The sequence below is a fragment of the Prinia subflava genome, chromosome 4 (assembly GCF_021018805.1).
Source record: "Prinia subflava isolate CZ2003 ecotype Zambia chromosome 4, Cam_Psub_1.2, whole genome shotgun sequence".
Classification (NCBI taxonomy): Eukaryota; Metazoa; Chordata; class Aves; order Passeriformes; family Cisticolidae; genus Prinia; species Prinia subflava.
In genome coordinates this window covers 32,816,421-32,888,509 of record NC_086250.1, presented here as the reverse complement: position 1 = coordinate 32,888,509, position 72,089 = coordinate 32,816,421, and positions in this window count along the sequence as shown.

Genomic DNA, 72,089 nt, shown 5'->3' with positions numbered 1-72,089 from the left:
ATAAAATCTTCCCTGATAGAAGAAAACAGTTTGCAGAAGGATCAGTCCTTTACATTCACCCTGTAAAAAGATGAAGGTAGAATAGTTTATCACTGTAACAATTCTATAGAAAAAAATTAACTTTAAGCTGACAATCTGCTGCAACAAGGAATTTCTCAACCTCAAGGAATAACCTTTAGAGGCATCCCTATTCAAAGGGAGGTCATGGCATGCAGGATCTTAGGGAGAAGGGGAGGGGAATCACACCACCACACTGTTCTAATTGCATTGTTGTACTTGAGATTTTCACTTTTCTCTATATTACTAGATACTGACAGAAACAGTTGGGCTAAATTGGCAAAAACGGGGTATGAGTTGACTCTTGAAACAGTGACATAATTTGAAAACCTGCATTTGATTTGAAGAAACTTTCATAAAATATATGACTTGCCTTATCTTTTGCACTAAAAAGAATTTTGGTGACTTTATATCAAGCGTGTAAAAATAAAATAGCTTTTAAAGAACTTCTCAGGAGTGAATTAAGCAGATTTTTTTATCACTTCCTTGAAGAAACTGCAGGAGAGAAAATTAAGCTTGTCAAAATTAATGCATATGCTAAGCCCCAAAGATATAATATTCTTCTTAAGGAAAATAAATTTATGACAAAGGATCATCACCCTCTGCTGCCTGTGAACAATATATGAATATTTGCTTTTGAAGTTAATCAGCTTCATTACTCAGTTTACTTGTCAGATTTCTAACCTTGCTAGCAGTGATCTGATTCAATGCCTGTTTTTTAAGGTTTCAGCCATGACTGGATAGCAGTCACACAGGAGGAGAAGGGATGGTCCCTGGCAGCCATGGAGGAAGCAGAGGCTATTAAAGGTCTGGGGTTCTGACCTGCTACTTTTGAGAACAGGTAAATCACTGAGATCTTAAAAGATTAGATTAGAGGTTTTGGCAGGATTTTGCACACTGTTGTTTGGCGAGGGCATTTCCTCATGGTGCTGCTCCTTCATGCAAAAAAGCAAGATAAAAACGAAGTGACAGTGTCCTCAGAGATGGATGTATTTGGACAAAAGCATCTGAAAGACTTTGTATGTGCTTCTGGAATTAATCCAGTGAAGTCAAAAGGGTATAAAACTCAGTGCCAGCCTTTATCTTTGTGAGTTTGCCAGTTTCAGTGGTTTTGGTCTGCTGCTACTGTTCAAGCTGTTCCCTGCACTGGTTAGCTAGAAGCAAGGACAGGTCTTAAGTTATATTATTTCTGACCTCTTGTCATTCCAAATCTACCAGTGCAATGTTCATATAAGGATCAACTTTACCTTCCTCTTTTTGATTTGTTTCATTTTTTGTTAATATTGAGGTATTTGTATTTGGCCTCAAGGTCAAGGTGACACAATCTGTGATGGGAGTCCTATGCTACCTGAGAGATACTCATTTAGGAAATTTAGAACAATCTTCAAAACTTATATCTTGAAAAAATAGATAGTAGTAGAATGATATCAGAATGACACATATTAAATACAGATTTTAAAAAAGAGATACTTTTATCTCACTTTCTGAACAGGAAACTATTCCTAAATCTTTCTTTACCTGAAGAAAGAATGTCTATAACTTTAAAGAAAATGTTGATAATTTAAAAACCCACTTTCCTTTAATTTTTCCTGGCAGCACTGTGTTTTAAGTAGCTAATTTTCTTCCTCCCCAACAAAGCAAGCAGAACATTTTCAAATATGCAGTTGTACCTTGCAAAACCAGAATAGTTAGGTGTCTGTATGTCTATATTTGTATGTAAATGTACGGTTATTCTTAAAATAAAGATGCCGGCTGCCTACTAATGTTCTAGGTTCTATCACAGCAGCCCAGTTCATATCTGTAAACTGGTTTGAAGATTGGAGTTGGAGTGTTCTAAACCTCTGGTGCCTTTTGAAGAACTGACAGCATATTGTTGGTAAAATAAAAGGCCTTCCCTGTCAGTCTACTTGTACACATCTTTCTATAATCTTAATTTAAAAAGGAAGATACCTGTGATTTTTTTTTCTGGTAAAAAAGGAAGACACCTGTGGGTTTTTTTCCTGGTATCAGTATTATGATCATTTTCTGAATCCATATTCTCAAATTGCTTTATGGTCTCAGCTCATTTGATCTATATAACACCTGTCTGGCATAAAAATAATCAAAGTGTAGAGTTTAAGTTTAATCTCCTTTTTTGATCAGAAGGCCTTACACTTTCCTTCTCATCTTTCAGAAAAGATCCTCACTCAGTCTGTGGTAAGACATTTTAATTAAAACATCTACATTGCAGTTTTTAAAGATAGCTTATTTTGATTCTGTTTTAGAAAAGTGTTACCTCCTACTTTTATCCCTGAGGGGGGAAAATAAAATATTACATCTTTTGTCAGTTTATTTTTTTTTCTAAGTGTTACTATAGAAGTGTCAAAATAATTAGGTCAAGTGGTGGTAATAAGCCCAACAGAAATAAATAACTCATCTCATGACTTGCCCTAAGATTATTCAACTTCAGTTTGCAGTTTAAATTTTGGTAAATTTATGACATTTTTAGTTTAATACATTGAAGACAAGACTGGATTTAATTTTATGTAATATACTCATTAGAGATTTCTTTCTTTGTTTAAGAAGATATCAAATCATTAGCCACATCCTCCCTCCTGTTTTTCCTAAAACAGATGAGGAGGAAATCTATCTAACCTCAGCAGCCCGCAAAAATTAAACAGAAAAAAAGATGCTAGAATGAGTACAAATTTGAAATTACCCTGGCCAAAGGGAAATTTTTATTAATCAGATAGGGTAATACTATTAGCTAGTATAAATCATACAGCTTTATTTGCATGTATGTTTTTTACAAGATAACTCTTCATATTTTCACCATTTACTATTAACAATCTAATTCAAAATGTCTTTTTAAAAATACATGTAGACAGAAACATGCATATCTGCAAACACACAAATATGTGTTTGACTCATATTTTTACTTTAAACGGCATAAAATTCAGGGATCATAAATCACAGTAGTGGAGGCTGTAGTTATACCGCGACATTTTTGATGGGTACCAATATTAAAGGTATTTTATGAGTCTCTATTTTCAAATTGTGTTCAAACATGGAATAGATACCAGGAATGTCATCTTCTCTGAAGAAGCAATCCTGAAACTCCCTCTCAGATTGGATAAAGAAAAGAAAAACACAGGCATGGTATTGCTTTGAACAGAAAAGCTTGATCTTAGTATTTGAGAATCAGAAATAAAACACAGGTAGAAAATTTTATTTTTAGTCTCAGAATTACACATTGCAGAGGTTTTGTCCATGTCTGGCTTGAGGTATATGATAATGTAAGTCCTATGCCAAACCATTAGCATCAAGATGAATTTCTTTCTGTTAATGCCAACAGGCTTTGGATCAAAATGTAGCAGAGTCAGCACTGCAGATTTTCCACATAATTTTTTCTTCACCTCTTGTTGGAAGCTGCTGCAGTTACCCTAAGACACTGTTACTGGGATCTACACTCAGAAAACTCTATAGGAGACTACCTTTCCCCCAGTCCATCCTTACAGAATCACAGAATATGCAGAGTTGGAAGTGACTCACAAGGATCAAGTCCTACTCCCATGCACAGCACCATCCCCAAGGGTCACACCGTGTGCCTGAGAGCACAATCGAAACCATGCTTGAATTCTGTCAGGTTTGGTGCTGTGACCACTTCCTTGAGGAGGCTCTTCCAGTGCCCAGCCACCCTCTGGGTGAAAAATTTTTTCCTACTATCTAACCTAAACCTGTCCTGACATGACTTCAGGCCATTCTCTTGGGTTCTGTCACTGATCACAACAGAGAAGACATCTGCAGTGAGGGCTCTCCTCAGCTTCCTTTTATCCAGGCTGAACTGACCAAGTGACCTCAGCTGCTCCTCATACAGCTTCCTCTCAAGGCCTTTCACCATCTTTATTGCAGTCCTCTGTAAACTCTCTAATAGTTTAAGATCTTATATTTTGGCACCCAAACGTTCCCCCAGCACTCAAGGTGAGGCTGTCCCAGTTCAGAGCAGAGCAGGACAATCCCCTCCCTTGCCTGGCTGGTGATGCTGTGCCTGATGCACCCCAGGGCAGAGCTGACCCTCTTGGCTGTCAGCTGGACTGCTTGGCTTGACTGCTGGAGGTCAACTTTCCATCCTAGAGGACCCCCAAGCGCCTTTCAGTAGTTCTGCTTTCCAGTATCTCAGTCCTCAGTCTGTCCAAACATCCAGAGTTGCCCCAACCCAGGTGAAACTACCAACACTTTCCCGTGTTGAACTCATATGGTTGGTCATTGCCCATCCCCCTGATTTGTCAAGGCTTCTTTGCAGGGCCTTCCAGGGTGTCAACAGTTCCTCCCAGTTTTGTGCCATCTGCAAACTCACTTAATATCCCTCTCAGTCCTGCGTTCCAAATAATTTCTGAAGACATTGAAGAACACAAGGTTGAGAACAGAGCCCTGTGGAACCCCACTAATGACAGGACCCCAGTCAAATGTCACCCCTTTCACTATAACTCTTTGTGCCTGATGTGAGCCAGTTGCTCACCCATCACATGATGTGTTTACACAGCTGTGTGCTGGACATTTTGTTCAGAAGGATCCTGTGAGAGACACTATCAAAATTTTACTGAAATCCAAAAAGATTACATCAACCAGCTTCCCTTGATCAACTAGTTAGGTTACATTGTCATAAAAGGAAATGAGGAAATCAGTTCTTGTAACCTTGCGTACTTACTCAGTATTTGTATATCCCTCCTAGATATTTTATTCTGGATGATGTATGAATATGAAAAATTTCACTATTTAGTAAAACCACCACATACATTTTGGTAACTACGATGATGTATAATGAACCTCTCTGTCAGCAAGTTTCACTATCATTCCTTGCCATGAACTTTTGGCTGTTCAACATAATTTTGGGTAACAAAAGGGGCTAAAAGGGGGAAAGGAAGAAAGGAAACAGAAATAGAAAATTTAAATTAGAAATGGCATTTTAAGCAGCAAAACCTGTCTGAAATTTTTGAATACCTTCGCATAACACCTTGACCCTGCAATAATTAAGTAGGTGTCTGGTATTATACATGCATGCTCTCCCATGATTCATTAGAAATGCTCATATGAGTAAACAATGGCATGGGATTAAATGTTCTCAAGATTGTGGCATAAATTCAGCCAATTCCTGGTGACTGATCTGCATCCACAGTCTTCTTGCTGATGGTGGTAGTGGTGTTTAACCGATGGTGGGGTCGGAGGAGATGTGTGTGTGGCACGAGGCGTAGAAGATAAAGAAAGCTGAAATATTTAAATGGCCATTAAGCCAACTGGAAGCCAACTACTTTAGACAGCTAAGAAAGCAAAAAGTAAATAATATGTACTAACAAGATGACATTGTTAGAAGCTTTGGAAATGTCCCATGGGCCTCCTATTTTAATTCTAACAGTAAATAGATGTTGAGATTTGGGAAGAGTTTTCTTTACATTAAAAAAAAGTACCATTCGTCTAAGAAAATATAATGTGATTCACAAATCATAACAGATAACCCAGTTACCATGACATGAAATAAAACTCCATGAAAAAATTCTTTTTCTGGTTATTTCTCACAGATTTCAGCTGTATGACCTCTTCTAGTGTTTTTGCCCCCTACAGAGACATTTTACTTTTTCTTGTGATCTCTCCATGACTGTTATTTCATGAAATGATTAATTCAAATTATGGAACTGTCTCAGAGTAATAAGATTTTCACTGTTGGAGCCTATATCCTCTGCTCTTTAGACCTATGAGTTTCTGATCTGACAGTCTAAACTACAGAAAAAGTCACTTTCTCCACTTTCTTTACAGTCTGTTCCTTACTCACACATAAATTGAAATCCTCTATATTGTTTTTCTCTTGATAAAAGTAGAAAAAATAGTAATAATTTTTAAAAAAGGTTAAAAAGCAAATATTCCTCCAGACACCTGAAGCTTGTTCTGTATTTATTTAAGTACGGGAATTTTTAGGTGTGTTCTCTAACTGGAATTAATTAATCAACCAACATTTTTTTTTTATAAATGGCAAATTACCTGGAACACTTCAGGCATGCTTGAGAGTTTGATTAAATAATACATAAAAATAATTATAGCACTAAGAAAAAATAATGCTTATTCACAGGAGAAATTAAAATTTAAGTACTTTCCTCACAGTTTTATTTTTTATTTATTTTTAATTGTTGTCACTGATAATGAAAATCTGATTAAAAATCTAAATAGATTTTGAAGGACTTAGAGTGTTCAGCAGCCTACATTTTCTTCCATATTCTGATTATACTCAGAAGACTTTCTGAGTCCAGAGTACTATGGGAAATGCAGCCTCCTCTTTCTGGAGTGAGGCAAGATATTCAGAAGCACCTACAGGTATGCCTGAATGAGGAGTGACTGTTAAACAGCACACAGTAGATGTGTAATTGCAGATTTACTAATGCCTGAGAATTCTGAAAATTATTCTTATAGTCTTCTCAAGATTTTTTCTCTTTTTGGAGCTCTATACTTGACAAGGACTGGTGGTGTAACAGAAATGGGAGAAAACCATGCCTTCAAAAAATTACTTTTGTTCCTGGAACAAAACAGAAAACTTCTTCAAGTGTTGTGAGATATCCACTGCTCTCAAGGGCATGGTTGGACCATTGCATTGTTCAGGTGTAAACTTGGTAAAGGATGGTCACTCTGAGTCAGGGTGTCTCAGAAGGGACAGTGAGGCACCAGATGGGATCTAAGCAAGGTCTAACAGTCAAACGAATTTACAACAGTAATTAAAATATAATGGCAGATTATTAATTATTAAGCTCAAAGTTTAATTTCGGCATTGTTCTGCTTTCTTTAAAACAAGAGACCACAAATAAAATGTCATAGATTCAGACTGGAATCAGATTGCCTTGGAATCAGACTACCTTGGGGATGTTTCCTGTCTTTTAGATGAAAATAAAGACTTTTAAGTGTTTTATTTTGATACAGGGAAATTGGAAGAAGGACAACAGTGGCTCAAATATGAGTCACTCTGAATTAATGCAAACATAAGCTTTGTGTCACATGAGGAATGGAATAAATATGACAGAATTGTCCTTATTTCAACTGAAACAACTCACTAGCTTGTGAACCATAAAACAAGTGAGTTTTTTCTGATTCCAAATTGCACTGCACTACAGCAATTCGTTCAGAATAATAGTTTTCCTTAAGTTGGCAGTTTTAGTCATAATCATGACAGATTATCGTAGAATTCAGTGACATGTTGAGACTAGTGAATTTAGTGACTGAGATAATTAGTTTCAGAACTTTTATTTGCTGCTTTGTGTTCATTTGTAGCTCTATATGTATGTATTTCATGAAAAAAGGTATTACTTCTACTGAAATGTTTTAAAATGGTTGTCAAGCTTGTCCCCTTTCAGTTTGAGAATTGTCAACCTCATGATAGAGTACTTTCTTACAATATTTTTACCTTAATTCTTGTTAAATTTGCCATATTTCAACCAGGTTAGAAGCTTTCACTTAGAGGAAAAAGCAGTCATTGCCTTTCTTTTTCTTTATCAATGATTCCCAGCAGCAATGATGTGCCATAGTACTGCACATTATGCAAATATACCCATTTGTTTTCATAGTCCCTTTGCACTTTATAAATTGTTATGAATCCTCTCCTTGAGTATCGAGTAAAGGTTACTGTACTCATTAAGTTCCTTGGTAATACATATATTTGTAGCTGTATCTATTTAGATTTTTTTTTTGTAATTTTAATAATCTTTAGATGAATTTTATATTTGTATCTTTAATTGTGGAACAAAATGTACATTTAATTTTATTGGTATTAATATTATATTTCTGTGGATATTTATCAGGAATTCAAGGCCCTTTTTTAAAATATCATCTGAGAAATTCAAATCACACTTGTCATATGAATATTTATTCAAGTATTCATAAGCTCATCCAAAAAAAGTCATTTTTTAGAATATAGCTACTCAAAGTGGAGCTTTTAGCATGACACAAACTTCCATCAGCATGCCAAACCTCAAGAGGAGTGAGGTTGAAGTGTTCTGTTCATATATCATGCCAGAAAAATACCACAAATCATCAGCAAAATTTTTTCACATTACTGGTAGAAAAACTCTACTTTTTTACTTCTTTCCATATAATCAGACTCAAGTGGTGAATAGGTTTAGTAGGATAGGGCTTTGTTTTGATAATTGATGAAAAACTCATGAGCTAGAGAGGAGAGATTTAGTTCATTACTTTTACACTCTCTCTGGCAGCTGGTTACAGCCAGGGGTAGCTTAGAGTAGTTCTACTGAAGCAGCTCTACTGCTTCAGACAAAATTCCCAGGCTGACCCAGGAAACAGGAGACAGAAAACCAGATTTGCTCCACACAGATGCTCTGAGTCATTCCATACAGCTAAGCAGTTATCTTGTATCTTAGATATATGAGTCATGTCAGTGATAAGAAACAGATAAGGACCTAATCTCTCTGCAAATCAAAAGAGTTACAAAATGTTATTGATTTTCTAAGGCTATTGAACTCAGGTTTCAATGATGGTGACAAATTCAAAAGACTTGTTCTGCACTCACCAGGTAGAAGAATTTTAACTCTCACATCCATGGGACTATGTTCCACTGAAAAATCCACCTCCTTGTGTGGTGCACATGAACTCCCATTTTTTTATCTAAATGTATCAAAAAAGTTCAATACATGTGACTTTCTCTCTTCTGGGTCTTGATTAAGCATTTATGTTGATGATCTATATTTTTGGGATGATAACTAGATCCAGATTGCTGTGTTGAGATTCCAGGTACTGAAGTATACCAGAGTAAGTGTGACATTTTTTCAGTGGATATCTGCTGTAGAAACCTGCTGTAGCAGAAGTAGAATTGCATCAACATAAGTCAGAAGAAGTGTGAGATGGTTTCTGTGCTTATTTTTCATTGTGACACTGGAGTGAATGGTGACCTTACAAGAATATAGACAGATATATAAGAATTCCTTACCTTGGCTGCCAATAAATAATGACAGGGAACAGCAATCCGAAAACGCATCCACAGAAAGATGAAATGCTAACTGCTACTTAAATGAATGAAAAAATAAATCAATATGAAATTTTTATATTTTTCGTGATTTTTTTTAAGGAATATATCCTTTTTCTAGTAAGTCATAGAAATGAGACTGCATTATTTTTTTTAGTAGCCCTTTACAGAAGGAATGGTAGCAGTGAAATGGATATGCAAGTTATACAAAATGAGGCAAAGATTTTGGCAAACATGTCAACTCCATGTCTGTTCTAGATTTACAGATTTTGAGTGTTATTCTGGTTTCTAAAGTTGAAAAATTTAAGAGAGAAAAATATTTTACAACTGATTCATAGATTATCTTTAAGATGTCCATTGTTATTCATAAGGGTTGGATTCATAGAGGCTTCCCAAACCTACTTTGGAAAGCTGTTTAGATATCAGGAGGTATCAGTTACCCAATATCTTAGATTAGATAAATCTGGGTGTGCAATAAGCAAGAAATAATACAGCTCTGAGAAGACAGCAGCAAGCAAAGTCAGTTCTGAAGGCCAGAATCAATGCTGTGGTTAGAACAATAAATTGGAAATGAAGTTGCAGCTTTCAGTCTTCCTTTTTAGGAAGTTGTTTAGTAAGTTGTTTTTAAGTGCAAAAAATGAAAATTCTGTGAATATTCACAGGTTCAGGTTTTGTCTAGATGTGACCTTTTATTCTGTCTGACCTTCAGTCCACATCTAGCTCTTTTTCCTTAAAGCTAAAAATCATAATAACAACAATAACAATAATACTCTTGTACTACTTGAAAAAAGTGGCCCTCTAGTAATAATCTCCCAACTAAATTCTACATGTTTGCTTTAGAGAAAAAGATAAAAATATGAAATATATGTAGTCTTTCAGAGAAAGAGGATGAGAAAAAGTGTTTGGGGATGATATTTCTTTTCTGCCAATGGACATATCTTGTAACATTTAAACTCTGAGCAAAGTCAAAAGACTTTTATTTTCTGAAGTTGCATGAAAACAATAGATCCCACTATTTAGTTTTCTGCCTTTGTAAGAAATTATTCATATGAGCACCAGTAAGCTCTATTTTAAACCTTAGAAAAACTCAACCATAATTTATATACTCCTTCACCTCTATCCTCTCTCCCGGTTATTAAGGTGGTGATAATATACACCATTAATGCAATCTACTTAAGGAATTATATAAAGTAGATAAAAAAGCAGTTAATTTAGGCCAAAAACCCTCAATGAAAATAACAGAATTGTAGGTAAGTGATCAAGCCAATGGTTTCCAAAACATTTATAGAATAGACGGTTTCATTTTGTTGTTTAAAATATAATCAGACTTTAAATAATTAAAGCACGGACAACATATGATAGATGGATTCTGTGCTTGCCCATTTATTCTGATTTGTGGTGGCAACTAGACAGATTAAATAAAACTCACACTCTCACATTGTGGAAACTGGCACAAGGCTGAACAAACTCACTCCACCCCCAAAGCCCACCAACACTGAATTTAACATGAGCTTCTATAATGCAGAAATCAGATGGAGATTTGCTGAATTTGGCCTGGAGATATTTGCTGTATTAGATTTTCAGTAATCGTGATGTTATCATATCATAGGTTCTGTAGTAAACAATAGAAGTCTAATTTTTTTACAGTTTCCTATTATATAGAAACCTCACATTTCAGAGCACTGATTTATACTCATTTAGACCCAGAACTGAACCCTTTTGGAACTTTTTTAATAGGCTTTCTGTTCAATTTTCATTTTCGTTTTTCAATTGCTTATGTATTCTGTATATTGGCTATATAATACCAGTCTTTCTATGCAGTATTTTTTTTAAGTAAATAGCTAACATCTGATTTTTCCTTACATAGGAAGTTAACATAGGAATCTAACTTTCAAGTCCCTGTCCAATAAAATATACATGTGAATTACATCATAATGAGGGTAAAATCATTAAAGCACCAGAGAGGATTCAGAAGAGAAAGCAGAATGAAAGTCTTTGACTACATGACTTCATGGAATACAAACTACAGGTCAAAATTAAATAAAAATGAGTTCTGAGACAAATGAATCACAAACGTGCCAAGAAACTTTCTGTTAGCATTATCACTGGGAATTCAGTTGCAGAAAAAGGATACCTCAGGTTTCATTTCCTAAAATACACCTCTGAAAGGGCAAAAGCAATTTCTGCTTGCATTATTATAGTAGCATTAAAAAACCCTAACATGATTAGGCAATAACATTTGTGAATAGAAGACAGCATGGGATTATTTGGTTATTATAAAGAGAGAGATGGAGAGGAAAAAAGTAAATCCATTCTAACACACAGTAACCTCAAAGGACATGTCTGCCTCTGCTGAAACACCTCATTGACTACTTTTCAGTTAGACTTTGTCCCATAGGAAGGATGCTACTAGACACTGTCCAAGAAATGTCTCTAAAGAAATCTTTAAAATTTTCTGCAAATGGAGAAATCCCATTTAGGAAAAGCAAAGGGTGTTCTTTTTCTATTTTTCCAAGCCACTGATCACCATGGACTGTGGCATTCACTTTCAAATTAAGACATCTAGACCCATTTCTCATGTGAACACGAGCTATATGTGAACTAAGTATCTTTATTTTATATTCAAGAAAGATTTAGTTAGTGAAGTTGACAAACCAGCAGAATGACTCCACTGATAAAAGAAACTTCCTGCAGGCCTTCACCAATGATCCGCTTATGCCACTGCTCTGGCCTTGGTGGGAGCACTAATGCAGGCTAACAGGGGAGCGGGACACATTCGCTAGCATGGACGTCTGGCTTTTTCTTTGAAGTCCATTGCTCTCCCATGCCCCTGTAATTCTCTAGCTCAGTATCACAGGTTTTAAAGAGTACATCCCTGCCTAATCTGTTGCTATCCTCTGTTGGACATACTGCCCTTGAATTTACTCTGTGGAAGTCAGTAGGTGTAAGAGTCAGTGTATGATGAATAGTGCAGTTCTGATGCCACTGTTCAGGCTCTAGGGCCATTTGAGATGTCCTAAAATACCATGTTTTCTTCTGCTCCAGCCCGCTCTGGTGTTCTGTGAGTCCTCTGCCACATATAATCCCATGTGGAGAATTAGTTGACCCTGTGAGCATCTGAAATGACATCAAACCTCTCTGAGATCAGTGAGCAGTGAGAGCTTAAGAAACTGGCTCAGTCCCAGATACATCTGTGCAGACACCCACATTTAGCTGACATTATTTCTGACTCACTGACACCCCACCATCTGACATATATAATATGTCTTCCCTCAAATATAATAGTTCTGTAACAAGTCTGTAAAAGAGCATACTATTTTTGGTTGTCTTCTTAGTTGTCAGAGATAACCAGAAAGTGTGAATTTACAAATTTGTGGGACATTGAGTACATCAGCATGTACTGAAATAGTCCTGAAATGGAATGAAAGTTCATACTGCAGCAATAATTTTTCACTGTTTTTAGTTTCCAATGGAAATTATTCCAATGACAGAATATAAAAAATATAGAAAGAATATTATACTACAACTGGACTGGCTTTTAGTCACTCCCATCAAACTCAGTCTCTTTGCTAGGGTAGATTTCTTCATGGGAGTTGTAGCTTTTGAGACTAAGTGCTTTCCTCATGATTTATAAAGTTGATCTCCTTATTTGATAGTGTTTCCCTCCTATACTTACAGCCATGTTATTCCCAAAATACCATAGGCCATTCTGTCAGAAAAAAGGGCTTCTGTGTCACACAGTATATAGGCTAATGAAGGAGTCTATGTTTCAAGAGAAAAGAAAAGTTTGGTCTATGATTACTATGTAGTAACAGATGGAATAGGAAAATGAGAGTAGCTTTTAAACCAGTTTTTGAGGCCATAGAATTCTCAAAAATATTTTTATTTAAGGTTCACTCAATTTAGAACTAAAGATAGAAGGAGGAAAAAACCTAACAAAAATGAATATAGAAGGTGTCTTCTCCTCCTTAAAAATTGTTATTTTTCTGAAAATTGCATTTCTGCTGCATAATCATTAACTCTAGTAATCAGTATTCTGTTAGTCTGAAGGCTGTGGGAGTTGAACCTTTATGATAAAGGATTATGATCCCAAGAATATTAACTATATGCTTCAGTAACTATGCAAATGTGCTTATAGCCACGGAAATTATGTGATTAAAAATAGGGCTTTAAGGACAAAGATTTCAATTTCTTTTGCAGAACCTAGCATATGTTCAATAAAGGAATAAAGCCTCTACTATATATATAATATTTAAGATGAAACAAAAGATCTTTACTTTTTACTTGTTTACTTGGTTCACATGCCCAGGCATTTCATTTTTAGTTTATCATTTAATAGAATGATGAGGATCTAATAATGGTCAAATTTATAAGAATAGAAAGGCTCTAATTTTCCCCCTTAGTTACACTATGCTTTTGTCATTAATGTATCCAGTGTTCCTATTTGCATGTCTTCAGATGCTGCTCAGGGTACAAGGTGGGAGCACTCAGCAGTAAGTAAATTTGTATTTTGACCACCAAATCTGGAGTTCCCTATAGGCCAAATATTTAACATACTGAAGCACTGGGAAAGGAAGTAAACTTATGCTGAAAGGGGGAATAATATGCACTCTTTAAAATTTAGCTGTTGGTTATATTTTTATGAAGTAAAAAATAAACATGAGTGTACAAGTTGTTTTGAACAAGCTAGAAGTAAATTATGTACTGAAGGACAGAAACAGAAGATGGCTATTTAATGTTCTGGTTAAGATACCTATAAAAAGTGACCCACCTCTCAACTACTCCTTGTAATTTCTGTATGCTTGTACATAATGATGTGTTACTATTCCAGGAAAGAATAAAAAATAGCTTAAGCTGTCTGCATAAGATAAAAACATTTTAAGAAAGTCTTCATTTAAAAGACACAGTAATACTTATGAAAGTACTTCTAAATGTGAACCATCTGGTTACTTTGACAATTTGGAGGTAATTTTATTTTAGCACAGTAAGCTCAGAATTAACTGTTCTGGTCATTATTGATAATAGCAGATCTTGATGTACATAATTTGCAAAATAAGCTCCATTCATAAAGTAATCATTACTCTTTTAACTAAAAGAATTGTAACTCAGTGGTGTTAACCAGTTCAATAGGCAGAATTGACTACTATAAATATATGTAACATTTATTTAAATGTAGTCAGGTATCTACCCAAACCCACCAAGTAGTCACGTCATATCTCACAAATGAAGAATTTTATGTCTCCCTCAAGAAATATAAATGAAACCGACATGCCTAAAAAAGATTTCTAAATCTCCTTCTCTTTACTGTCCTTGATACCCATCCAAATTCCTTGGTTATTCAGGATTTAATCTTGCACAGGGAATTTTATGCACATGGATTCTCATTAACTTCAAAAGGATTTTGCAAAGACACAAGATAATTGTTTTCTAGGACAGTCAACCTAAAGGTCATTACAGCCAAAGAAAGAATCATTGGAAATGATCCAGATTTACAACAGGGAAAATGCTTATAGAGTTAGACTTCTGCTGGTATCTGTGCACGTTTTAAGAAGTAGGGTTTAAAAAGAATTCCAGTACAGTTCATCTTTTCTTAATAAAATTGATTCATGTAGTTGAAGTCCTAGCCAGGGCTCTTAGAGTAGCTAATTTGGAGATAAATCTCACTTTTAAGGAAAGATTTGACCCTTGGATGCACACATGCAATTTTCATTACATTAATGGAAGCCACATTCATGCATCCAAGGGCAAAATTTGCTCCTTGGAAAAAATCATATAAAATAAACAGATAATAAACTGCATCAGTGCAGTCAGAGAAGCTAATTGCATAGGAGGGATTTCCATTGGGATGGGTCTTTAAATGCTGGGAAAATAAACTTTTGAAATAATGCCTATAAAACTCACCAGCTTCTAAAACCTAGAACCTTCTAAATATAAAGTGAATTTTACTCTTATCCAAATAGGTAATTTTGTAAATACAGCAAAACAAAGCAAGAAAAAATTCAAACACCCAACTAGAATTTTTAGATTCTTTTCTTTTTCCTGTGGTAGAAGAAATGTAAAAACATGGGAGAGGAACATTCTTTTCTTTTTGGAGACATGCTCTAGAATAAAAAACACTACGGAAGACTCAGTATCTTTTTAAAAATAATGTTAATGTTACATTTACTCATACCACATTTCTTTCTGCAAGGAGTAGAGAATAATCACAAAAAGATCTAGCATGTGTTAAGTTCTGCACAGAAAAATACAGTTTGTTTGCTGTAATCAAAACAACCTGACATCAGCAGAATTACCCTACTACAAAAAAAGGAGTGGTTTCACCCATACAGTGCAAAAGTACAGGGAAATTATGGTGGTTGTCTCAAAATGCCAAGGGTTTGCTCTGATTTTTCAGATTAGTATTTGTTTTCAAATACACAGTATTGAAAGCAAGGAAGTTTTTCTATTTTTTCCAGGATATTCTTTCCAAGTCTTTTAATGTTATTTTTACCAGTCCCCTTCTGTAATGCCTCTGATCCACATCCCTTCAGCTGGGCATCCATTATTAAGTGAAGCAATTACCCTCTTTCTTCTGGGATTTTTATCAAAATAAACAAGCTGACTTTGCTCAATAGAAACCAAAAGAAAATGAGATAGAGAAGACAATTATCAGATTGTTAAAAAAAAAAAAAGGAAAAAAAGGAAAAAAAGGAAAAAAAAAAAAGGAGAGAGATGGTATTAAAGAATTGCATTATATTTGTATTATTTGCATTCCTTGGGTTTTAGCTAGTAGACTACCTTGTCATAAAAGGTTGAAAAGGTTGGGCACTTTGTTTCCTAACATTAAATTTTGTCTTGGAAGAAAAAAAAACCAAACAAGAAGGAAGGCACTGCCCCATATCTACTGTGAATGTGTTTATTCTTTTGGTCACAAGGAAACTTCCCCTGATGATACTTATTGTGCAGAGGTATGCTGATCTGAAATAATTCAGAGAATCAACAGCTACAAGAAGACTAAAGCAGAAGGAAATGTAGTCCAAAAGGAATAAACTATATGCTTGTATATCTATATATTTTGTTCCTCCAGGGACCAGCTGTAATCTTTCTTTGTCTTGCCAAAGTAGATAACCCATTATCATCTTATGACAATAAAAACTGACACAGAGTACATTGTACACTAGTAGGAATGGATAAGGATGTGTTTCCTCCCCATGAGTTTTTTCTAAGTTGCTTCTAGTGTAAGCTCCAATATGACTCTCCCCACACAGCACAAAGTTTATTTGTCACACTTCTGAACGGGTCTCTTGTGGCACCTAAAGCAGAATGAGAATGACCAGCATCAGGAGCCAGACTACTAGGTTTCCAGTTTTCAATCAGTATCAAAACCATAGCATTACATACACTTTCAAATCACCCTCAGATTCTAGTAATTTTTATTTTAATTAGATTTAGTCATGAGTGTGATTTTGGTGGTGCACTGAAATTACTGAATTGCTCACTACCAATCTGCATACTTTATACACCTTTCACCCTTAAAAAAGCTATTTTTTCAGTGAGATGCTCTGAGGTAGCCTCCTGAATAATCTAAAACTGCAAATTGTTAGTTGGAAAGTGCTCTCAGAAAGAGCAGCTTTATTCATTGCTCTGTTCCCCTTCCCAGATTCCACAAGCCTTATAAGAGAATCTCTAAGTTTACTGTAAGAAAACCTTTCCACTTCAGGAAGAAACTCAGTTACATTTAGCAGGTTTGATTGAGACCCTGGAGGTTCTCCTTTCTGTCTTTCCCCACGTTATGTCTTTTACAGACAGTTAAAAATACTCTCTAGGCTGCTTGAAGGAGGTCATCCAAGTGGTCAGACAAAGTAAATATACCAGACCTAGTTTTCTGAAATCTAGTCTGATGGGAATCAAATATGGTTTTTTTCCATTTTGCCTCATCCTGTTATACAGTTAGTAAAACAGATGCCTTAGAACCAAACAGCACTTCCAGCAAGATCTTTTTTAGTTCTTCATGTTCTCTAGGGGACGCTAATCCAAAATCTTGGTCTACGAGAGTTTTGAACACAGGGAAATTTGGGAAAACCATTCCTTTAAAAGAGTCAGACCATTTCTATTTTAGAAAAACAGTTCTAAAGTGATTGAAAAGATTTTTAAGATGTTGTGTTTTGGTTTGGTTTGGGGCTTTTTGTTTGGTTTGATTTTTTTCTTTTCAAACTTGTCCTAATTTGTTTATTTAATTTCTCTATTCTTGTTGGTGGTTCCAAGTTTTAATAAAAATGTATGGAAAAAATAGGGGAAGTGGGTAGAAAATAACTGTGGATGGAATAGAAAGAAAATATATGATAATTCAATAAATGAAATGTTTAACTTATGTAATAGTCTTGAAATTTTTTTTCCATAAAGTCTGTGTGGTGAACTTGATCTTCACATGTGAGTTATTAAAAGGATGGTTAGAACTCAGTCTCTGCATCATTAGCTACAAGGAAGACCTACATTATAAGTTATCATTTTATGTATTACTGCCCTTGACATCTGAAGTGAGATTATAAACATCCCGGCTAGCTAGTCATTTAAGACTTCTGCAAAGAGTTTCAAAATATTAAGCAGTATTAAAAAGTTATATACCTTGACATATTATAAAATACTTGACATACTATAAAGTAAAATTATCTGCTTACAAATATATGATATACATATTAACAAACATTTGTTTTCTTTAAGTTGTGTTTTCTGTAATCACGAAACTTCAAAAATCCTAAAGCAGGACTTAACTAGTCAAACATCTGGTCTCTTGACTTAAACAATGTAGAGATGGGGTCAGTGGCAGATTTTGGCCTAGGCTTTTCCTGAAGATATGGATGCCAAAAAATTAGAAAGTTGGCTTTTTGTCATTTGCAGGTGTGAAAAATTTAATGCACGTAACTATGGTGATTGAGTAAATATGAGAAAAAATATGGAAAAAGTGTCATACTGGGAGTTTGACTGGCAGCCTGCCAATGGCTTCCCCTTGTTTAGACAGAGAATTTTAATTATTGTCCAAAAGTATAATGGAAAGTGGCTCTTGTAGATTGTCACAGAAAAAAAAAAAAGAGCCAACACAAATACACTTAAAGAGATAAGTTTACAGACTTCACGCATGGTTTTACATACGTAGTTGTTTTAGGAAAGAAGACAAGTGAGATCAGTCATGTCTTTGAAATGTCACTCTCACACATCCTTCAAAATATGCCCTTTAGGGCTAATGAGTTCAGAAGACATTTTGATCTCCTCACATATACCTTGAGACACTTTCAGAACCAAAGGGGTAGCATTTCAAAGTCATGCCAAATAGTCAAACAGTCAATATTTCTTTTTGTCCTGAGCTAGTCTGCAATCACTATGCAATGATTAAAATGTAGCACCTCTCCTTTGTCAGAGGAAGGGTTGTCAGTTTGTTTATGGTGCAAGCTGTGTGTTTTCAGTCCCTGGGAAAGGCCATCTCCTGAGCTACTTGAATGTTTCAGATTCTGAGAGTAGAGGATCTCACTGATATCTTTGCCCTGTAAGTGGTACAAGGACAAGCTCATTATAGATGGAAATATCTTCACATAATTCTGTTGTTTTGCACTGGAATAAATTAAGCTGACGGAGATTGGCTACATACAGGGATATAATTTGAATTTCCTGCTTTTTAAAATCTTTTTCTTTGGACAACACAAATTTAAAAACCTGCTGTTTATTAAAATTTCAAAATTATGCATATGAGTAAGTTCACCCCAATAGAAGCCCTGCAATTTTAAGTAAATTGTATTGAAGCTGATGCTGACTAAATACAAAGAGGAAATGGTAAAGGGCATGCTCTTTTTTTGGGTAAATTTTTGATATAGGAATCATAATATTAGCATACATGAAGATACTAAAGCCGTGATGTTAACACTTTGTAGTGCTTTTTTCACTGGAAAAGTGATCCACTGATAACAAAGTTGCCAGAAACTTATTTTGTGTGAATTTTAAACAGAATTTAACTGCTATTTCAGTTACAATTACAGAAGGTTTTCATAAATATGAATGACTGCTACATATCACAATTCCACACATGGTTTCTGAATCCAGCTCATTTACAAAAATTTTCTAATGTTTATTCAGAGAAATATTTGGAGAAGGATTTCTACCAGCAGCTGTTAGAAACAGATATGCTCATTCAGGAGACTCAGACGTCTACCTATAATTGACAAAGCTGTATGAGACTAGCATAAGGAACTGCATTTATTTTTTAAAAAAATTCTCTTATTGTACCAAACAAAGCTTTTCATTTGAACCTTTCTGGAACCAAAACTTTTTTTCCTGTTTTTTTTTTTTTTTAAATTTTGCATAATATTTCACTGCAAGAGCAAACCAATAAGCTGAAACTGAAGAAAAACATTTTGATTGCCCTGTAATATATATTTGTAAATTTATTCTGCAATCTACTTCTTTTGTTTTGGGTTTTAATAAAGGGCTATTTTTTAGAAACTTTTTTTTATTCATAATTCTCCCTAAATTTATGAACTCTGAGAACCTTTACAAAATGAACTTTTGCCCTAATAGCAGTTTAAGGTTAGTATTTTTAACCATACTATATAATGAATATTATGGTTTGTCAAAGCAAAAAGGTGATTTATTAGTGACACAAAATAAAAAACAGCTTACAAAAGAGTAAACAGAAAGGTGTTAACAGATGGGGAGGAACCTCATTTTTGCTGTATACATATTCATGGGGGTTTTGTATAAGTTGTTTTGCTTGGAGGTAGTTTAATAGCTTGGAGAATCTCTTTTTATTTTCAGCAGAACAAGTTAGGCCACCATCTCATTATCTGTTAAACACTAAGTACCTTATCTATTTCTTAGTTATATTTAGCACATCTGTTTTAAATCAGGCAAAATTCTTTCTTGAGTTAGAAATTTTCATATATCAAGGACTTTGTGACTTGGCCTTCATTGCCAGCCCAAATCAATATTTATGGCAGCTTCAGATTGCTCAGACTTGTCCTTCTGCACAAGAGGGTGGGGAGCGTTTAGTTTACCCAAGGGGTTGATTATATACAAAAACTGTGCTCTGATGTGAAAAATGGCTCAGATTTCATAACACAATCACACCCTAACTCTCAATGCAATCCTGTAAATACCGTGTCCACCCTGTTGTACCACTGCTTCCATAGTTATGCTGTTGAGAGAAACTGGAGAGATCAGTAAAATATGCAGACATTTCTAGATGGAACCTGTTTCCTGTTAGTGTGGCTACGCTGAATACATCTGGAGATACGCATTGCAGCCATCTAATGGGCCATGATGTCATAGTATAAAATCTAGTAAATCAAAACACAGGAATATTTAAGCTACCACATAGGAGGAGCTGAAGAACTAGTTCCCAAGAAATCCCTTATAACTCCTCTGTTCAAAAGGCAGGAGGTGAGAAGAGGATCTGGAGCAGACGTGTGAAGAGTGTCAGAATTCAGCAAGCACCATCACAGCTACAACAAAAGATCAATGTAGGAAGAATCAAAGCTAGTTAACACACAAAGCATCTGCAGAACAGCTGGATTTACAGTGCTGAGGCGTGTCATTTAACATGGAAATGGGAAGAAGCTGGGCAAATTCATCCCTCCCAAAGTTAGGGAGTCTTTCCTAGAGAAGAATTGTTTATTTTGCAATTAAAATGGAGGTATATTTATTGACACATGTTTACATTAACTTTATATTCATATTTACTTTAAGCAGTAAACTGAGGGAAGTATCTGTAAACAATATAAATTTACTTTAAGGCTTCATTTAAAGGAAACTGCATGCTAGTCTGGAAACTATCAGAACAAATTTGTCAAATAACAGAGCTTCCCTGTTTCTTGATGGCAAAAAGAACAGATCACTGCTATTAAACCTGCACTTATCATTAGAAAAGCCAAAAAACCTTTGTGGTTTAATAGTCCAAAATGTGCAAATAATTCATATTTTATTTGTCCACTTTTATTGTCTGGCCTTGAAACTTCTGAATAAATTAAAGTGTACCTCTATTTCTCTATTGCTACTGTCATTTTATAATACATCTCTTTCAGTGACAATGTCAGTGGGCCTATTAAAAAAAAAGCAACAACAAAAAACAACAGAAACAAAATCTGCTGGAAAAATATATGCAGGAGAAAGGAGAACAAGGCAATTATGCACACTGTAAAAGGCATATTAAACCAAAAGAGAGATTTCAAATACAATTTCAGAGACATTATCTTCAAAACAAAAGCAAAAAACTGAACCCACAATATGATTAAGTTTATATAAAAAGGAAATGAAACTTTATTTTAATGACAGATCTCAGGACAAATCAATGAAACTACGATGTGGCTTCATAATCTTTTGTTGTTTCTTGAGTGTTTCAAGTAAAATTGGAACTTTCTGTGAGTGGAAAAACTTAATTTAGATGCAGAAATCAAAGTAAAATATCTGATTCATTGACTGGGTAAACAACAATAGTTGTAAACAGGAAAAAAAAATGTCCTTTTCTTCATCTCTGGCTAGCTTGTATTGAGGAGACAGGTGCCTGGATTAATTTTCTTCAGGTTTGGCCTTGGTGGTTCAGGTCACATGCTACAAAACAGAACAGCACTAATGGACCTGTAAAGGCTATTGAATTGGAAAAACTGAGAGAAAAATGCTCATATACTCCTTCATCTAATCCATCAACAAACTTAGAATAGCAGCCTCTGGCTTTTATCATTACCAAATTACATTTCTAAATGATCATATTTTTTATATTGCTTTTCAGTACCAGGCATGATTTTCTTCCCATTTAAGGCAGGAAACTCAGGACTATAGTTATATAATTTTACATCCAAACAGCATAGTCTTCCTCTGTCATCCTTATGGTTGAAGGTAAGTTCTGTAGTCTGTATTTCAGCATTCATCACCTGTGCAGTCCTGGAAGAACTACAGAACAACCAAACATAGCAGTAAACACAGAGCAGTCAGTAAGCAGCAGAATGGGTGGAAGAAAAATACCAGAAAGTTTCAGAGAGGGAATGCACATTCAAGAAGATGCTGCTACTTTGACACACAGCAGATATCTCTGCAAAAGGGAAGGGCTAGGCAGTAATTTGAATGATTCCTTCAGCCTTGGCCCCAGGTTAACGACCATGCTCTTTGCATCCACTGAACCCTTGGTATCAGCAAAACCTTCTGTTAAAAGGCATTCAGAGCACCCATTTCAGGGGTCAGCAAATTCGAGTATATACATCAATCAGTCTTCCATATCTTATAATCACTCAGCAATATGTATAATTCTTATTCTATCTAGTGACCAGATGACACACGAAATATGAACAACTGGTGGCCAGTATGGAACTTTGTCTTATATCAGCCTGTGGTGAGAGAAGGACTTGGACTTCCTCATAATGAGAATGAAAACAGCAACTGGAGATTGTAAAAACTGCCAAATCTCTACCTCCCTGCTGTCAGGAATCAGCTGATGTTGCCTTTTTGAGTTTCCAGACCATCTGCTTGCTTCCTTTCCATTCTCTCCCTGGTGCCAGCTTTTAGAGCTATATTTAAAGTGACACCTAAAATTATTCTTAATTTTCTTTTATTGAAGATTCAGGTCAAGGCTATCACGATCAGTTTACTACTGTCTGACATATCAGTCTAATGCATTGCTATGGGGTTATCTAATCAAATCAATCATATTCACCTTTCATTTAAAATGGCACTTCATCAGTGTGACTGTAAATCTAGAGTCAACAGTGGTTTTGTCCATAGTGGAGAAGACAATAGTTTAGACAGACTCTTACTCATTGTCCTGTGTTCCCTGTAAACTGAGAATTTGCTTGTTCTTTATCAGACTTGGAAAGTACAAGATATTTTTGTTTGTGGCATGGAAGATAAGCATGTGATGAAGACCAAAGGCATTATAAATCATAAACACAGTGGACTATATCTTGTCAATTTGACATATTACTGATATGACCTAAGTTGAACTACCAGGTATCTTTGCATTCGGGGGCATGAGAGATAGAATATTATTCATTATTTATTTTATGCTTATTTTTCTGTCTTAGTGCTGTCAAAGTCTTTTGTCAAGCAAAAAGCTTTTAAAATCTGAAAACCTGGAAAATTGCTTAAGTTTTCAAGTATATAGGAAAGTTATATAGACTTGAATTATGTCAGTTAAATTATTCTGAGGACATGTGATTTTAAACTATTATTCCTCTTATGAACATTCTTATTCTGGGCTAAAGAGGCTGATGTCACTTTTGTTTAAGCTTAGCCAAAAAGCTACACACCATTTAGTATAAATGTGAATCCACCCAAGAAGACTTACTGAATTTGACTGGCATGAAAGGTCTTTTTATCAACACAGAGATGCTTTGCTCTCCTTCTGGAGGCTTTGCCACTAATGGATTTTATCAAAACTGTACTTTTCAATTAATGCAGCCTTTCTAGTTTGGTGGCAAGGTACATTCTGTCACTCTGTTGAAGTCACCCATCAACTTTTTTTTTTTTATCACCATTGTCTCTTCAATAATACAAATGACAGTTGGCAAATTTATCTACTGAAACATTTTAATGACCACTGACATGACTGAGTAGGAGAGCAGCGTATAATTAGTCAGTCAGTAACAATAAAGGTTTTTACAGCTACCAGATGGGTCGTTTATGTATTTGTTTAAATGTGTCCAGAGTCTTTTGTAACAAATTGAACTTTGAATTCATGTTATCCTTTAATACCATCAAGCATTTTGCAAAATTACACTAAAATACAAAGGACAATAATAGCCTTCTGAGATAAAATAAGAGTGATTACAATGTAACTTACAATATGCTTGAAACATGCATCTCAAGTTTTGGCAATGACATGGCATCTATACTGAAAAAATATAGAAACAGACCTCATAAAAATTGCAATTTCAGTGCCTTTACCAAAGCAAAATTCATACAGATTGCAGTTCTGCAATAGTACTTCATTTATCCAATATTAATGGTTAATCTAATACAGCCAAATCTGCTAAATATTAAGCCTGCAAAATCATATTTCCTTCATGGCAAATCATGCCGATTTTACATTTTACCCCACAAAAAAGGGAAGCTAATTTTACTTTTCTTCTTTTGCAGCAGGTACAACTAGGAAGTTTAGAGCTGTAGCCTCTGCTCCAGGATTGTACTGAGGTTTAAACTTACAGAAGATTCTTTAAACTCATCTAGTTGATTCATTTTAAACCATTCTGTCAGTGCTTTAGTATTATGATGAGTATTATTTTGTGGAAAGTCTGCAAAAATAATCACATAGGGAATTATCTTTCCAGTAACAGTAAATTCGCAAAAAGAACACTATTCTGATTTTCATTATCAGGCTGTTTGCTTTCAAAACTGAGCATTCATTAGCATGTAAAACTTAAAATGAATTTTTATATGAAAAATTTATATTCATTTCAAAATGAATTTTGAAATATATATACTTTTTTTTTTTTTTAATGAGCATGAAAACACTGGGAGGTGTGCACAGACTTGCTGCTTGTAATATAACCTAAATTATTTTCCCCACATGAATGCCTGTGTTGGAAGAAGCTCTAACAAAAATGTGTTGATATCTGTCGGGTTAAAACAGGTGTGGAGGATCTGCCCCTGGTCTTCCTAGTGCCATTTCTACAATGGATGATATAAATTATGAGCCCAGTCTTTGAATATCAAGTGTCACAATAATACATCCACTATTTTTAGAAATACATTAACATTTCATAGACAGAGGAGCAACTGAGATCTTCTGAGAGAGAAATTTGTTTTTCTGATATGCTGGTCTGTCTTGGAACTGGTTTGCTTTAACAAAATATAAATACCACATGGAAGGTCAGTGGTTTGGAGTATGGGTTTCTGTCTTATTTTTTCTTTGTAATAAATCTCCATAAAGGTTACAGCTCACTTAATATCAGATGCATGCCAGAAAATTTCCAAAATAAATTAATAACAATCATCTCATTATTTCTATGCTTTACTAAACTGTAATCTACTTCAATCATATTGTATTAGGAAAGTAGTAATGATAAAAGAAGGTATCAAAATCAGAAAATTCCTCATTTAACATGAAAGAAGGACAACATACCTTCCAGTGAGGACAACATGCGATATCCCTCTTAATATTAGCAAAAAGTGAATAAAAATGATACAGATATGGTAGCACCAGCACATTTGTGTGTGTGTGTGCATCTGGATGTATATCTATGTACGTATTGGTTTAAATACACATATATTAATATTTATTGTAGGAAAGTATTACTGCATGGTGTTTACTTGTTTAGTGATTGCCTGGTATAATTAATGACACTGACTATACATACTTCAGTAATGCTGTTATTTATGGAAAGCATATGGGATCAATGGTGCTTGATTGATGGAATTTTTGCGGGTTCAAGTAGTCTTTTTATTTTTTCTATTTCAATTTACTTTGAAAACAATTTAAAATTATGTGTGTTAGTTCTATTTCTATTCCGTTTTTTTCTGCATTTGTATGAATGTATTTCTACAGAACAATAATCAAATTCACATTCTATGTCTGGAGTTTTATTTCCTTTGTATGACAGAAATTAGAAAAGTGGAGTAAGTTAGTTCACTAGAAACATGTCAGCTGATTACATTATATACAGGCCTTAATAACATTCAAACACATTTAAAATTCCTTCTTTTCCAAGAGCAAATATGGAGATATCAAACAAAAGAAAGATCTCACATAATATGCATTTAAATTTTCCCCTAATATATGACCTGAGATAGTAAGTTTGAAGTGAGAAAAAAGCCAGTTCAATATTGTATTGAAGACTAGATCTTAAATTAGTGCATATAATTTAGGCACATTTTTTTAATCCAAGGGGAAAAAAGATTCCAGTCTTCACTTTTTGTTGGCATTATCTGGAACATATATGAACCAGTTTTCAGAATGCCTGTCATCCTGTCATATATATTATTTTTGTACCATTTTTAAAAAGAGGTGAAGAGTTGCTGTCATGAAATCACTGAAAAGAAATCAGAAATAGAGTCAAGAAATGGAATGCACAATCGTGCATTCTTTGAAGAACAGCAGCTAGGAGAGATGTCCCTTCCCTGACTAGGATGTATGCCCATACCACTGACATAAACCTCTGGCTCCTTCACGACATAAAATTGTATGAACTTTCTGATCAATAGACCTGAGAGGACATACTGAGTGCTTCTCCTTAACAATAGACTTAGGAACCCAAATATCTCTGTGCTTTTCATTTCACTGAAACACCTTAATTTGTCCGTCTTGACAAAGCAAGTTTTTTGGGAGGAGGAAAATATTAATCCAACTGAACTATTATTATAGAACTGATCTATTTTTTATATCTTCTTTAAGTGATGTAAAATGTTCAAAGATGAAACGTAAAAAATTTCACATACATAAAAAAATCCATATGATCTCATGTCTGATATTGTATCTGATATCCAGTTCTACCTGATAATATATCAAATAGTTCTGTTGTGATTTTTCTTAGGACATTTTGATTCCTAATGGAAATGAACTGTTTTGGGCTGTGTTTTCTATTTGTTCCCTTAGGATTAGATGTTTAATTTCTAGTAGTTTACCACTATGTTCTGTGTGCCTCCCAGAACATTTCCAACACCTGTGTGCACTAATTTTAGGAACCGTAAGGACAAACTGATCAAAGAAGGAAAAGCTTGTCTCCCTTAAATACAGTCTGCCCGTAACACTGATTAAGAGAAGCACTCTTAAGAGAAGTACATATTTAAATTCTCTGAATGTAAATGAGATTGATTTAAAGTTCTGTGTAAATTCAGGCCTCAGACTCAAAATTCTAAGCACTTTTGATTTCATTATGCGAAAGCAGTGCTGGTGGAAACACACATTAAGGGGTTTTGCCTTGATTTTTCCAGAACACAGTTGCCTATCCAACAGCAAAGTACCTGCATGGACATGAGTTCACCTTTATGTTCTGGTATCAAATTCAATTATCTAATTTTGTTACATAGTTTGTGTTGTAAAATAAAAAAAAATCATTCTTCAGTTTTTCAGAGTTCTTAATTACTTAAAAAACCCACAATATTTCTGCAGAGCTGCACTGTCCCTTCTCTGCTATCACTATATAAACAAGTACTAGAGGACACTCCACAGAGACTATATTTTAATGATTTAGGAGAATAGCACATTTTAAATTCATGGTCTATTTCCTTTTGTTGCATATTTTAAATGCTGCCTGTCATTTAGAGGATTTAGTTTTGTCTTTAAGAAAACAATGGCTTTAGCTGTAATCAATCACTCTTTGTACACATTACGGTGTACAGTATATATACATATACATATTATATTGCTTTGTGGTGAAACTGATTTATCACCTAGTGTTGAAGTAACTGTTGACCTGAATTTGCACCTGACAAGAAGTAGTCATCTGTACAGTGGATATCATCAAGACTTCTAAATATTTTGCAGAAGATAAACAACTTATGCATAATTTATCAAATGGTATTTAAAAAAATACCTAGCAGTCATTCTCCAGAAAGGAAATCCATACATTCATGATAACAGAGTGGAAACGTTCATTTTGATAACTCTGTGGCTCATTCAGAGTAAAAATCAGTTTATCTTCCAATCTCCACAGTGGACAGACATAGCAAGCACGAAAAAACTTCCAGATATGCTACAGGGGATTCAGACAAAGCAAGGTTCCTGAATCATTTGCTCTACTACAAACAAACATGCAAGGACAAAAAAAGACTAATAAGTTGACTGCAAAATCCACTGAGTCAAAATCTTGTTGCTATCTTAACAGCGAGCAGTCATACCGTTTGTATCCTAACCCCCCTGACTGTCACTCTGTGCAGAATATGCCAACAAATAAATATTGGAGTTTTGAAGTGGGGTTATTGTGTTGTTTTTCTTTGTTTGTTTGTTTGAATCTATTTTTTATTTCTTGTCTAATTCTCTGTCCATGAATATTTGCACAACTATCACCGTGGAGGCCCAACCAGGAACACAGACTGGGGACACAGATCTGGGTGCGACAACAGCAGCAGGGCAGAAGCCCCTGCCCTTAGTTTATTTTTCCATTATATATCTGTGTCAAGGTGACCATGGATTGGAGAAGGGTATCGCCACCTCTCCTGTCACATTGGTCCAGGAGGCTGTCATTCAGCCTCCCCTTCTCTTGGAGAAAGTATTCATAACATTGCCAATATTTACAAAACATGGTCCTGTGTTTACAATTCACCAGCGTGAGAAACTGCACGTTTCTCCTTTAATATGAACGCTTAGCAAACCAGGAAAATTCATGGCAACATCTCACCCTTTTAAGTATATTAAAAAGAAAACAAAAAAAGAAAAATGAACAATTCTATGACAGGAAAAAAGAAAGAAAAAAAAACCTGTATAAAGTTCACCGACCTTCATTTAGGTGACGGTGTGAGGGCTACATGTTGGTCTGATTCTGCCTTTGCTACCCAGGGTTTCACCCTGAACCCCTTGCAATAACCTGCTCAAAATATCTCGAGCATAGTCTAACATAATTCAACCAACACCCTCATATTTTTAAATTTTTATAAGATACAAGGGAATATACGGTGCAAAAGGCAGGAGCATTCCAAGAAAGATTTAACCACTCAATTGAAAATTCTGAACCCCAAAAGTTCTGTCCCAAAACCACAACCCCAAACAACGTGCCCTTTCCCCACAGAGGTCACAATGGCTACCATACATAAAACTGAGCCGTAGCAAACAATTCCTCTGAGTCCATGATTAACAGTCCGTTGGCTCTCAGCATCACACTGCTTCAGTCTGTCCTTGTCCAGCAGCTCCACAGGATCCAAAGTCTCTATGGAGGCCATATAGGAAAAGAGAGGATGCCAGTCCGTGTCCATGTTAATCAGATCTCGAAGAGGCTTCTGTGATGGGTGGCACTAGGGTGGCACAGGGTGCACAAGGTTTCAGGATCAAACAGGATCAGTCCAATGCACCTGAGGCAGCTCAGCAGACTTTCAGCGGCCGCCTTCTTAGCATGGATCACAGAACCTGAGGATAGAGAACTTAGAAAACACAAATTGAGCAATTGACTTTTTCTCAAAGAATGCATGCAACATAGGATGTGGACGTAGAAACCCACTGCAAGGTCCAAGGAAAACTGACCATAGCTATGTGGCAACATCAACACTTCCTACACTTGAGATGATGGCTGTACACCAGCCAGAGAATTTTGCTCTTGTTCTAGAGCTTGGGAAACTGTTTCGTCCCCCTGACGTCTTCGTCTTTTTCTTCGCCTCCGAGTTTTCAGGCTTGGCGTGGGCTCAGCATGACCCACTGCCTCGCATGTTTCTGCAGTATGGTCTGGACCCACACCTTGTGCGCAGAAAAACAAGGGAGTCACTTTCTGTGCCTCCTTTTCCTGTTCTCCACTAGGCTGAATATCTGCCTGTGTCTCATGTCCAGCATTCTGCCTCTTTTCTGCCGGCTGTGAAGCAGCTGTTGGGGTAATCACCATAGAATCACAGGTGTTTAGAACTGCACAGGTCTGGACCATCTCCAGGATATTAGAAGTCTCCGGAATGGTTTCCAGGAGCCTCTGGCAAGCAGAATTAGCATGGCTTCTTGCTAATTGCTCCAAAATTATCATTGTCAAAGTTATATCCTCGACTCTCGTCTTTAAAAAATGCATCAGACGCGATATAAATTCATTAAAAGCTTCCTCTGGCTTCTGTGCTATGTCTAAGAAGTCTTCCTTTGGGGAGAAGGATAACTTGGTTTTTATCAATGCAGATATCCCTATGTATCTGCACGAATCTAAAACCCTGAAAGAAAGGCCAGCTTGCACATCAGGGCAAGCATATTGACTCCTCCCCATAAGTAGGTCAACTCCGACCCCAAACAAGGGATCATCTCGAGGCAGGTGGCTATTTTCGACAGCCATTTGTCCAGCTAGGAATTTCCAATTTCTTTCAAAGGTAAAAACCTGTTGAGGTTCAAGCATCATTGTTGCAAGACCTCTTATTACATAAGGAAAGATCAGATTCTCAAATTCTGCACTGATCCATTGAATTGCCTCAGTGAAGCTTGTATTATCTTCTGCCACGTCCCTTGATAAGGGAAGCGGGACTGCCCATGATGGGTCATCATGGCTATGATGCTGTGGACCCACGTCCACAGCTCCCTGAACTGGCTTGGGCAAAGCTGCATCTTCAGGCAGCAGCTCTCTTAGGTCAGCAGCCTGGTTCACCTGGGATGCCGGACTAAAAGCCTCATCCGATTTGATGACAGGGAAAGCGTGCACCTCAGAAAACGCTTTTGCCCCGTTATCATCTCCCACAGCCGACCCGGCCCCGTAGGGGGGGTGGGCGGGGGACAGTGACTCGCTCAGACTCCTCTCTGAGCGGGGGGGCGATTGTCGCGCTGGGCAGGGGGGCGTGGCCGATCGGCCACAGCTTTCAGCTCCTGTTCCATCAGCCGATGGGTCGGTGGCCGGGGCCAGAGCCGGCAGCAGCTCTGCGGCTCCAGCGCTCGGCCCCGTCCCCTCTGAACGGAGGGGGCATGCGGCGGTGCCGCGCGGCGGCGCGGGGGGGCTGTCCAGCGCGGGTGGCCCCGCAGCAGCGGGCTGCGTTGCGCCCAGCCCTCCCCCCGCGGCGCCGGACCGGCACCGGACGCGTGGGGCGGGGCGCGGCGCGGCGGGCGGCGGCGGCGGCTCCGCTGCGGGCACCGCACGGACCGCCGGCAGCGGCGACCCCGCGCACAGCATTTGGCGCGGCGGGGGGACGGGGCAAGGAGGGGCCGTCCCCGCCGGGCTCGCCTGCCGAATCCTGCGCGAAGCAGGTCGCGGCGGGGCGGGGCGGGCCGGGGAGGCGGCGGCAGGGGGCGGCGCCGGCAGCGCCAGGGGCGGCGCGCACGGCGGCCCCCCCGGCTCCCCGCAGGGGGCCCGAGGCGGGGCGGCTCCGCGCGGCAGCTGCAGGTCGGACCCCGCAGCGGTGGCGGGCAGCGGGGGGGTCGCCGCGGCACGGCGGCCCGGGGCGGCGCGGGCGATCCCCCGCGCTCGGCGTGGGACCCGATGCCGAGCGCTCCGCCCCCTCGGCACCCCAGCTCCCCGCCCGGCAAACCGCGCGGGGAGCGGACCGAAAAAAGCTTCCCCGCCCTTCCAAAAACCCCGCTGGGCGCGCCCAACCCCCGACATGGGGGTGGGGGTCTCCTGCATCGGCTCCAACCCTGCATCAGAGCAATCCTCGTCAGAAGCGACGGAGCTCACAGGGGAGCCAGTCCTGCTTCCTGTCGAAAGCCCAGAATCAACTTCAAAGTCCTCTCCAGCCTCTTTTAGAAGTGGGAAGACTGTTGTCCATGCCCGTAAAAGAGTGCCTGCCTTAGAGTTTCCGTCAAGGACGGCAGAGAAAAGGCTTTTTCCCAGGGTTCTCCATGGGCCAATATAAAGTGCCTTTTCAGCAGTATAAAAAATTCCAAGTTTCTTTCCCCAGCTAAGCAGTTCTCTCACGTGTTTCCTGGTCAAGTCAGCGTCACAGGACAACAAAAAGGAGTGGAGCAGTTCCATCATCAATCGTTCTTCTGAGAACATCGTGGGTTTCTTCTTTTTGCAGCTGTAGAAGGCAGATTTTTTTTTTTTTCTTTCTTCTTTTTTCTTTCCTCACTAGCTTGCAACTTGACCACGTATAGGCGCCAGTTATCACCGTGGAGGCCCAACCAGGAACACAGACTGGGGACACAGATCTGGGTGCGACAACAGCAGCAGGGCAGAAGCCCCTGCCCTTAGTTTATTTTTCCATTATATATCTGTGTCAAGGTGACCATGGATTGGAGAAGGGTATCGCCACCTCTCCTGTCACATTGGTCCAGGAGGCTGTCATTCAGCCTCCCCTTCTCTTGGAGAAAGTATTCATAACATTGCCAATATTTACAAAACATGGTCCTGTGTTTACAATTCACCAGCGTGAGAAACTGCACGTTTCTCCTTTAATATGAACGCTTAGCAAACCAGGAAAATTCATGGCAACACACAACACTGTCTCATCTTGGTGTTTGCAGATACTTCTCATTACTAGAGATTCCTTTCCTGAAAGACCTTTGTCAGTCATAAATCTTTGTTGTTGATGTCAATGTTGAGGAGCAGGTAGATACCTGGGGTATCTACAAATATACATCACTCACACATGGCCAAAGAAACAAAAAGAATCAGGACAGAAATTAAGAATTCTTTTCCTCTCTTTGCCTGCAGATTCTTTTCTCACCATGTTGTTTTATCCTAAGTTTTTTCTCAGGGATTTACATTGGATGGAATCTGTGGGTCACCTTCTCCTTCTCCTGAATACATTGTCAGGCACTCCATCCAGCCATGACATTAAAAAAAAAAATGTTAGTTTAAACCCAAATGAGTCTTGGCCTTTCATGTAGTGGTCCTGCAAAGGAAAGTTCCCTATTGTCTGAGATGATAAAAAGAGTCCAGACAAGAAGGAGGAGAAAAGCCTCTCCAAGCACCTCTTGTTATTTTGTAGGGTAGATTCTTCTCAATCAATGTCATCTGGATTGAAGACTAAGGTCAGAGCCAGGGTTAGAGATGACATTATAATCAGGGATAGGTCTGGGCCTCGAATTTTTACTGTTCTTTAACCAAGGCCTCTATATCGCATAGACAGTGGTGTAGAATAGAACAAATCCCTGCTGATCTCAAAGTTGTAATACTTAAGTTATTAACTTATGTCATGATATATTGATCAATGTACTCTTAGCTTAGGAGATCTAACAAACAAAAGTTCAACAAATCACTCTTGTATACAACAACTAGAAGAGAGTTGCCACAGTCTTTCTTTTAAAGGTGTAAGACCCTCTGTCTTAGAAATGCTGTGAGGTGCTGTGAGTAGGAGTCTGCACATTCAGCTGTGGGCTGCATGGAATGACTCTGCTCAGAGGGCAGGCAACATTTGGCACAGGAATGGGCTGTGAACACAGACCCACCTGTGGTCCTTTGTGCTGCAGAAAGGGACATTTGCCTCCTAGGATCTCTAACCTCAAATCTTCTGAAGGCAGGTGTTTTCATTCTTTGAAAGGAGAAAATGAAATAGAATTAAGTCACAGATATTTGTCTTCTAGGATATGGCATTTTATCTTCAAAACAAGGAAAACTTCCATATATTTTATAATTTTAACAAAATATTTTTATATAAAGAATATATTTTGTTTTGACAATGTGCAGAAGATAATGCTCTATGAGGCTGCAAGAAAGAAAATTCTCCTAGTTTCTTTCAACAAGTGCTAAACACATTGGTTGAACAAATCTTCCCTTATTCCTTGCCTTGTCAGATGGTGTCCATGATGTCTTGCAACACCCTGCAAATTAAGTTCCTAATTACTATGTGTAGGGCGAGGCAGTTTCAGAAATATCCAAAGTATGCGTAATGATAAAACAGTCTGGAAAACTCTCTTGATTTGTTGATGATGGTGGGAAGACACTTTCTACAAAAGGGAGACATTCCTTGAGCACTTTTGACTGTACTTGCTCTCTAGGGAGCTTCCTGACTTTCCAGGTACTGCTGCTCTGATCCAAGGTTTCAAGGAGTGAGCTGGGGATGTGCATGTTCTCCTCTAGAGCCAGCCACATGGAGCATTAGAGTGCAACCACAGGCATCCACTCTTCTCTTGCAAAACTCAGACTAGTTTTGTGAAGAAAAATCTACGCCTTGCTAAAAATTCTGTGTCTCAAGCTCTGTACTTTATTTCACTATGTTAATGAGTTGGCACTATATTATCATGACATATAATCATTGAACTATTTAATTTGCCAAGACTACCTCTGAAATAATTATTATATGTTCAGTTGTGCTAGACTACATTTTAGTGAGGGAATGAACATGGTTGGAAGCTAATGAAGGAGCCTGATAGAGATCATAATCTTTATTTTTAGTATGATGACTTAGCAATAATGGCATGTAATTTAAGAAGAACAAATGCCAGAATCTGCATCCAGGATAGAATAACATTGGAAACAAGTATAGATGGGAACAGGAGTGACTGGAGAGCAGCCCTGCAAAAAGGGGTATGGGGAGGCAGTAGGCTCAACAGGAGTCAGCAGTGAGCCCTGGCAGCCCAGAGGGCAAAATGCATCCTGGAGTGCATCAAACACTGCATGACCAGTGCAGGAAAAGATGTGATTATCACGGTGTACTCACTGTTGATGCAGCCTCACAAGAAGCCATGGATCAGGTCCCCACAGTCTAAGAAACATGTGATGGTCCTTTGTTGTGTCCAAAGAAGGTGGTAAACAAAGCTGGTGAAGGGGCTGGAGGAAATGCCGAGAGAGGAGCAGAGGGGAATTTTGAGCTTGTTAAGTTTGCAGAAAAGGAGGCTGAGGAGGGACCTCATTTCTCTCTACAGTTTTCTGAGACAAAGATATCACTTCTCCCAGGTATTGAGTGATAGGACTTGTCTGAGTAGTTCAAAGCTGCACCAGGGGAAGGTTTAGATTTGTCATTAGGAAACATTTCTTTACCAAGAGGGTCAAAGACTGGAACAGGCTTCTTAGAGAGGTGATCGATGCTCCAGGCCTGTCAGTATTTAGGAGGCATTTCGACAATGTTCTTAGTAATGTTTTAACTTTCAGTCAGCCCTGAAGTGATCAAGCAGTTGGAGCAGATAATTGTTGTAGGTCCCTTATAGCGGAAACTATTATGTTTATTTATTTTTATTTAATTAAATATGACTCAATTCAATTAGATTCTGGATTAGTTATGCGTTTACTAACGTAGCCAAAGTCCCATTTCCTCTTGACTGGGGTTTATTAAAGGAATATTTTTAGCTGGAAGGTTTTTTTAAAAAAGAAGAGAGAAAATTCAGATGAAATATTGAAAGACTATTATGTAGGGAGAACTAGGTGTAACCAAACTTTATGAAAAGGCTATTTTTCCCTCAGAAGATACATTGAATACAAGAGAAAACTAAAGGCATTTTCTATGGAGTTGACAATCATATGAATAGGTGAAGAGAGACTATAGAAAATGGAATGGGAAAAGTAAATAATTGAGTATATCAATGGAAAATATACAGATTTCAAATTTAAATGTTTTCTAAACAGCTTCTATAAAAGACAGCAAAACAAGAAATATCTGCTCTTGTATTCCAAGGAATATTTTTGACTTTTAAATGAAACATGGCAACAGAATCTGAAAATCTATTTACACGTATCTGTGGATTTCAAAAGACAAAGGATATTGTCATTCTAAGCCTTAATACAAAGGGCTCTGGAATAAATTCAAGAAAAAAAGAAAATGAAGAAGTTAAAACAAAATGTAAATCCAGGGATAGGACAAGTAATTATTTTGGTAAAAAAATTAGAAGTCTTTGTGGTAAACCATTAATATTATGAAATTATGTTTGGTTAAGAGAAGGTTTTTACTGTAGATTAAAATCCTGTCAGGGCTTTCAGTGTTGCAATTTGCCTAGATGCCTAGATCCATCTTGTCAAGTTTCATTTGCTTGCAGTGGGAAATGAAACTTGTCATCCATTTGAAACAGCCAACTGTCAAGAAGGAGCTGATTTTGATGGGAGGATAAAGAGCAGAAAATCTGAAACACAAAGGAAAGAAATTCCCGTTCCTTTAGCAAGAGTGCTTCATCTTCAACAGACCTGAACTGTCGTAAGACTTTTATAGCATAATCTTTGGCGATAGACAGAACATCCAACTCATAAAAGCCTTCCATATAAGTAAGTAGAGAACTGGAAAAATACAGCTTATGTTTTTTCCTGAAAAGAACATCATATGAAATAAATAAATAAAAAGGTATCAGTCTGGAATTTTTGTTTTGTTGCTTTCTGATTTTATAGATACTTTTTTTTTTTTTTTTTTTTTTTTTTTTTTTTCTCTCCTTTCAGGACAAAAAGCAGAATGAAAACAAAGAAACAAATAAATGAAACCTCCAGCAAAACCACTATGGACCTTGTCCTACATTTTATTTTCTGAGAAAAGACTAGTATCTTTCATGCACTTGTTTTTTGTTGTTGTTAAAATCAATAGTGGTTACAAAAGTGTATCAGGGAGAGGATAGCACTTACTGATACTTAGAACAAAACTGGACACTTAGTATGAAAAGAATTCTCACTGCTGAAACAACTTTGTAATATAGTGTCCTTGCCTCAGATTACACTCTTTGTGCTCATCTTAAAGTGAAATAGTCTTTCCACATCTGTTGTGTTTCTTTTTGTGTTCAAAAGCCGCGTTGCCTTACACTGTATCCTAGTGCACCATACTGTATCTGCCATTCATGATGTCTTGCATAGATTTGTCTGTTTCTGACGGCTTTTAGAAGAATCTTAGCATATTCAGATTATATCAGAGCCATTTTGTGTTTTGAATCATCTGTGTCTTCTTACAGATTTCCATTTCTCTCTGCAATATCAGTTTTGAAGATATAGTTCCAGTTAATTTTCCCAGTGGTATAGACCTGAGTTTTCAGATATGTCATTTGCTCAACTGAGGGTCCCTGACATATGCAGGCTTGACAACACCTCTGCAGTATTGTTTTCTGCAGTGTTTTCTGATACAGAATATAAAAAACAATCCAGAAATAGTGAAGTACAACATGATAAAAAATAGGCATGAGAGTGATTAAAAATATTCTAACATGGACAAGTTTTCTACAAAAAATACCTAACAAAAGTATTTAACAATACAACAGAAGGCATGCACTGGGTATTTGCATCATGCTTATATTGATCAGAAGAGTTTATTTCCAAACAAAAGTAATACAGACTGTATAAATTCCTGAGATGTACATACATGGTTGTGGTTTAATAAAATGACTTGAGTACTGTGCTAATGATGCCAAGGTTGTGGGTTTGATCCCCATTTGGGCTGTTTACTTAAGAGACAGGCTTGATGATCCTTGCTAGGTCCCACCTACACAGAATATTCTGTGATTCTGGGACTTTTCAGGGATGTGACTGTGACACAGTCAGCCAGGCCTAAGTTATGAAATTGCTTAGGAATGGTAAATGTAAAACTAGCTGGAGACAGTTCCATAATGGATATTTCTTGCTCCATTCACAAAGCTACATGCCAAAAGACAGTAAGAAATGATCAAACTGTTGGTGAATATTTGACATAATGTGCAGTTCCTTCGTATGTTGCTCCAATACCAGATCTCTTCTTGGCTCCTTACTGAGGTGTGAATATTTCAGTTCTGATGAATAGACACTTTCATCTGATGGTTTTGGTTGCTTCATGCTGAAGTGAAATGCATGACTGAACATTTGCAAGATTTGGCATCAAGAATATAAAGGTCTCCCTGAGCAGTAGACTAAGATACATGAAACACAGATGACATCATTCTTGAGCTTCCAGCCAATTTCCAGATAAATCTTGTGGAACATGTCCAGGAAATGAGTGCCTATGATCAGCTAAATATTCTTTCTTGCCAGTGTTTTCTCTCAGACTATGAAACTGGCAGAGAATCAAGTAGTCTTAATATGGTTTTCATGTCAGGTGAAGAGAAATAGATAGGCTGTTTGAATGTTTGAGTCAAAGGCCTTATAATGATATTTAAGCAGACTATCTGAACTATACCATTTTGCTCCAACCAGCGGAATGTTATCTTGTATCTTGAAAAGTTACAAAATGTCATTCAGGGAACTAGACACCCATGTATAACTAAAACCTGCTAGGGTTCTGGCCTCTGAAAAACATAACCACGGGTTGGAAGGAGTCTCATGAAGGCCAGAAGAACACTTTTTCACCAACACCATATGAGAGCTCTTTAAAATCTTCTCTATTTTCTTCTCTAAACTGAAATTGATGCCTTTATTCAAACATTTTTTTACTAAGCCATGTCATGTAAAATTTTTGGCTCTTCTCTCAAAAATTTCCCATTTTTTAAAATATCTGTGAACAGTAAGGCTCAAAACCAGACACTGTGGATGACCACACCTGAGAAAACTTGCAGACTTCTCTCTGTACATGTAAGTTCTCTAGTAGCTTTATGGAGTTGATTTCATGTATCACAATACTGGTTTTTGTCTTGTTTACACACATGTAGATATTTTCTCTTCTTTGTATTAGTTCATTAAACTTCATATTCTTAAATATAGCTCTTTAAATTCTCCTTTATGCTGCATATGTTCTTTATTTGAAGTCTAAATTTTAAAAGATTATATTACGATCCTGTCTTCCATAACTTACTGTTCTTTTAAAACCAGCCTAGTTTGATGCACAAAAGTATAATTTTTCTGTCTGCTACAACAACTGTGCCACTTTCAAAAATGTTGACCTGAGCATGACCTAAAATACATCTGCACTTCACCTGTCCTTCTTCTGTGCTTGTGAGCAGTAGACTTAACTGTCCTTTCATATTTCAGATTTAGTACAAATCTGACTATCCTTTACATCATGTCAATGATTGGGTTGAAGTAGGGAGTTTCACATCAAATAGTCTTGAAAAGTCTGTACTGACTGTGTCCTACTGTTACTACTTTATGGTTTTGTTTATTGCAAACTGTTTAAAAACTTGTTCCAAAAATATTGAAGAAGACAAAGTTATGCCAACTGGTCTGTTAGTTCCAGTGTTCTTCCTTGTTCCTTCCTTTGATGCTTTCTCTTTCCTTTGAAGGTGGAAGCATGAAGATTTTGAATATTTCAAACATCTTGATTAGTTTGTTAGTGTTTAAGAATCATACTGATAAATGATCTTTCCTATTCCTTTGCTTTTATCTTCCTTTTAACATATAAGTGGAATATTTTCCTGCTTATTTTTTTATTGTCTACTAATTGAAGCTTATATTACATTTCATGGTTTCTGATTTTGTCTCTGTGCATTTGTTCTATTTCCTGGTCAATTTGTCTAATTTCTACATTTGTATCATACCTTCTTGATTTTTCAGTCATATTTTGCATCTGATGCACATCTTGTTTAGCTTCAGGGGAACTACAGGCTGAGGAGGCCTTTGTCCCAAGTAGGAATTATGACCTAGAAAAAATACAGGCCTTAATGTGCAATGTAAATGTAAATGGAGTTTCCCTGTTTCACGTAAAGCAGATTAACCCACAGGCTTTCTATTACGACCCATGATATTGCTCAGGGGAGAATATATGTGGTTTCCACACAGGTTTTTCTTAAGTTCAGGTACTGTTTTCTCAAGTTCAAGATCTTATTTACCAAAAAAAACCAAACAAAAAACCCCCCCAAAAAACCCAAACAATCAAATCAAATAAAAATAAAGCTATCAGTCCCTCATAGACCAATGTCTAATTTATCGTCATCATCATCATCATCATCATCATCATCAATCATCATTTATTTATTTTACATTTTAAAGACTGGAAAGTTGGAAATTCTAAAAACAATAATTCCCCCAAGATATGGATGACCATAAATATAACTAACACTGATATGCACGCTTCATTATGAATCGTATATCTTGAATTATACTTTTGAACAGAAGTTTGACTTTTATTTAATTATAACCTGAAATCATATTGATTTCGTTTTTATTAACCTAGTGGGAAACATTCTCTGATTCAAGCAGTTTAATTTTGTCTGTCTTTTGAAGGACCAGATCAGCTAGAATCACATTATACATGAAGACAAAGAAAATAGGTATGTCATCTTGGACACTTCTTTTCTTTTTCTTTTTTCCTTCTAGGAAAATAATTCTTTCTTCCAAGGTAATGGACCAATAATTTCAAAGGGCTTATCTAGTAACTTGCTTCTTACTCTAAGCTTAAAGTGGAAATGTCTGGAAAACTTTAAAGGAAAAGCCTTCTACTCCACTACCTCTTCTCAAGCCCTTTGTAGCTTTCCATAATGTCACAAGAGTTCATTTAAAGCAATGAGAATGTTCCAAATGCATTTTGTATTCTGAGTAACTTGCAGGTTCTTTGAACATGTAGGTACAGAACTAGACCATTTCTACTAAATAACAGACTCTGCTTGCATGGAAAGAAATCTATTAAAAAATCTGCTATTGAAGTAACAGGATTTAAAAACCCACATAGTAAGGGATTTTTAATAATTTAACTTTATATTTTCTATTGCAATATATTAATGTATTTGAATTTGTTTTTCCATCTGTTAAGGTTATTTTTGGATTGTATTGGCTTGTAGAATGTCACAGCTAGTCTATTAACTAGACAAGATAAATCTGGTCATAACAAATCCAATTCGGCTAACCTGGATCGTTCTAGAAAAAAGTCCCTAGGTGAACTCATACAGAGACCTCAGGCAATGATGGTCAGCCCAGAGAGCAGACATATCACTCGTCAAGGAGCTGGGTGGGGCTAAGGCTCAGACCAATCAGTTGTCTAGACCCAGGAGCTCTGATCTCCCTAAATAAGAAGGCTCCAAACAGTAAAGCAGGCGTTTTGTCTTGTGACCAAGAGGACCCGAGTTATGATTTCTGTCTCCAGCCTACGACTGCCACGTAACAGTGGAACAGACATAAGATATACACCCGGGTTTCTTACACTCTGATACGACCTGCACTCTGAGTGTCTGACCTTTCTCAGGATAACATATGTCCCATGACAGGTTCCCAGGTTAATGAAGATGACCATAGCAGCTTTTTCCTCCATGGCTGCTACAGGTGGTGAGTCTCATCTCACAGCTGCAGCTGAGGCTGCCAGTGTCAGTACCCCACCAGAAAACAGCTGGGTAAATATGTAGACATTACAGTTCCTGAACACTTCAGACTTGTGTAATGGAACATGAGTTGTAAGTGGGAGACTATTTCTGCCAAAGATGTATTTCTTTTTCCTCCAGCTTTGAACAAAATTTTTAAAATGTCATGGTGAAAGAGTGCATACCTCCTATTACTAGACTTTCAACTCCTTGTTTAGTTGTTCATATACATGTTTGGAAAAGGATGGGGCAAGAATAATTCCATTATAGTGATGCAAATTAAATATAACTTTACTGAAGTAAGTAGAACTATGGCATGGCAAAGCCAATGTAACTATGGAAATCAGGCCTCAGCCTTTTTTATTACAAATTAAATACAGAGAGAAAAAGTGAAGGAATACTTACATAAATTTAACTTTTATCCATTCTGAAACCAAACAAACTCTTCAGAAAAAAGCTAAAAGGTATGAAAAAGAACTTAGATACAAGGTTCAACAATGCAATTCAAAAGACAGAATGAAACCTATCTCACAGGAAAATCTTTTTCCTATACTTTTTTTTATGCACATGAAAATGTAGTATTTATCTGAAAAAATAGACATAAAAAAGGATTTATGTGTTTGCATCTATAATTTGGAGGAAATTAAGAAAGAGCCCTTAAATGTCCTTATCTTATTCCTGAGCTACTGGCAAATCCATCAAAATCTGTGTTGGATAGATTTTTTTTTAATAGAACTAAGTACTGATTTATTTTTGGAGGGTTTTGATATATTGCCATTTTGTTTATTCTACATTTAGACAGCGAAATGTAGAACAGCAGAAAGCTATGTGGACCAGAAGACCCAGATGGTGAGGAAAGAAGAAAGATTTTCACTTTGACAAGGCAGCTAATGCTGTCAGTGGTAGCTGGCAAGAGGATGTAACACTCATTGAGAAAATTACAGTGGAAAGAGCAGCTGGTTTTATAAAGCAATTAAAGCAATTGCATAGAGAGTGTCAGCTTCCTTATCACAGGAAAATAATTTTCTCACCTATAAGCACTGTATTTCCCATATCAGATGCAAACTTTAACGTTTTACATTTGCTTTTAATGTAAGTTTTGAACCAAGTTAATATAAGATAAAAAAGTATGGAAATATATAGCCTTTACACAGAAAGCTTCCAGACAGAGGTACTACTGTTTCCAGGCTGTATGAGTAAATATATTTTAGGATATATGTTATTGGCAGGCTTATTTAAAATTTGTATGAAAATATAATTTCTACATTTTTATTTTATGAAAAATATTTGCATGTAACATTGAAAAATTTTTGAAAATAATAAATCCACTTTAATGCTGGACCTTTCTGTATGAAAATTTTTCTTCTAAAAATAAAGAAGACAAAGGCAAGCTGTTGTCTGCAATGTGAAAAATATCAAAAGCTAGAGTGCTATTTTGCAGTGGTACAAACACATGATCTGATCTAAAACAGTGATTTCCAACTAAAAAACATTTCTCATTTGTCAGAATCCTTGACATTATTTGCTGTTACCATTCCTCTGTGCACTCCATGTCACCGTATTGTTCCTCTACAGTAAATGACCTACAGCACTCCCAGAAAAAACAGGGAATGTGGCACAAGAAAGTAGCTGTGAGGGAATGTCTGGTTTATACTTAAATACAAATTGAGTTGGAAGACAAAGGACAAACTTGCACTTCTGAAGCTGGAAAAGGCAATGGAAGTTTCTCTTCCTAAGACTCTGTTCATCGGGTCGGGATTGATGAGCTCAAATCTAATAGAATAGGAGACGAGCTTATGATTTCTAGATTGGGAATAGCCAGAATATACAGAGGAGATAAATGACCACGAAGGAACACCACCGCCTGGATGGATCAGAAACACCTGGTCTGGGAAAAGATTGATAGGAGGACTATAAATTAGCATTAAAGGTGAAGGGATCAATGATCAATAGGAGATCATATACTAAAAACTGTGTAAGATCAATGAACAAGAATTTCTTTGGGTTTTTTCTGTATAATTATGGGAAAAATGGGGTAAAGAACTATGAGAAATGGAATAATTTCCACTGCCCAACCCAGACACAAGTGTTTAAAATAATTTCTATTGCACATCCTGGCCAGAGTAAAGTAATGCCTACATTCCCTAACACTGAAAAGATGTTGGTGCATCTCTATTTTCCCTGCAGTTGATGTGACACCATCACACGGAATGTGCAGGACAACCAGGGAATCAGGCCCAGACAATACGAGGTTAGAAAAGAAGGATCTTGCTGGACCTGCCTGATCTGTCATGACAAGGTGATCTGCTTAGTAGATGGGGATTGTCTCAAAATCTTTCACATAAAATTTTTATGAGGTGTTAATACTAGTGTTAACTAAATCCATCCCCATTTCAGTATACTTCAGCTGTAACAATTAAGCGAATATGTTACAATGCCTATTCTTGGATAGGACACATATTGAGATCTAATTAACTGTGAGAAAATTTCTAACTTTGACATTCGGGATAGGAAAAGACTCTCAAAGTTGAAAAGCTACTGCACTTTTAATAATTTTATGAAGATTTGCAAATTCTATCATTTAGAATATAATTGTAATATACCTAAATTCTTAGAGGAAAGCTTTAGATATAGAAAGTGAATTAAAATATATGACCTGGGATGATCTAAATGACATAAAACGCTGAAACAAAAGAAGTTTAGAAAGTAATTTTCCATTAATGAGGAAGCATTTGGTAATGTGTAAATGATATTGATGGTTTGTGAGACTGAAGTATGAATGGTTGATGGCTCAAACAATAGGCCGTTTGCAAAACGGGTGTGTGCTTTGCTGGGGGATGTGCGAGGTAACAGCCTAGGTGCAGAGGGCTGAGCACCTGAGGATGACCAAGAAATCAACCTTTGTTAAGCAACAAGCCAGGTTTTGAACCAGATAAGGGAAGAGGCCAATTAGAAGTGGATCCTGAGGAGGGATGGTGCTTTTTATCATGCTAATGCCCTTCCTCCCTTACACAACTGTCTCAAGTGTGAAAACTCCCCTCTCTGGGAGAGATTGAGGCATTCACATGTAAAGCTGAAGGGATTCATCCTGTCCGATTGGGCATAACTAGCTCAGCTAAGATGATGTGAGGCACCTGTCATGTCTTAGAAGGTGTCATAAACCATCAAAGACTCCTAAAGTGCCCCCAGACTCATTTCTGGGGGTCTTCTGCCCCATACATGATCTACAGTCTGATGGAACAGATGCACCAGTGTTGCATCAGACAGTGTAAAACTCCCCTCTCAGTCACCTGGGCATTTCCACACAGCCTGAGCATATATTAACCCATTAAACTCTTTGTTTTATGGGCTTTTCCCCACCCCTGATGGATCAAGACAATCACTTTGACTAAGGACATCTACAATTAAACCTTGTCACTCTATCCATGGGTGGTAATATATTTCCACTGTTTTCCTTCCTTCCTTCCTCCCTCCCTTCCTCCCTCCCTTCCTTCCTCCCTTCCTTCCTCCCTCTTCTCAAGATATATTGTAAGTCAGACTAAAAAGCTCCAGTCAATGCCTCAGTGAGTGCATAATTTTGTCTGGATAAATTAAAGTTGGCTAAGTTAAGCTCTGTTGAGTGCCCTACTTTCTTTGGATGTTGTTATAAAATTTGCCATATACCTTATTCCACCTTAATGTTGGGAAGTCATAAGTAAAAGTTTGTTATTGAACCTTCTGAGAATGTTGTTTCTTCTGTGCACTGTCCAGAGTGAACTAAAGTTCTTCCTCCTAAACCCACTGAGCAGACCAGGATATAATGTGGTTTTAGAAAGATTACATGGAAAAAAACCAAACCAACAAGATCTAACATACTCTTATTGAAAGTTTACCATTTAAAATACATATGAAACATCAAAGACACCAAAATATAGCTAAGATGTTCTCCAAATCCATGGCTATCAGCAAAAACAGTAAGGGTACAAAGGCTTCAGAGCTGCATAGGTTAACATTGGATAAAATAAAATTAATCAGCCTTCACAAATTTTTTTATCTACAGCTCTGAGTTTAAAATACATTCTTCTGTAAAGTAGAATTTAAAGAAACATACATGGATATAAATTACTTAAAATTTTCTCAGCAAAAAGCTGAACAGGTCTTTTACACAAATGTGGGGTTTTTTTCCCTTTTTATAAATATATGTATGTTCAGGGGAATCCATAACATTAAATAAATCTCAATTTCTCATTGCTACCTGTGTGTGGTGGTTGACATTAAACAACCTGTAGATAGTTTAAAACTGAATTATTCTCTGAATTCTCCTTGGTTAGTAAAAGTGTGCTTAAAATTCTTGTTATTGCTCTGTTGTACACGCACCCCTCCATACTTGTACTGTCTATTTTTTTTCTAGAGGCCAGTTCAGTTGTGTGTCCTCTGTTGTACTTTATTTGCCAATTTGGTTAGTGTATGATTTTTGTCACCCTGCTACGGGCAATATTGAAGACTGATTAAACTGATTAATTCCCAAAGAGCTTGGAATTCATCTAGGAAACTGCTCAAAAGGGATTGTAGGTAGTATGAAAACAGATAGCTGGGGACAAAGCCTTCCTACTTGCTTTCCAATGTGGCCTTTCTTCCTCCTCCTCTTTCCCAGTGGTCAGGTGCCTGCTGTAAAGCTGTCTTCCTTACATGAGCATAGATGTTTTTCAAGTGGTTTGCACAGCACATGTTCTCAGCTGAGGTTTCCAAGGAATTTTCCCTGAAAAATGAAAACAGCTCACTTGGGATTTCTGCCAGTTCCAGAAAAACAAAACAAACAAACAAAAAAATCCAGGAGAAATTATTTTCATTAGGAGAGCATAAGAATTTGTCATGACAAAATTTTGAAGGCAAATGTTTTGGGTTTGGGGTGTACAATCCCAATACAAGAAACTGTACAGATCAAAATGTAGAATTGAATTTTCACAACATAAGATTTACATTAACTACTTATTATGTTCAACATAAAAAGTGATTTTTTACAAGTGTAGAAGCGATAATAATGAAAGAACATTGATAATGTGCATTGTGAATTGTTAGCTTTTGCTCATATTTTCTGTCTGTAAACTGACTAGACAGATCATCCTCAGAGAACTTTCTGTGTTCTCTTATGATATTATTCCCAGTGAAGGAGACATTTGAAATCTCTTTGATCCAGAGTTCAGAAAAGACAATAGAAGTCTCAGTACAGCAACACTTTCCATACAGGAAAAAGTGACATACTGCATATATGCTTTTACAAAAGATAAAATCTGTCTGTGATAATTTTAAGAAAATGACACAGTCAAGGACAAAAATATGCAGATACTTAATTGTGGTTCGTTAGATTATTTTCTTCTTTAATAATAAAATTCTCTTTGCTGTTTGTTTAATACTTCTTCAAGATTTTCAGAAAAATTAGATAATTACAGAATAGATGGAGCAAATCAGTATGACATTTTTCATGTTATAAAATTATGTTAGTAATTTCCCTTAGATTATGATTCTGATTAGCTTCCTTTGAGTTACAGCTAAGCAAAAACTATTTATTGCTGATTTTTAATAATTACAGTATTAAATTTCCAAGTTAGGGTTTTGTAAATACTCCATTCAGAAAAAAATATTCTGAATCTTTCTTACCAGTTTAATGAATATACAGTTTGGTTTATGTTGTTCTTAGAAGAACAATGTTCATTTAGACAAAAATTATTATGAGTTGCACTACATCTTCACATCCCTGAGCAGATATTCATGTTTGACTGACATGAAGATATGTTAAAAATAAGGACACAGCCATAGCAGTTATTGGGATACAATATCCTGAAACTGTGAGCTGTAATTTCTGCTTGTTCTAAATAGCTAAACACCAGGTCTTTGTCTGATATAGGCACAAAATAAGGACAGACAACACATCATCAAATAATGTATCATCAAATAAATCTTAAGGAAAATTAATATTGTATGTTATTTAATGTTATACTAAATGGTAGCTAACTATCAAATAATGTTGTAGATATTCTCTTAACATTCTTTTTATGTTGATACTACCTCATCCAAGTTGACTGTGTTTCCCACGCTCACTAGCACTGCTATGTGTAGACACTGGGACAAAAGCAAATGTTCCTGGTGTCATACCTTAAATGACTCTCTGGGGTGACAGTTTGATCAATAATTTGCTCTTTAGACCCTCTCTTCAAAAATCTCAAAGGATTGTTACACCTATGTTTTTTTCAATCAGAGCCCTGTGGATTAAATGAGATACTTCTCATCTGCTGTTTCATTGCATTTGGAGTTTTACATTTCCTTTAAACTCCCTTTTATTCTGTTGCACATTTAATCAAATGCAGCTAAAATAACAAAGCAGACCTGATTAATTTATTGTTGCCACACAAGAACTGGAAACATCCTCTGGGCAATGCATTTTTCTCTCTTATGGGTAATAAAGCATTCCTACAGTGATGTATTTATTTAACCTCACACAAGTTGTTGAGCAACCTTATTTACACTATGCAAAGTTCATTTTCTGAGACAGCACAGAGCAAGCACACTTTAAGGTGCTACAGAAGAGTTTAGCCACGTGACTCCCGTAAAGATAAGTTAGAGTTTTGTAAATATACATGAAAACTTTTAAGATCGTGCATTTATTTGACGAGTTACTGCAAAAAATTAATTGTTGAGATAAGAAATAAGATTCTGACCTATTTAGTTTTCAATTTTATGGCCTGATTTGTTGGTTTATTGAAACTGATTTATTGCAAAACTGATCTGGAAAAAAACTATTCCTCTAAAATAATAAGTTGGAGTGTTGAATGGTAAGTTCTAGTTTTTATTTATTACTTCCTTCAGCAAACAACCTTTTTAGTTGCAGTATTTCTTGTAACTGGATAAGAGATTACAATTACGTAGTCAAAGTCTGTCCTCAGTTCTCCAGAAGTCCTTTTCTTCTGGGTCATATGCTCAAGCAGGGAAAAATCCAAGATACTATTCTGAGATGTGACTATTAATGTTATAAAAACAAACAATCTGAGATTTTCTCAAATTAAAATCATGGTATTGGTTGCTGTCTATGTAGTTCCTTATCTGACTTTTACTCACCTTTTCAAATAGTAAAAAGAAGCCATTTAATGTGGCATGAAGTAATAATTTTCCTGTACTAAGTCTAGTGGATGATTTTCCCATTTGTTCTAAATTTATGCAAATTTCATCCTTGTGAAATCTTATTTATTTAGATCTTTGCCCATCACCTAAACTAACCTAGACAGTAAAACAATGTTCTTCTATGGAATCTCAGATAAAACTACCAGATTTATTAATATCAGACTGTTAGCTTTAGATATTTAAAATCCTCCATAGGAGCATCTTTTTTTTTCTCTAATACAATTAGACACTTTGCCTTTTACACATAGGTACTTATGCCTATATTCAACGTCTGAGTTTAGATTAAATTATTTTCTTAAAAAAACCAAAAAACCAACAAAACCAAAAAAGAGCGGAGTTTCCTCTGCCTGTAGAATCCAAAGTTAATTTAAAAGTGTTGGAGGAAGGGCATCCACTTTGTCAGATTTTCTTTGGAAAAAAGCAATCTGAAATGTCAGAGAGACAGCTAGCAGCCCAAAACCCCTGAATTCTTCCAAAACAAGGTACGTGGCATAAAAACATGCTTCATGGAACAAGAAGCATTATTGTACCATAGACAAAATTAATGTAGAGTTTTACAAGGTCTTCAGTCTCTCTCCTGGTGGGGAAAAAAAAGGCCCATTGATACTTAGATCAACATTTCTTGCAAATGCTGGAATAGTGTTTGTAGCTTCAGCATTAGACAGGATTACATCTACATCTCTTAATGATAACAAGCAGTGAAACCTGAGGCTAAAAGTATATTTACTTTTTGTGAGTGGGCGAGGAGGAAAAATGAATTGTTTTAATCCCTTCTGACAAACATAACCATAATAGAGGACTATGTAACAACTGGAGAAACAAACAGAAGTGTCTGACTGAGACAGAGAAGCTCAGGTTCTGTGAGCCAAGGTTTAGTGCCCAAAGTCAGGGTACCTGCAGCAAAGGAGAGGTCTATTAACAGGCAGAAAATGGTCCATTAGAGACCAATTGCAGCAATATCCCTCTGAGTGTGGGTCATTCAACACAACTATAAGTGAAAGTGCAATGTATTTTTCTGGGAAACTGTTCCCAAAGGAAACACTGGGGAGGTAGAAATTTGAAAGTCATATGAAGAATGGACAGGAGGAAGATCATGACTTCTCGCCTGATGGAAGGATGACATTTTTGCTCTTCTCATTTTTTATTTTATTTTTATTCATTTTATTTTTATTCTTAGGTTATCAGTGTGCAAAGTAACTTTTTTTTTTTTCTCTCTCTCTCTTTTTTTCTTTTTTTCTTTTTTTTTTTCTTTTTTTCTTACACACTGACAGCACAGGCACCTAAGTGGACCTATCCAGTCAAGAGCTCAAAAATTTATTTTGGAAAGAGCTTTATTTGATGGACATTTTAATTAAGTCCTCAGAAAATATAGAAACAATTTTATTTACATATAAATAATATTTTAAAATGCTGTTTTATTATTTCATTTGTTCTTAATGATAAAATGAATGCAAGAAGAAATAGTGTCCTGTCTATTGACCATGATTGCTATAACTCCTATTAGTTTATGTACAGTGCTTGTGATACTTACAAACATCAGTATCCAACTTTTTTTTGCTATAATTTAAAAATTAGTCTAAATTTTATTCATTGTCCTTGCTTGGCACAGAAATAATGGGTTATACTTTTTAAACTACTTTATATTCTTTGTAGCAGCATGTAATTATTAAACCAAACTTTATTAAGGAGTACCTTTCTAAAACAACTGCCCAACCTGCAGCAAGCAGAAAAACAGCTCATGCAGTATTCTAGCAGCTTTTAGGAATATATTTGTGAATATTTAGGAATATACTTTAGGAATATTTGTGAAATCATCCAGGGGAAGGGAAGGTACACTGAGAATTTCTAACTTGCTTACATGGCAAAAAGCCAGTGGTCTGTAAATCTGATCTGCAGCAAACAGAGTGAACAAAATGGGCAATTTAATCTCCCTATTTCTGTACTGCATCGCTTATATAATAGACTTACAGTTGTTTGTAGGCTCTATTAGCAGAGTGCCACTCTTTTAAGAAGGATCTAATGGGGGTAGTTTTATTGAAGATAAACTTTTAGTGCCTTTAGTGTCTCAGCACTTTCTACTTCAGATGAACTATTCTCCACATGATAGTTAGGCAAGTGATGGGCAGAGACCGATTTTCAGCAAGATTATCAATGTGGAATGTGGCTGACAAGAGATACTGCAAATGCAATCCGAGTTTTCACCAGGTAAATACATAAAGTCTTATTCCTAACTCACCTAAAATCACTGAGTTATGAGAAATGCCTTCCTTTCCCATCACTCTGACCTGCTGCCTGTGCCTCAATCCTAAAAGGAAAATGACACTCAGTGGTTCCCTTTGCCGCATGGGATGTGTTTGCATTGCTCTGATGCCAGTGGAGCAGATTAGCACAGAACACACTTTATATACTGGAGAGGGTGCAGGAAATAACATTGTTGGGGGTTAGATTTGTTTTTTTCTTCTCACAGAATTTTTTCTCATAAGTTTCCAAGAGGCCTTGATGACTACTTAGTCAGAACAAAAGGAAGTACTTGAGGGATATGGCAGCACAAGGCTACACCTATTGTTTATGAGTCCCTGGGAGTGTCCCTCAAAGGGGAGAGATGATGAGCTTTGGGAAAGGCAAAAAGACAGATCTGGGGGAGGGGAACTCACTCTTGCTCTCATCATCGAGGAAGACAGTCAAGCTGCCCCCCGTTGCAGGAAGAGTTCGCGGCCATCGCTCTGCCTCTGCCTCATCCTGGGAAATCTACCGTCATCTGCTCCTGTTCCCGGGAATCCTGAGCTCGTTTTCTCCAGCCTCCCCCACCGCCGCTGCCTCTTCGGAGCTTTGAGGTTCCCCTGCTACTCTGTAGCCCTGCCCTGCCCAGCCCTGCCGGGACACCCCTGCTGTTCCAGCTGCCAGCGCAGAGCTCCTCATCTCATCCACCAGCCCGGACTTTCCTCCCTTCCAGCTCGGCCTCTCGGAGTCCTGCAGGGGCACCGAAATCAAACTACCTCGGGTGTTTTTGTTAACGAAAGCCATCAAGGTTCCTGGTTCTGTTTATTATTAATGCTGTAGTTGTTGTTTGTTTGTTGTTTTGTCATATATACTAGTAAAGAACTGTTATTCCTATCCCCATACCTCTGTCTGAAAGCTCCTTTATTTTTTTTTTTAATTAGAATAGTTTGGAGGGAGGGGATTTGCTCCACCTCTAGAGAGGTCCTGCCCCCTTCCTACCAGATATCTGTCTTTCAAACCAAGACAAACATGAAAAACAATGAGAATTATTTAAGTTAAATTTTGGAAGTAAAAGATCTTAGGAAAAGGTTTAATTTCCTCTGATCCCTGGTAACTCAGTTTGAGAGAATTATGTAATTTGTAGTTGTGGTTACTCCCTGTCACAAGTTATGATGGAATATGCTTGAAAAATGCCAGTTATCCTAAACTATTTTCCTCCATTCAACCACAGAAAAAAAATCAGCTCTGCTTTATTTTATAGAGAAATTAGGTGGTAGGAGAGAGAGTCTTTTAAAATGACTCCTTCAATTTTCTTTCTTGCAAAATAGTTTTGGCTATTTGCAGAACTTGGGTACATCAAGGTGTTCACTGACAACTAACAGCTTCCTTGTGTCTGCACAAAGACTTACAGCGCAGTTGCACTGTTGGGGTTGATGGAAGTTCAGTCAAATACATGTTTGAAAGCAGAGGAGAGCGTTCCAGACTTTAAATGTGAAAAACAGCAGAACATGCACCATTTAGTCCAGGGCATAAGAAATAGAATCATTTCCCTCCTGTCCCCATTTGCTTGAGAATGTGCAGATGTAAATGATGTCAAAATGGGGAGAGAAAAAGGTTGGGAGGAAAGTAGAATTATGAGCATGCAGAATGTTTTCCGATAAATGGACACCCACCTTTTATGATTTTGTTTTTAAATAAAGGAAAGAGGCATTTATTTGAAGTAGAGCTGAGAGAGCACCTGGTGAGCAAACTTATTAAAAAAATCTATAATGAAAAATTCTTTTGACTTGGCCAAGACTTGCAAATCTTGAATGAAATGGATTGAAGTAAATGGAAACATTTAAGTAAAGGGAACAAATTATTCCACTATCAGCAACACTAGTAAAACAGTAAATCAGATGAAAATAGTTAAGAAGCTCAAATGTCTCAGTCATGGTTGGTTGTCTGTGAGGTTTGGGATTACACTTGAAAAGGAAATAAAATGAGGATTTTAAATAGAAATTTTTTGGAAAGGAGAGGATTGCAGGCACCACAAAAGGAAGCTCTTTTCCAAAGAAAATTCACATTTTCAGGCAAAGCTGCTGTTCTTCATGGAATATCTCCATCCTTGTTAATGGAAACCTGTGGTATTTATAGTCAATCCTTGTGTTGGTTTATGGGAGCACAGCTCTGTCATAGCCCACCCCCATGCACACATTGCACTTAGAGGCCATTCTTTTCCTCTATAAAATCCTGAGGGAGATTTGATCTCTCTGAGTTTTCAGGCTTGTAAAAGAAGATTATCCTGTATATTATGTCTCCTAATCCTTTCTTAACCTTCCTTTTCTCTTCAGCAAATGCCAAAATTAATTGCATCTTTCTTTATTTTCTCCCATCTAATAAAGCAAAAGCCCCTTCAGAGATGTTTAAGAGAAATATGCAATGCTGGTTATTCCTCTGATGTTGTTTATAGCATTTAGTGCTATGAGGAAATAAGTAAACTATGCCAAACCTGTCAAGGACATAGCCAAAAGAGTTGTGAGTGAAGGTGGGAAAATGGAAACTTTTTAGTACCCAGCTTAGTCTAACTTTATAACCAGATTATCCAGGTGCAGATTATTGAAAAAATTCAATCCATACTGCTGTTGAGCTAGAGAATGGAGTCAGATAAAATAAGGTGAGCTGACCGACACAGTAAATCATACACAAGCAAGCTGTAGTTCAGCTACATACAATTCTTAGAGTGAGCACAGCCTGAATTTGAATTGCATTTTTCTTTCTGCTTGTGCTGGAAAACATCAAAGCCCTTTTTAAAAGGCCCTAGAGTTATGTGACATGCAAGGTATCACTGGCTTGGGAAAGAAGCCTAGGCAGGCTAAGCACAGATGTCTGTGTGCTTCACGACACATGACCGGTTAATAAACCCAGTTTTGTCCTTCACATGTGTCCCAACAGAATCAATGGATAAAAATAAAGGCAAGAAAAAGTTGAATGTAAAGATTTGGATTCTCTTTCACATGGCTATTGTGGAAGATGTGATGCCAGAAAAAGATAACTTTCTCATTTTTCCTTTAAAAGGCTGCAAAGGAGAGTTTGGAACTCGTGCCCCTATTTTTCTTCTTTCACTTCCTGCTGTGATTCTTGTGACCGTCTTAGAAACTTTGGTTCATTCCTGATTGTCCCAGAGCTTCCAGTGTCTTGTCTTTAGGTATCAGCTTTCCCAGAGACTGATAAAATGGTTTTCTGAAATCAAGTCTACCCTCATCCACTGATTTTGGATCTATTTTTCTGTATCAAGATTCTCTTGCCTTTGAACGTTTTCATTGTATAAAAAATTTATCTCTTCATTCACCCTGATCTCAGTACATATTCCCAGCAGGCTTTTCCCCAGCTCCATAATTTTCATTCACATGTATTTATCTTTTTATGTTCTTTAGCTGTATTTCTTAATTTCTTTCACTATCACTCTAACCATCAAATGAAGACATATTCTTCATACAAAAAATGGCATCTTCCTGCTTTCTATCTAAACCATCTAGCAAACATGTTTTTTATCCCACTAGAAGTTGTATAGTATTACTTACCTAGATTACATAAAAGGGTCAGAGAAGGAAGTCTTCAGTAATGACTTAAATATGGACTAATTTTAACAAAGACCAGAGAAGCTTGCTCATAGCAGAATGACCAGTTCACATGGAGGCATTAATGATGACCAGTTGCAATCAGGAACACTCCTTTAGTGTTTAAATTCAAGTAGATATTTTGTTAAAAGGGCTCTTCATAAGGACCACATTTTCCATCATGCATTGTAAAAAACTGGTTCTGACATTTCAGTTGCAAAACTCAATCAGATAAATCATATCTTGTAACTAGTGTCACAGTAAAAAAAATCCAGTAATGTATATTAATCTTCAAACTTCCATGTGCCCTTTTTTGTTGTGTGTCATTATATCAAAAAGTAATAAATCTTACAATAGTGATGCAGTAGTAGCCATAGCAGCAATGAAGTATTCATTTAGCTCCAAATGGATATATGTGCAAAAGGTCATTCTATTTTGGTCATCATCATTAATTTTTGAATTCTGAATCTTAAAATATAAGGAGTGAATTTCACAAGTATTAGTTTTTGTTATATTTTTTCTGACATGTTTCCCATTATTTTTGGATGATAATCAAGGATTTTTTTTTTTAAGTAGTCAATAGTTGTTGAAGGAAATTGTTAACATTGTTGAATTAATTGTGTTGAAACAAAATTTTACAAGAACTGGTACCAGAGCAAGTTGTTATAGACTGCAAGAAACATTGTTTATTTTAAAATGAAATCTGCATTTTATCCCTATTTTGTTTCATTAACTTCAAGTCAATTTCCCAGGCATTTACCTCTTCCATGACAGCAGCTCTGGGTATGCTTCTGCCTCAAGCGTATCAGTTCTTTATGTGCAACTAATGTCCCACTTGCATGCCAGCAGTGGGAAACAAGTGCAAGGCAGTTCTACAGCCATTTGTGACTGCACAAATATTTTGCATGCCAATAAGCCCATTGAGGTATAAAACCCTCTGGCATGAGTCAATGTTTTGCTAGTGTGATTTCAAAGATCAGTATCTGATGTGGTTCATTCCATTTTGCAGTTGGATATTTTTAGTATTATTTTTACAGCTGATGTCATAGAGTCAAACAGATGGCACAGCAAGGTCAGAACCCACAGCCCAATAGTGCTTCCTTGAGAGACCTAATTTTCTTGTAGCAAATTGTCTTTTACCTAGAATAGGGTTTTGCTGGAGGTAATAAATATGGAACAAAGGATGTAGTAAATTTTGTACAATGTTTTTATCAGAATGGACATCAGCAATTATATTTACCTTCTTTTATGCAGAGATTACTGAAGACCTGAGCCTTAGAATGATGACTTGAAGAAGGGCAATGCTGTATAAATATATACTGTTATTATCCTCTCATGTAGGGAGACCCAATTTGAGGAGAAAGATTAATTCATATTTACTCTACTATTTGTTAGAGTAAATATGAATTCCTTACAAAAAAAGAATTATTTTGGAAAATATGTTTCTTTTTGAACAGCTTTCCTTCACCTCTGTCACATGCTCTTTGCTCTTCATGTAAACCTTTTCCTCTCGTTGTTCTGTATCTGTGTAGAACGTTTGTGCTCAGAAGTTCTAAATCTTGTTTGATTTTTTTAACATTATTCTTAAAAAATTTTTATGACTTGTCACATTATTCAAGTATTTTTTGAATTATAAGTCTGAAATTTACGATTTTTTAATCTATTTGCAGACTACTTTGTTGTCATAATGTCAATGGTTCTTTAGATCAAAAACTTCTTTCCTTCTGATTTCAATATGAATTGATTTTAAATTGTTGATTTTAAACTATAAGGATGATTCACAGCAGGATGTTCCAGAACCACCAAGGAATACGACTGCCATGTCATAATTTCATATTCAAATGTTAATTTCTCAGCAATTGAGGATTTTGGTTAATGTTCCTGACTCACAAAGCAGCATGTGTCTATTCCTACTATGTTTAACATTCATTAGAAGCACAACATACATTACAGACTCACGTTGATTGTTCAGATTTATCCTTAAGGATTATAAACTCTCTATCATAACAATGCTACAGTCATTAGATAAAAGATACAAAGATACAGCAAGGAACTAATAGACATAACTCATAAAATGACTAATGCTAAAGATCCTGAGCAGTGTCAATTACCGTTATGATCAGGGATGCAAAAGTACCTGGGTATCAGAAGCAAAAAGAAAATACTAAGTCGACAAAATTCAGCTTTTTAGTATCTCTTAGGATGAAGTCCATTGGGTTCATAGCCAGTTATTAAAATGTCTAACTTTGAAAATTATGATACTTCAAGAACTGTGTTCTGTATCATCCAAAATGCAGAAGAGAAAATGGCATACAGTCATGCTCTGCCCATTGTTTCTGATCAAAATTCTATGTGAATTTCATGTATATTTTATTTTGATGCTCTATTAGTTGATGCTCATGGTGACTCACCACAGAAATGGGTAATTATAAGATATAAAGAATTTTTTTTTGTTAAGTGTGGTAGTGTTTGGTGTTAAGCTACATTTATTATTTAGACTTCTAACAGACTAAAATATGAGAGACTAGAATAGAAGATAAACATACAAAATACTTTCTAAAATTAATTTTATTCTATAGAATCATTAAAGGGTAATAGTTACCAAACCCTGGCATTGGAAATAAGCTCACACATTACATCTTAGTAGTACAGTAGAAGAACTGTGTGCAATTCTGTTCCATAATCAGAAATGTAATTTAAAAGGGATTAAGACTGGTGTGATATCCACTCAGTGCAAGGAAGGCAAGGAAAAGCAGGCCAAAGGAAAGCTCTCAACTGTTAACTTAAAACCCACACAGCAAGTTTCCACTAATACAGAGTGCTTCAGCATATTCACATATTCACCATCAGGCAATAAAACATACTCTATGTAGTACACCAATCTTTAGTAGGGTCTACCTTCCACTCACAAGGAAAACTAAAAACCTGACCTCAATTTCCATTAAAGAAGCATTTCTACACCTGAGTATAATTACGACTAGAACATAAAATTTATTCTTCTCATAAAAGCATTTTGAAGGCATAAATCTGTCTTTTTTGAGGAACATACATTTCAGTGTTTAAACTTGTATTTTATAATCTATCATAATAGATGAGAATAAAACTATTTAAAATTAAAGCAAAATCATGATTTTCCACATTGTTTTTCTTCAGAGAATGAATAGATTAAATGTGGAATATGTGAAATATTCAAGAGATTCATTCACCCTAATTCAAGACAGGAGTATCAAGACAAACCATTTGCAACAAGCCTGTACGTTCTGTAATAGCCATAAAAAAAAAATCTATTCTTGTGTTTCTTATAGAAATGTCTTTCTAATATTAGAACTCGGTTTGCTTCAGCCCAGGAGGTTTGGTTTTGTTGTATTCACAGTGAACCCACAGTTAATGAGAATGAGACTATTCGTGAGGTAAAAAGTCACATAAGAATAACTAACCATAATTAAATGAGAAGAATAATTTTAGGCTGCATCTGAAGCTATAAACATAGGGATTGTTGTGAAAATAGATACCCTCTAAATGATCTAAATCTCAAATCTGAAAATCAGCTCCAATTGAAGCAGAATGTCATAGAATTTGTTTGGTCTCCAGCAGAGATTTGAGATGTACCCTATAGCTTGCTTCTAGGAAGAAAGAAAACATGAAATCCAAGTTTCTCACTGTTTATAGTGATGAAATTGATACCTATTTTTTAAAAATCTTCAGCAACCAAATTACTTAGATTTTCCTGACCTACCTGGTACTGTGAAATTCTATTTTCAGCACTCTGAAATACACCTAAATTCAGGACAACTTAGAAGATTTAAAAGTAAATGAAATTGATCTGATTCAGAATGCTTCATGCATTCTTTTGGCTTTCTCTTAGTTTGTTATTGTGTGCTACATGTTACCCATCTCTATTACCCAAAACAGCTTTAGTGTTTTCTTAATATTTTAAGTGACTGATATATTTTCATAATAGGACACAGGCTCAGAACAGCATACTTGATTCCAAGTTTTTAAGGATAAGTGCAAATAATGATTTTAAATTCTAAAGCCACCATATGACACCATGTTTATCTGCAATATGTTCTTTTATGCATGTATGTAATTGTGGTTTGGCTTGAGACTTAGTTAAGCAATTGGTAAATGTGTCTCTTGGAACTAGTTCCTGGCCTTGAATGCAAATTACTGGCTTCACAAAATTAAGATTTCCTGCTGGGAAATTTGGTTGTTTCAAATGTGCTTTGCCACCTTAATGGCTATTGACTTACACTCAGAGGAGAAGCAGAAACATCCATTATACAGTGTACTCTGTATAACACAGGGCAAAGAGTAAGCTTTGGAAGGCCATGTGTACCTCTGAAATTAGCAAATTTAAGCAACTCAGAAGACCAGAATTAGATAAACAGTACTGGTGGATGCTTTACTTTTTAGGAAGTAAATTGTTAGTTTTAGTAAAATTAATACCAAATATTGCTATAATTTTGATTTTTACTCCTGGGTACTGCATCAGATTTAGATGTACTGCAGTGTGAATTCCAGAATAGGACCCAAAGATTTGATAACACCTCTTGTATTAGCTTTTTCTCTATGACTTTTGGCAAATCACGTATCCATCCATCCAAAGGTATGAAAAATGTCTTGTTATCCATGCCATGAGGTTTGATGCAACTTACTAAAATTTACTAGCACAGAAAAAGAACAAAATGTAATATAAATGGTGGTTTATAAATACCTTCCAAAATCCAGTTCTTTGAAGGTGATATTTTAGGATTCTCAAATTTTACCAATTTTATACTTTAACATTTTATAGGTAGATATGTCAGAGGCTGTAAAAATGGCTTCAGAAAGAAATTAATGCACATTTAAGAATGTTCTACTAGTTTGAATCTGTTAAAATCAGTTTTTCTTTCCCTGTGCTATATTGGTTGTACAAATACTAAAACTTCTACTCACCAACATAATTGCTGATGGTATGAAATATAGCTTCCTAAAAATTGTACAATGGAGTATTTTGTTTCAGCATCTGTTATATGTCAGTGCAGAATTTCAAGGGTACAAAATTGTGTAATCTTTCTTTGCAGAAGACATCAGTCATGAAAAAGTGAGACAGAGTTAAAGAATTAGCCTTCCTTGGCTCCCATTGCATCTAATTCAGGCATGCTCGACCCATTGCCATCATTGTTGCATTTATGCCAGCTGGTTTTGATTATTAAGAAAAGCAGCTTTGCATGCTGAAGATATAACAATAAACTATTGTCATAAGAATGGAGCACTTTTGTTTCTAAGGGGTATAAATACCTGTATAATAAAAATAAAGTGGCTTCAACTTCACATGTTGCAGAGAACAAATAACAGCTCATCAAGCATAGTACAAATGGAACTTGGATATGGAGGGTACCTTACCAGGACCAGTGTGATTTTCTTCCCCTTTTTTGAGGTGGGACATTGGAGGGATAAAAAAATTTCACATTTCTTACTCTTTTCAAAGGAGCTAATTTCAAGAGCAGATACTTTTGAACAGTTTAGGGGAAATTTTTGTCACACTATATGTTCTTATCCTGTCCCAATGTCAGATACAATGAGTTATATTTCCCATCACTCCTCACCAGACACCATGAAAATCCTGGATGTCTAGCAAATAATAAACTCTTCTAATATTTCCATCAGGGAATAATAAAATCAAGTATGTATAAAAACATACCCTTTAGCATATGAAAGCATAGGAACATGTGAACTTATACAATAACCAGTAGATATCTCATTTTGAGTACATTCACATATTGACACAACAATGTATGCCAAATAAAACTCTCATGAAGCCTGGAACTCAGTAAGACAGTGTAATAAAATCTGGGATACAACTAATAGGTCAAAATCATCATGTTCTACTAGGAATTGCTCTGGAAGGGTAAAATCCCTAGAAAAGTTAACTGGATAGCTAAGGAAATAGTTGGAGTAAAAAGAAACTTAATTTGGTATATGGCATTTGGCATTTGCCACATGCAAGACATAGGTAGGGGTGCAAGTTTTCTAAACCTGAAAAGAAGGGGAAAATATGCAAAGGTTCTTCAATATACTGAAAAAGCATTAACAATCCATTTTGAAAAGTGCATGTTCAGTTTCTCCTATTTCTGTAGTATTTTTGGCTGCACAAATTTTTTGGCTGCTCTTATAGAATTCGTAACTGAAACAAAGTCACAGAATTAAATGTCACAGAAAAGAAAAAATCTAATTATTGTTAATGTGATATTGATAATTTATGTCAACATTACTGTAAAAACTGCAAAGTGATCCAGTATTTGGTCATAATTCTGACACCAATTGTTTCCACAGAGTGAATTAATCCTATGAATTTATAGCCAAGATGAACATGATATAAGCCAAAAGAAGAGTGAATGAAGGAAATGTAAAGCTCATTTGTGTATTCCCATGACTGCATGATGTTCCCCTGGCTGACCATTTCATCTGTAATTAGGGTGTCTGTATGATCAGTGACACATCAGACAGACGGCTCCTCTTTAACCTTTATCTGAATCTTCCAGGCAAGAGTCCCAGAGCCCAGGAATTGAAATCCCTTTACCTAAGCTTCACTTCCCACCAAAAAATCTTTTCTATTACTTTGAGCTTATCAGATGTCTGTGGCCAGGAGGAAACCTCATCATGACCTTGTTGGCCCTAGAGACTGCGTAGTTTCTTTCACTGACTCCCATAACCACCCAAGGGTTTTATGTTTGAACTAGGGCATTTCAAAGACAACAGTGTTGATTGAGACTCAAAATAATATGAACTCATAGACAGAATAGGAATCAAAGAATGAAAGACAGGCAGCTATAATGGAGCCCTTGGTGACCCATCCCAAGAGATGGTTTCATGGATCTCCTCTCTGCACCTTAAAGACAGAAGAACAATATGTGTCTCTTTTCCCACAGTAATTTGAATGTCCATGATAACAGTGTGCTAACAGTAACAGCACTTAGGTCCACTTTATCCACAGATTATTAACTTCCAGGATACTTTGCTCAGACTGTCAGGTAGTTGTTGCTCAGGCAGTAAGCACATTCCTCAAACCTATCAGGTAGATAATTTTAAAGCAAGGTTGTCGTTAAGTGCCTCATGTCACAGGGACAACCAGCAAGAAGGAGCCATGAAGACACTTGCAGACAGGTTTGCAAAGTTCAGCACGTCACTCCTCTTGTCTTCTCAACCAACCAGATCTGAGTCCTGTCCCAGGAAGCATCTGCATGAGAACTTTGGTGGCACTGTGGAAAATTCCAGTTGGAATTATGGGGCTTGCTAGCAGAAGCAGCTCACTGTACATCAACTTGCCATGGGTGTGCCCTAATGTCACACTAGCAAAAAATCCTGCTGCTCATCCTCTTCCTGATTGAAACATCTGGGGAAGGGAAGGGAAGGGAAGGGAAGGGAAGGGAAGGGAAGGGAAGGGAAGGGAAGGGAAGGGAAGGGAAGGGAAGGGAAGGGAAGGGAAGGGAAGGGAAGGGAAGGGAAGGGAAGGGAAGGGAAGGGAAGGGAAGGGAAGGGAAGGGAAGGGAAGGGAAGGGAAGGGAAGGGAAGGGAAGGGAAGGGAAGGGAAGGGAAGGGAAGGGAAGGGAAGGGAAGGGAAGGGAAGGGAAGGGAAGGGAAGGGAAGGGAAGGGAAGGGAAGGGAAGGGAAGGGAAGGGAAGGGAAGGGAAGGGAAGGGAAGGGAAGGGAAGGGAAGGGAAGGGAAGGGAAGGGAAGACTAAGACTGATGCGGGAGCATATCATGGTTGTAACACATATTACTCTGCATCATTTTCAGGAAGAATAGGGAGCTGTTATGTTTGGCATTAGGGAGGAGAACTGTTTCACTGTCCAATACTTCCTGGATATGTTTTTTTAGTCTAGGACATAAGCCCTTCACTCATTGCTCTCCTATATCACTGACATTAGTATTAAAATTATTCCCTCCTTACATAATTGCTAGCAGGCAATTTTGAGGAGTGGGAGAACTTTCTCAGACACATTGTTTCCTCTCTGAAAAATGTGACAAATGTAGTCTTTCCCTTTCCTTTACCAAAGACAAGTCATATTTCAAGCATATTCTATAAGTCAAAGGAGAGAAGAAAAAGGAAAATAAAAAGGAAAGGAAAAGGGAAAGGGGAAAAAGGAAAAGAAATACAAAAATCAACTGTAAATACAGTTACTCCTGTAAAATTTAAGAAAAATTCTACCACCAGAGATACAAGGCATTCCTCAGGCAAAACTTCCTCAGAGAAGTAGGACTTTTGCCTTCCTTTTTCTTCCCTCTCCTTTTCCTTTCTATTTTCTTGTTAGACAGTAAATTATAAAATACTTATTTAGTATAAAACTGAATAATTACAGCATTTAGAATTTGACATTCTAATTTAAATTGCCAGTTGTAGCCCAGGTAATTTTTTTTCTGAAAGAAAAAGACCCAGCCTCATCAGGAAATAAAGTAGTATGAGAAAGGGCAGCATAGGCTTTCACATTCCATTTGCATGTGCATCACATGAACTGCATATATAATACTCCTGATGCTGCCAATGAGAATTTTAAAGAGGATTTGCAGGTTACTAAGTGTCTGGCCTCACCTTCAGGACTCACAACCACAATCAGGTCAGTAAGAACAGTGCCACAGGATTTATTCCTCTCTCAGTTTCTTTTGATAAAACCACTGAACCTGCTCATTATGGAAAAAGAAAACAACCTATAAACTAGAGGCAGAACCTTTAAGATGGCTGTTGTTAGGTGTGTGATGTAAAAAGGGGTATGGAGGATTTATTCCTGTCTCTGTGCTAGGAGATGTAGGAAGTTCCTGCTCAAAGATCTTGCTTAGGCTCCTCTGCTGTTTTGTCATGTTCAAGAAACAGCAGAAATGTTTGCTCTTAAGTGAACATGCAACTGCTACTCTAAGTGATATATCAGGGCATTGGGTCAAGAAGTGAGAGCCCTAGTTTCTCATTTCATCTTCAGAGTCTCATACAGCTCAAGACTGCCTTGCCCATGGGACTGCAACCTGTGCAGTCGCCTTCTACAGTGCACTAAAAAGAGCAGGCATCAGAAGAAGAGCAAATAAAGAAGGAAACTTTGTGGCTAAACCACTAACTGCAGAGTATGAGTTCCTACTTCCAAAATTGCTATCTTTTAAATTAATGTTTATGTGGAAGAAGTGCTTCCAAGCAGTAGGAACTGCAACCTCAGATGTTCCCCCATCTCCATTTGAATGCAATGAGGGAGACCTTTCCCAAATTCCACTACTCCCATCAGCATTCATTCCTAGCTCTGCACTGGCCTCCCTTCAACCAGCAGCAGAACACCTTTACTCCCAGCCCAGACAAACTCAGCATCCTCTCAGCATGATTCATGAGGAGAGTCATGTGAAAATCCCCAGGAAGATCCTCCTGATGTACCACAGATCAATTCAATGCCATTAGTATGTGGGTCTTAGTATATTTAGTGTACCATAACTTGCAGAAGAGTAAAGCATGGAGAAGACTTTTCTGAGTGAGATGATGTCTTTAAACAGTCAACTAGGCATTTTTAGAATTCATATGTTAAAGAAAACACAAGATATTTTTAATGGTTTTTTTAATGCAGTTCAGTGAAAGAATTTAATTGCCTTAAATTTAAGTGTCTCTAGAAGATGCTGGCTTAAAAATTTTCAAAATACAGTTAGATAAAAGAAGCAAGACCAGCTCTCCTCCAAATACATTCAAATAACACATAACTTTGGACAAGCCAGGAGAGTTGAATTTAACTATATTTCCTTTCCTTTCCTTTCCTTTCCTTTCCTTTCCTTTCCTTTCCTTTCCTTTCCTTTCCTTTCCTTTCCTTTCCTTTCCTTTCCTTTCCTTTCCTTTCCTTTCCTTTCCTTTCCTTTCCTTTCCTTTCCTTTCCTTTCCTTTCCTTTCCTTTCCTTTCCTTTCCTTTCCTTTCCTTTCCTTTCCTTTCCTTTCCTTTCCTTTCCTTTCCTTTCCTTTCCTTTCCTTTCCTTTCCTTTCCTTTCCTTTCCTTTCCTTTCCTTCTTTTTTCTTTTTACAGGGCTTTTTGAAAGGATTATGTGTTACACTATCATTATTATTAAAACATCTTCATCAGAGAAGGTAAAAAATTCATTACAAAATATAGAACCCTCAAACAGCCAGAGACTTTGTAGATTATATACATATGGGGTTTAAAAAAAGAATTTGACTTTCAAAAAAAGAATTTGAATGCAATTTTTTTTGTAATTTTCATGGTTTAAATAGTTACTCAAAACAAACAATGAAAACAACATGTAGGGCAGCTGAACATCCTATATTCTGCATGAAATTTTTTTCCCTGTCCTTTTATTACCTACTTTTTTTTATAATATCATGCAACTGTAACATGAGATATCTATTACCAAGATAAAGTAATGACTCAGAGAAAAAGTTTTGTTGTATTATCTCAAGCTTATCTCCAGGAAGTGATTTTGAAACCTTTGGGATTGAACTAAGCAGAAAGACACAGCTAACACAGCTAATTCAGCTGAACAGAAACACAAATGTGGTTTTAGCAATGTCTCACTGATGTTCAAGGGACTCTAAGGCTTGATTTGGGTCAAAGGCCACTAAAATCATGTAAAGACTTTCATCAACTCTGAAAGCAGACTTGTTTTGAAACCAAGGGGAGAACTGTAGACTTATGGCAAACAGCAGATAAGATACAGGAGGTGAACCTGGAGCTCTTTCTAATACCACAAGAACAAAAGAAGTTTAGGTTAAATTGAGAGACAACTCAGAATCATTTTAAGACATGTTCTCATTAATTTAGAGAACTGATTAGTTAAGGTTCATTGAAGCCAAGATATACTATTCAAAAGGAAAAGGAGAACTGGTTTTTTTTTTCAGAAATAATTTTATGAAGTAAATCCCTAAGGAGATAGTGATATTTAATTCCTGCTTGTCTCTTCTTTTCTCTTGGTATTTTCAAAGAGAATTGAAAACAGAGACAAAGAATTTGACAGTGATTAAGGATACAGAAAATATGGAGAACAAAATGGAATTCATGCCAGAATATCACTGAAGAGAGGGTTGAGGTGAGACTCAAATGTAGCACCTTTATAGCGACAAATTTCATTTAAATATAACAAACAAATGCATGCAAAAAATTAAAGACCTGACAGATCTGAATGTAGGACATTGGACAGTTAAAGACAGAAATGTCTTTAAGAAAACTAAAATTAAAACCAAAAAAAAAGCCTTATAGAAAACAAGGGAAATATGTATTTCCCCAGAGGGAACATAGACAGAGAAAGAGCTGAGAATTCCCACATATGTCGAGAAAATAAAGGAAAAATAAAGAGGAACTTAAACTGTAAATTATCATACAGAAATGAACACTTTAGAAGGGTTTGTTGAACAAGGCTTTTTCCCTTGTATTTTACACTTATGGGTTTGTTGAAGTGACACAGCTGACTCTCTGTCTTTCAAGTTCTGCTGACACAGCTTGTTTTCTCAAGACCTCTTGCTCAGAAAAAAAATAAGCTTCTTTTAAAAAAAAAATCCTTTTATACATTTTCAAAATCCTCAAGAGTTTGCCTGTAAGAATGTCATTCGAAAACCGCAGGCCTGACTGCCTGATTAAAAAAAAATTAAAAAAAAAAAAAAGGCAAGAAAAAAGCAAAACCAAAAAACCCACCACAATTGTTACTTATTGCAAAAATGCTTAAGTACAGAGATTTTTCATAGGTTCAAGACAGTACAAGTTTATAGGAAGGCTGGGGTTTTAATCCATCTGTAAAATGTCAGTTCTATGGGGAATTAACCTGTGGATGTCTTGGTTTTGACACCATATCTCTATTTTTTATCCAACATACCAAAAGAGGTGATACCCCATACAGTCCATATTGCTTTGACTGAAGAAATCGAGTGTTAGTGTTTGAAGCTTGTGTAAAAGCTCAAAGTTACAGAGCAAGTATACGTAGAACACCTTGAAAAACTGATTCAGAAATAATTTCACTATTACAGATGATAATTAAAGCCTTTTTTAAAACTGCCTTGCAAGAGATGAACAATTGTATTATAAATCATTAGACATAACTGGCAAGATTATGCCAATTTACATTTTCCAACCTGTGTGAGAAAATAAATATTCAACTGTAATAAACAAGTAGAAAACCCACAGAAGTCCTTTTTTAAGGTAACTTCAAAAACTGAAACTCCATTTTTTAATACCAAGCCTATTGTTTTCTGAGAGCAGTCTTTTTAACTCTCGATATTACCATTGTATGAAAATGAACACTGATATTTTTCCAAAGCTAAAATGTCCCTGCAGGTAACAAAATCCAAATTTAAATCATAATATATATAAGCATTTTTTAATCAAACACATATTATTATATTACTGCTTCACAAAGTTTTTCCTTTTATTTGTCTTTTTTTCCTGAGAGCAGTGCAGAATAAGCTAGTTTACTGATTGCTGTACCAGAAATATTTTAGAGAAAAATAAATGTCTTGGAGTTTGTTATGAATTGCCATAACTTATTATCATAGAAATATCGTGTATTGTACCCAAAGTAAAAGGAAAAAATACTAAAAATAAATACTGATTTCTCTGCATAAAATCATAGGAAGAGTGGAAAGTGGGCCAAAAAAAGTTCCATGGAACAAAATGATTGTATGTAATTTTCTATAATAACTATAACTATAAAAATATACTAATTAATACGGAAATAATACAAGAAAAACTCCTGGCAAAGCCTCAACCATGCATTTTTTGACATGAAAAGACATGATTAAATCTTAAAAATTCTTGTTACATAAATAATAAGATTTTAAAATTTTTGTTACATAAATAAAAACCTTGCCACTTACATACTGATTTGGGAGCTTCTTTTCTTTTTACTGCTATGTATATTTTTTGCTTTGTTGGAATGTGTCCTTGATAATAACTCTTTTCAGAAGTATAAGCTGATAAATTTTGGCACAACTATTTTTCCTGGCAGAATTCTCCAATAATGAAATAAAAACAATGAAGTTTCTCTGCATGCATATGATGGTATGTCTTGATAACAACACTGGTAAATGTGCATCAAAGGAAAGAACATGTCATCCTGGATCTATTCCGACACACCAAATGATTTCTAGAAGCCAGTTTTAAGTCTCTGTTATTTTTGCTGTTAAGTAGAGGTGCCATTGAAAAAGAAATGTCAAGTCCCTTGGGCTGAAAGCAGAAAAGCTATGCAATGCCTGTCCTGTTTGTGAACTCTGGTAAAGACCAATTAAGCCTTCAAGCAATACCTTGTATGTTTCCACAGATGTAAAGGACTTTATTGTATCTGAATTTTTCTTGCTTTTTCTCTTTTCTTTCCTTTCTTTCTTGTTGCCTGCTAAAATAATTAGCTCTTGGGAGACAGAGCAGGAAGTCCATATTTTCCTTTGGCTATCTTGATTTGCATTTTTGTATAGTGGAAACACACTATAGTCCTACCTCAAGAAATCATATTGGAATATTTATTGTTTTTTAAAGATAATGCAACACATCAAATACCTGGTTGCACCAGGGTCAATCCAGACTGGGGGATGAGCAGAGGGAGAGCAGCCCTGCTGAGAAGGACTTGGGGGTGCAGGTGGGTGAGGGGCTGGACATGACCCAGCCATGGGCACTCCCAGCCCAGAAAGCCAAACGTGTCCTGGGCTGCATCCAAAGCAGTGTGGGCAGCAGAGGAGGGAGGGGATTCTGCCCCCCTCTGCTCCTGTGAGACCCCACCTGCAGGGCTGCATCAGCTCTGGGGTCCCAGCACAGGAAAGACAGGGACCTGGTGGAGAGAGTGCGGAGAAGGCCACCAAGATAATGAGTGGGGTGGAGCACTTTTATGAGGAAAGCCTGAGAGGATTGTGATCAGCCTGCAAAAGAGAGAGATAGAGTATCTGACGAGTACTGTACCTGAGGAGACCCTACAGGAATGGTGGATAGAGACTATTTACAAGGACGTGTACTGACACGATGAGGAGGAATGGCTCCAAGCTTAAAGTGTAGGTTTAGATCAGATACTAGGAAGAAATTCTTGGCTATGAGGGTGCTGAGCCACCAGAACAGGTTGCCCAGGGAAGCTGTGGATGCCCCATCCCTGGGAATGTTCAAGCCCAGGTTGGATGGGGCTCTGAACAACCTGGTCTAATGAAAGGTGTCTTGTGTCATGGCAGGGAGGTTGGAAGTTGGTGGTGTTGAAGGTCCCTTCCAACCCAAGCTGTTCTAAGATTGTGTGATTCTCTGAAACATAAGTAGAATTATCATCTTGAACTGCAAACTAAGCAGGTTCTGTAAGCTGTGTATGAACATTAACTGCAGGTTTCATCTAGTCTTTGGTAGAACAAAGGATTTAAGAAGAGCCCGCACACAATGAGAGGTGGTGTACATTTGGCCTGGTACTATTAGAATTTGAGTCAGTCTTGAACATGTATCTTAGAATGCTAGAAAGTATATAGTGTGCCAGCTTGGGTTAATTTTCATTGAGGAAGAGAGCTGAACTCCACACAAGCACGTTATAAAGAACATATGACAAGAGATATTTGGTGCACATAAACCTTAAAGTGTAGCAACTTATTCAGCAGTAGTCTTTAGAATTTAGAAGTACCATTATTTGCAATTAGAGTTTTTTTTTCCTGTGAGGGAGGGTTTTTTTCCTACTGATTTTGCTTTCTTTTTTGCAGTATTTGATCTTGAAAACAGAACAGACTCTTCAAGTTTCTCCTTGCATAAAAATACTTTGCACCAGACACCTACCTCTATGAAAAATATTTTGTTCACTGCATCCCCCATATTCTGCCCACTGGGTCTTGCTCCCTCAGATATTACCAATTCTCTTTTTCTTGCCTTGAACCAGTATATGTAACTCTCTCCTTAAAACTGTTGAAAAATCCTTCTGTTTTTTCAGTTGGAGTTTGTGAGTTTCTTCCATCTGGGTTTTGGCGCTGCTTTTTTTTTTTTTTTTTTTTTTTGTGGTTTCTTCTCCCCTCCCCCCCCCCCCCATGACCCTTTTTATTTTAAGCATTTAGAAATGAAAAAAATGAGAACTGTAATTATGTTGCAAGCCATAGGCACCATGAACTGTCCAGAATAAACAGGGATGAGCACTGTGTAACAGAAACCCTGCCAAACTGAAACTACAAATCACTTTTTTTTTTTTTAACACTAAATGTAGCAGAAATGGGAACTTTTCCTTCAAATAACCCTTAAGAGAACAGAAGATGACCCATAAAATCTGGACATCAGCAGTGGCAACCATTTCAAGTGTAAAATAGCTTAATGATATTTAAATGATATTTTTATACAACTGGATATCCAAAAACACTTTGGTGTTGACACATGCAGACAGGTAGAGCGAGGGTGACACCTCTGCCAAGTTGCTAAGTATTTACTTTCAGGTTAAACAGTTTGCTGTGAATCCTATTGATAGCTTTGAAATATCTAAGCTCCATGAGATAAAATGCAGGCCAAAACTTTTGCATGTGGTCAAATGTAGTAAACAAGAAACAGCATGTTGCTTTCCACATTAATCTCAGTTGTCAATGCCAGTAACTTTTAAACACTTCAGTGATGATCAATACAAGAATCTTGGAAGCAGTTTACAGTTCACAAATTACAGAAAAAAGACCACAGTATTTCATCATATGTCCCTGTATAGGTAACTAATTCCTCTGCCCATTAGTTCCTTGTATTTCCTAATAAAATCTCAGGAGCAGTCACCTTAATCACAAAATTACATGGTTTGTAAAAACATTTTTGCAATTTACATGTAAGTGTTCTACACAGGTGGAGTGTAAAATTCAAAAAACTGGAGTTTGAGTTAAACACTTTTCATCTGGATGCGTAAAACCTTATTGTGAATACCTTAAGGGTGTGTACAATGCATGCTTTTCATTTACATGGGTCATAAACAGCAGGCAGAAACTTTTATGGAAACTTGTTTTAAGTTGATCACTGTGTCTGGATAGAAAAATCCTTGAAATTGTTTTCTTGTGCGTTGTCCTGCAATCTCCAAAGAAATGTAAGCACAGGGAAGACAATAATCCATCAGAAAACCCCAGCTGCCAGGGGTAAAATTGGTGTGCTTGTGCCCTTGTGAAAGAACACATTTTTTAAGTGACCTTTTCTTTCCTATTAAACAGCTTTTTTCTTTTTTGCCTTCCTGTCAATTAAATGGCGACAATCTTACTGTGATCGTGTTTGGTACAATGACAAGGAATGCCTTCTAAAACTCCCTAGGCTTCCTCTGAAAAATAACATACAAGTTCTGATGGGAATAGCATGTTCTCAATCATTTAAATTGTGTAAATCTTTCTCACATTGGAGCATGTGCATAACAATCCATGTTAAGAGTGTGAGAACAGAGATTATGAGTTATTGTAGTCCTTGGTTATACGCTCTTAAATTGCAGTTTTAACAGTTCAAGGGGGTTTTATTCTTTGGGTTTTTTTGGTTTTTTTCTTTTTGGAAGTCCCTTGGGCAGTTCCAAAATGTTAGTTTATAAGCTGTTAGTGTTGCAGCGTTTGAGCTTCAGCTTATAGCACAGCACCTGCTGCTTTCTTACGTTGAGTGAGATGAGAGGCCACAATCTGCTCAGCCTTTGATTCCCAGTTGTATCTTTGGAACATCTCACTGCAAGTTGAATAGCTGCCTCTGCAGTGCCACTGGTAGTGAGTGGGGATTTGCAACAAAATACAGAATCTGGAGCACTGCTGTACAACAGAGAATGGAAGGCAAGGAAGCAGATTGTGACTCTTTAAAGCAACTCATTATCACTTATGTGTCTCGCAGAGATACTAAAGTAAAGGAAACTATTTTCAGACAAATACAAGACAAATACAGTGCAGATAAATGTGCTTAAAGTAAATCAGTGGATCAGGCTGTGTATTATCCTGTGAAACTCAACAATCTGCAAAAGCATTCGAGTAAACAGCTTTATACACAGCCAGCCTCAGAAATAAACACTAAGACAACACAGCTTTAGGGCTTTAAATAAACATTTTCAGGTAATGCATTTTTGATTACTGTTTTTTAGGGGAAAAAAATTAAATGGGAGAACATTTGAAAAGATAAGGTATTGTGGACTAAGCAAGATTAAACCCTGAATTCAGTTTCAATACAGCATAAACAAAATAATACAGAGACGAATATGCCTAAGCACAATAATAAAAAAAATATTAAAAAAGATTTTAAGAAGTTATGTGTTAAAATTCTTACCAATTTCATTTTTGTCTAGAATGCAATAACCTGAAAGCTATATGAATCAAAGACTTTTTAGTTCATTTGTATACTATATTGTGCCCAAGGTCCCAGGGAATAAAAATAATGCTTAAATGCAAAGTTTAAACATGTTATGTGCAAAAAGGTGTAAAGAGTTCTATATAACATTGCAAAACTTAAAGTCAACAGTCCTTTCAACCACTTTGCATTATGTCATTCTTTATTGAAATTGATCATATATGCCTTTTTTTAACTGGAAATAGTAAGAAACTCCAAATATCAGTACAGATAAATAGTTAATGATGTCACTCTAAGTATACTGGGAATTCTACATTGACTTATGAAGCCTATGACACACAAGCAGCTGGAGATGCTGGTAGTGTTGTGGATGAGAACCCTACTGCTGCTTAGGAGATGGAACAGAACACTTCAATATCTTTCTCCAGCTGAGATATAACAAACTTCTCTGACCCCTCTTCTGATCTACACACTGGCTTTCCGTGGAATATGAAATTAGTGTCTTTATCTTTATGTCCTCTAAGGCAACTTAAAATACATTTTAAAAGATTTGGAAGTGAAAAATCACAATAGGTGTTTCGATTTCTGTGGAAAACTGAACTCTCTGTGGTATGTATCAGTTATCTGTGGTAGATAACATCTGTTACAGGTTTAACTGAGTGCAAAATAAATATTCCATTCTCCCATCTTCCCCTCCATTCCCCTCAGTTCCACTCTCACATCCAGCCAACATGCATGAGCAGACACACAGACACACACACAGAGCATCTTTTGCTCCTGCATTAAGGGGAAAGTACGTTGCTCTGGAATTATTAGAACATCAGTTTCAGGAACATGCATATTTGTATGTCATTAATTTGTTGTTACAGGCTGTCAAATGTTAGTTATTACACAGGAATAGTAGCTTCTCTGTCCTAACAGCTAAATGTAGTCACATTTATATTTCCAGCAGCAGTTTGCATGTTGACAATACACAAGAAAATTTAGCCACCTCCTGTATTAATTTACATCAGTAAATGTAAATTTGTCTTGAAGCTCTGGGTGGTTAAATATGGTTTTCATTCAACAAATAATGGACTCAATATCTCATTTCTAAACTAAAGGAAAAATATAAATTAAGGTGTTGGTCCTGTGTTTGTTTCTCTGGATCTGTATGTATAACCACATTTTCCTCTTCCTCCAGCATTCATCTTTTGTTCTGTACAGTCTAGAGGTCCTCTAAGTCACTCTATACTTGTTTTTTTTCTCTCCATGTAGCTTTCTT